We start from the raw sequence: 71,727 nt of genomic DNA, 5'->3' as shown, positions 1-71,727 counted from the left end.
CCTCAGCAGATGAACGTGGTGCCTCCTCGCGGCCAGCAGAACATTGCCAGTGTAGCCAGGAGCTTAGGAACTTAAGGGAGACTGTTTCGGAGCTGGAGGGACGACTTGTTCTTCAAGACCAGCTGATCCGAGAGCTGTACATTAAAAACGAGACCCAGAGAACCCAGCTCACTGAATCGCGTCTTAAGCTGAGCACACTGGAAGAGGCCACCCGAGAGCTGGAAGCCCAGCAGTACCAAGGTGTCTACGTGTGGCGGCTCGAAAACTTCTCGGCCCATCTGCGGAACCAGGAGGCCGGTCAACCTGTAGTTCTTCACAGCCCGCCTTTCTACACGGGACGACCTGGCTACAAACTTTGCCTTCGGCTGCACTTGCAGACCCCCAGTGCTCCGCGCTGTTCCAACTATATCTCGCTTTTCGTGCACACTATGCAGGGTGAGTTTGACAGCCAGCTCTCTTGGCCCTTCCAGGGCACGATTCGGCTTTCCGTGTTGGATCAAGTCGAAGGGCAACACCACGTGGAAGTAATGGAGACCAAACCGGACCTGCAGGCTTTCCAGAGGCCCACCGTGCAGCGCAACCCCAAGGGTTTCGGCTATGTCACTTTTCTGCATCTACAGGCTTTGCGGCAGCGTGGGTTCGTGAAAGAGGATGTGTTATTGGTGCGCTGTGAGGTCACACCACGCTTCGACGCTAGCCTCAGGCGTGAGGGCGTCCAGCCTCGGGGCCCAGAACCTTCACTTTGAGCTCCTAGATTTCAACATCGCCCTTTTACATTCATAAGTTCTCATGTGTCGTTCTGCTTTCTGCAGTTCTCAGACATACTCTGTTGAAATGTGGCAAAACCAGACTCAGACAGTACACCATAAGTACAACTAGGTACGTAGTTTAATTGTTAAAGTGTTTTATATAAATGTTTCTCTAAGTCGTTTCAGTGCTGTGCAATTTATTTGCAAATCCATATATGAAAATCTTCACAAAATCGGTGAATTGCCTGTAAACCCAGCTAAAATAATGTAAAACATTACTTCAATGGTGCTGCCTATACAAAGTGTTGTTTTTCACAAGTTTTTTTTTTTACAATACTATTCAATTGCAAATATGTCACACCTAACCAGAAACACAACAGTAGATCTTGTTATCTGTACGAGTCTATCATTTAATATTTTTATAGAACCATATTGCTTACAGCAAATCTGTGTTTTGCAGTCCGGCCAAAACTCTACATTGCAACAAAGTTGAGTAACAAGCTTAACCTGTAAACCAGCCGAGAGCCTAGAGCAGCTGCATACTTCACTAAGATTCTTAATTCATTCTCCTTAAAGGTGCAGTGTGTAAATTTTAGCGGCATCTAGTGGTGAGGTTGCGAATTGCAACCAACGGCTGAGTCTACTGCTCACCCCTCACTTTTGAAACACACAGAGAGGCTACGGTATCCGCCACCGGACAAACATGTCATCGTTGGAGACAACTTAGTAGAAAATGTTGTTTGTTAAAGGAACAGTATGTAAGAAATTTATATCAATTAATCATAAAATGGCCCTATTATGTTACTAGACATTAAGAAATAATTTTCTTTTCAAAAACTTATATCACTCACAACAGTGGTCTGGCCAGGATATTGTCATTTAAAATGTGGAGTTGCAGCCCTCAACTGATGTTCATGTTGTCATTTTGTGTATTGGCCACCAGTTGTTTGATTGCAGTACCAGTTTTAGACACAAGTTTTGTGATTGCAGTACCAGTTTTGGCCACAATCCTACATACTGTTCCTTTAAGGGCTTATGTTTATATTAATATAGTTTTGAATATTATTTTGCATTTCTGTCAAGAGATCCTTTTAAAAATTACACACTGCACCTTTAAGTCTTATTTAGGTGATTTTGAAATTGTGCCTGACAAAGCTTGCGTGTAAGTGGTCTACATGCATTTAACAATTTTGACTTCTACAAATATAAGTGTCTTTTTAATCATGCTAGTTTGTCTGACACGTGTTGACACTGGAAAACGACAATCGTATTTTTCTTTGTATCATCCACAATGCAGTGCTCATAAATGTGTTGATATTATAAATGTTTAAAAATTAATTTGATCCTCTTTCTGTTTACTGTGACAAAACAATCCGGAATTCTCAGAACATGTGACTGATATTCAAGTTGCGTCAGAGATGTGCCCTAGTCCCATCTATGGTCTCACAGCTGTCACCCATCCCAGAATACACCCTGCTATTAACAGAAAGCAGCTGGATGTCAGAATGGGCGTTTGTCACACTGTGACGTCGTTTGTTTCCCACTCGTTCTTGGTACACGTCTCCTTCCTGTTCCACAACAGGTGATAGCAAAGAGCTTTCGGAGATGTAATGAGTAATCCTTATCTCGGGTTGGCTGAGCGGTGCTGTCATGTGGCTTCGATCAGTGCAGCCTGTGTATGTGGGAAAGTCACAGATTTGTAGCTGAAGCAATGAACCCCCATAGAGATTATTTGGTTTGCTTTAGATATTTGTTGTGGGGAAGTGGCATAGCTGTATTTTGTGAAATTGGATTTTCTTACTTGTATGCCTGCAGTTACATAAATAGGGTGTGATCACCATTGCCACCATACTCTCAAGTTTGCAATAATTCTTCGAGGGGCCTCGGGGGTCCTGGATTCCCTTTACACACACACACACATGCAGAAAGGTTGTACGAAGGAGATCCAGATGGTAATTCAGTATGGGTTCGGATTAACACTCACCTGTAGCACAAGTAGCATCTGTGTGATGGATGCGGGGATGAGAGGCATGTTCTTGCGCAGCAGGTCACCCAAAGACAGCTTTATTAGTACCAGATCCCTAAAGCTTAGGAGAGCCATCTGTCTGACTGTCAACTCTTGACCCTACAGAAAAACAATACATGCAAGCTTAGAATTGAATTGCAATACATGCAAGCTTTGGCTTTGAATTAGCTGCGCAGTCAGTTAATCAGGATTACACAGACCACATACTGATTCAAGGTCAGTCTCATGAGAGTGAGTGTTTCGCAACCTCTGGCCTTGCTAAAGCGAGTGCAGACTTTAACAAAAATGTAAATGATTGAATATGTCGGGCAAACTTTGAAACAAAAATTAAGCTGATGGTTTACCTGCAAAGGATATAAAATTGCCTGTGTGGTAGGTAGAATTTCACAGAAAAATCTGTCCCACACCTGTGCCAAAACAAGGAGCTGTTTCTCCCCTAAAGGAAAAAATATTTTATGAGGTGTTTTATGATGGACATTGATGCACATAAATAAATACACCAGAAATTGTGCCTGACCTTCATGCTTTTGAATCTCTTCCAAAATGACTGATAGACCTTTGGTCAAAATCTGATTCTTTAAACAATTAAAGGCAGTAACATTAGCAAGTTCCTCCTCCACTAGTAATGCATTTATTTCAAATGTAAACTGGTTTTGGAAACATAAGCTAGAGCACCTGGAAATATTCCTTGATAAATGAACCCATATTTGTCCTTAGAAGCCATCTGCAAAAGAAAAACATAATAGTATAACATAATAGTAACATAATTGACAACATAATAGTATTTTTTTATACCTGATATTTTCATTTATAGTGTACAGCTCATTCGACTGTAGTTTCTTTCCCTGAAATACCTTAATGCATGCAGAATAGATACTAAAGATAAAATGGCAACAATCAGTATTTGTTTTTTAATTTACACATTTTTATAATATTATAAAATTATTATAATACACTGTAAAAAATGCAGCACTTTTGTCAAGTCAACATATTTTTTATGTTACTTTAACCTAACAAATTAAAGTGAGGAAAATAAGTATTTGAACACACTGCTATTTTGCACGTTCTCCCACTTAGAAATCATAGAGGGGTCTGAAATTGTCATCGTATGTGCATGTCCACTGTGAGAGACATAATCGAAAGAAAAAAAATCCAGAAATCACAGTATATGATTTTTTATCTATTTATTTGTATGATACAGCTGCAAATAAGTATTTGAACACCTGTCTATCAGCTAGAATTCTGACCTGCCTCAAAGACCTGTTAGTCTGCCTTTAAAATGTCCACCTCCACTCCATTTATTATCCTAAATTAGATGCACCTGTTTGAGGTCGTTGCATAAAGACACCTGTCCACCCCATACAATAAGTAAGAGTCCAACTACTAACATGGCCAAGACCAAAGGACGATCCAAAGACACTAGAGACAAAATTTTACACCTCCACAAGGCTGGAAAGGGCTAAGGGGAAATTGCCAAGCAGCTTGGTGAAATAAGGTCCACTGTTGGATCAATCATTAGAAAATTGAAGAAGCTAAACATGACTGTCAATCTCCCTCGGACTGGGACTCCATGCAAGATCTCACCTCGTGAGGTCTCAATGATCCTAAGAAAGGTGAGAAATCAGCCCAGAACTACATGGGAGAAGCTGAATACTCAATGACCTGAAAAGAGCTGGGACCACCGTTTCCAAGGTTATTGTTGGTAATATACTAAGACGTCATGGTTTGAAATCATGCATGGCACGGAAGGTTCCCCTGCTTGAACCAGCACATGTCCAGGCCCGTCTTAAGTTTGCCAATGACCATTTGGATGATCCAGAGGAGTCATGGGAGAAAGTCATGTGGTCAGATGAGACCAAAATATAACTTTTTGGTCATAAACATGTTTGGAGGAAGAAGAATGATGAGTACCATCCCAAGAACACCATCCCTAGTGTGAAGCATGGTAGGGGATGGTTTGAGGGTGTTTTTCTGCACATGGGACAGGGCGACTGCACTGTATTAAGAGGAGGAGGACCGGGGCCATGTATTACGAGATTTGGCGGAACAACCTCCTTCCCTCAGTTAGAGCATTGAAGATGGGTCGAGGCTGGGTCTTCCAACATGACAATGACCCGAAGCACACAGACAGGATAACCAAGGAGTGGCTCTGTAAGAAGCATATCAAGGTTCTTGCGTGGCCTGCCCTAGCCAGTCTCCAGACCTAAAGCCAATAGAGAGTCTTTGGAGGGAGCTCAAACTCTGTGTTTCTCAGCGACAGGCCAGAAACCTGACTGATCTAGAGAAGATCTGTGTGGAAAAGTGGACCGAAATCCCTCCTGCAGTGTGTGCAAACCTGGTGAAAAACTACAGGAAACGTTTGACCTCTGTAATTGCAAAACAAAGGTTGCTGTTCCAAATATTAACATTGACTTTCTCAGGTGTTCAAATACTTATTTGCAGCTGTATCATACAAATTAAAAAAATCATACATTGTGATTTCTGGATTTTTCTTTTGATTATGTTTCTCACAGTGGACATGCACCTACGATTACAATTAATTGTCATTAATGAGCCTTCCATTAATTTCTAAGTGGGAGAACTTGCAAAATAGCAGGGTGTTCAAATACTTATTTTCCTCACTGTAAGTTAAACAATTTCAACTTGTTTTTTTTAAGGTATGTCAACTTTTTTAAGTCAAATCTTGCAAAACCAAGTTGTTTTTACTTCATGCTTGCATATTTTACAGTGTAGACAACACAAATATAAAAATAATCTTATTACACCTAACCGGAAACAAAATATCTCCACCTATTTGTAAGAGCAGTGCTGGGACATTGCAGGATGGTGTCAGGGATTGCGGCTGTAGTAGGGAGGTCTGTGAGGACATACAAATAGAAACCCTGAATTCAGAACGGAAATATACTTTAGGCTGTTTAAACATGAAAGTAGATCATGTCTGAAATGCTCAAACATGGTCGACTGCTGTGTCAGTTCACAGAACTCGGCTCATTTCCAGGTTTTTGAACCATGTGAAAGTAGACAGGTGGATTTGGCAACTCACTATTCGAGTGTCTACTTCCTGTGGTGCACCAACTTCCTGTTACTAACTATCCTGTTCTGTTTATGTCTGTTTACTCATTAACCTCAAATCACCTTAACATTGAATCACAGGCAAACAACATTTTAGAGAAATACAGAAAACAAAAATAAATAATGATCGATTGATCGAAATATTATCTATTGTAAAGATGTATCAGCTGTCAGTTATATACAAATCAGACAAAATACTTCTGTTTCTATATAGGAACAACAAAAATTTGAAGTAATAAATAATATTTATTTTGCACCTCAAAAATTATTCACTTCAAACATTGTAAACAGCAAATATGTTTTGAATCAATAGGCACAAAGTAAAATATTTACAGTAAGTAAAGGCAAGTTTAATAAAACCACAAATAAAATACATACCAAGCTTGTCCATCACAAAGTAATGCAAAAATAAACATTACGTTAGCGGTTCCTTTCAATAAATAATCTGGAGATGATCTTCTGCATTCATAAAAACAACACTTCAATACAACAACATGTTTGTCCTCAGTTCTGAAACAGACTTTCCTTGTTTCCCTCGAGTCTGGCTTTGACGACTCTCTTGTATTTTGGGTAAATGTGCCTAGTCAACTGGTTACTGATTCATTAGTTATGTGAACAGTATCGGTCATTGGATGAATGAATAATCAGTGTCTTCCTGTGTGAACACTCCAAAAAACTGTGAAGTTTACACTGTGATAGATTAAAGGTGTATGCCTACATTAAAACATACATGAAAAGAGGAAACTTAAAGGGTGATGGGTGAGGGCACAAAGACTAGCATCCACACACTTCCTCACATGGTGCATTCATTTTGTGTGAAAAAATGCTATCAAAGTTAGAAAGAATATATTAAAGAGAAGAATTGATAGAATAGTGGGAAAAAATACAAACATCTAATATTACACCTTCCATACTTAGAAACTAAATAAGAATATATTAATTTGAATTGCATTGCATTATAAATAAAAATATTTATTTATATAATGATTTAAAGTTTTTCATTGTGATTTACAGTTTAAAAAAAAGAAGCACATTAGAAAAACATTAGAAAATGATGTAATTATTATTAATTCATCCAAATGCCAAACAGTGCAAAATCATTTAATCTTCACTTAATGAAAGCTCCTTCACAACATAAAACCCACTCTATCTAACAATAATATCTCATTCAGTTGTAAAACATTTTTATAATAAAATTGCAAGATCACTATTTCTTGTTTGCACCATGTGATGAATGCCCTGATGGCTGCTGTCGCTTGCCTTCCTGTGGTTGCTGGTTTTTGGCGCTTGCCGCGATGGACCCTGTTAAACACAATGTCACCGTGTAAGCAAACACTGTGCCGATAGAAATAAGAAACTGATAGGAGAGGAAAAACGTAAAGAAACCATACGTGGGGGTTTAGGCACGTCCCTGTCACACTTCAGGGTACTTTTGTGGAAACACTCTGCAATCCAGGACAGCACTTCCCCGCAATACCTCACCTAGATATAAAGGTTTAGATTCAGTAAAGTTATGAGAATAAATAAGCAGATAATCTGTCATTTACTTCACCTCAGTCTCTACTGTTGCCATGCGTTTTTCTTGCTCTTTAAAACCCCCAATCAAACTCAGTATACTCTGCACCCTATGAAGTGTAATATATAGAAAAGGTTAAAAGGATGTGCTCACTCACACAGCTTTTATTTGGACCAAATACATAAACAACATGTTGTAAAAAGTATGAACTATTTCCTATTTATTTAGTATTTCCTATAAGCATTGGCATTTATTGTAACTCACTTAGAGGAAGTGTATTTAAGTCTCTCTGCACTGCTCTCTCGAAGCTCTCGTTCTAGTTTTGCCAAGAAGTTCTCCTTCTGCACCGTCTCCCATGTCATTAGCTTCTGATCCAGGCCAGCAGGGAGTTCCCTCTCTAGTCACAAAAAGAAAAGAGGAACAAATATATTTGACCACAGTTTCTTTCAGTATTAGCTTCTCTGTGCTGGTATGACCATGTGTTTCTTTTTTTAGTCTGATTTCTGATGTTTGGTCATTTTTAAATTGTTTGCTTTTGACAGCAGAAAATAAATAGACTCTCAGAATAAAAGGTACAAAGGTTGTCACTGGGGTGGTACCTTTAAAAAAATCCTAATATGTACCATTTTATGTCCTTTGATGTACCATAAAGTATCAATGTGTTCCCTTAGAGGTGCCAATATGCACCTTTTAAAGTCGCCATGAAACGAAAGTAGCAGTTGTCCTATTTTTCCCATGCTGATGTATATCCGAGTGAAATGTTGCTATTTGCTAATCGCTGCCAATATGACCAAAAGTAAAGAGAGATTGTTTCAAGGAGGGGAGGACATTTGCGTTGTCGAATAAAGATTATGAGGGGACATTAATTTGTTTTTAAATAATAAATCTGTAAAAAAAAAAAAACCACAATATTCCAAAACAAATGACAGTTTTTCATTTCAATTTCATTGTGACTTGAAGTACAAAATTGTACTTTTTACAAAAGTACCTCACCAGTGACTACTTTTGTACCATATCTTTTTTTCTGAGACAGTACAAAGAAATAAAAAATAGACATACATTATGAATTAGCACAAACAGATTGACTTGCCCAAAAGATCTTGCTTGGATTCTTCCTTTTTGACAAAGCTCAGGAGAAGCTGGGAGATGTGGCTGATGATGATAAAGGGTGGGGCCAGGGCGGGACGACTGTGATATTCAACAATCAGGTTATAACGCTGAAACTTCCAGAAGATGTCTGCATTCTCCTGTACCACCTGGAAGGTGTAGCTGTGGAGAAGTGATATGAACTTTAAAATTTCAGTTTGGACTTTCATATGATACTTTAAAGGGACATTCCACTTTTTTGGAAAATATGCACATTTTTCAGCTCCCCTAGGGTTAAACATTTGATTTTTACAGTTTTGGAATCCATTCAGCTGATCTCCGGCTCTGGCGCTATCACTTTTAGCATAGCTTAGCACAATCCATTGAATCTGATTAGACCATTAGCATTGCGCTAAAAAATAACCAAAGAGTTTTGATATTTTTCCTATTTAAAACTGGACTCTTCTGTAGTTACATCGTGTACTAAGACCGACGGTAATTTTAAATCTGTGATTTTCTAGGCAAATGTGGCTAGGAACTATACTCTTATTCTAGCGTAATAATCAGTGACTTTGCTGATGTAACATGGCTGCAGCAGCCGTAGTATATTACGCACTGCCTGAAAATAGTCCCCTTGGTTACTTTCAATGGCAGGGGACTCATTTTGGTCAGTGCGTAATATCACTACGCCTGCTGCAGCCATGTTAAATCAGCAAAGTCCTTGATTATTACGCCAGAATGAGAGTATAGTTCCTAGCCATATTTGCCTAGAAAATCACAAATATTAATTTTCAGTTTGTCTTAGTACACGATGTAACTACAGAAGAGTCAAGTTTTAAATAGGAAAAATATTGAAACTCTTTGGTTATTTTTTAGCTGTTAGATGCTAATGGTCTAATCAGATTCAATGGATTATGCTAAGCTATGCTAAAAGTGCTAGCGCCAGAGCCGGAGATCAGCTGAATGTATTCCAAAACGGTAAAAATCAAATGTTTAACTCTGGGGGAGCTGGAGAATTAGCATATTTTCAAAAAAAGTGGAGTGTCCCTTTAATGTTGAATTTTACACATGGAAAATAAGGGTCATCACTTATTAATAGAAAAACATATTACGATTTTAAAATGTAAATACTACTGTTAGTTTATGTTAGCTAATGCAATAATTAATAAATGTTACCAAGATTTCCATCATTTCCATACAAGGGAGCCCAAAAGTGTACCAGTAACTGTACTATGATGTGCATTTTCTGGACTCTGACCTGAACATGGCAATAAGGAGATTAAGGAGCAGCACATTCGTGACCAGCAAATAGATGACAAGCAGTAGAATGACCAGCCAGTTGGCATAAACATTCGGACAGGGTGGCAGAGTGCCAGCGACGATCTCATCCACGTCATCAGTGCAGTTAAAGTCTTCTGGCATTTTGGCAGCTGTGATGACACACAGAGAAAAACATTAAGGTTCGAACTGCAAAAGCTCCACCTAGTGGCAAACCTATCAAATAGCTGATGAAAAAAGCAATGAGAGAAAGCATAAAATGAAATAAAATGGATTAAGTGTTAAACCCAGGTCATATCTAATAAAGGACACATTATTATAGGCTTCCAGCAAAGGAATCCTATTAAAATGCATTAGAGTGCACTAAAAACGAAAAGATTGGCATTATACCGTCTATTTCCTCCAGAGGAATCTGTCCAAATATATGAAGATATGGGCGGTAAAGTGCTCTGCGGAAAACCCAGTCGATGCGCGGGTCATTAGGGTGCAGGAGGGCCTGCGTCGTCACTCCGTACGCTATCAACCACACGCTCAGGAAGAAGAGGAAGAAGAACACATCCTTGATCTGTAAACCAACATCAAGAAGTTAGATGATGCTTATTCTGGGGGTTCTTTATAACTTTCTATTAAACAATGTTCAGATTACCATTCTTTCCACAATGATGAGTTTAGGCCCGAGTTGCTTGTGGATGGCAAAAATGTGAATGAGCCTCAACGTGAAAACCATGAAGTCCAAAGCGAGAACCGTGCGTCCAGCCTCATATGTGTCCTGGGCCATCCTTTAGACAAGAAGAGGAGATTAAGATTAGGAGATTAGATTCTTGATGCTACTCATACAGTCACAATATCTGGTCATACCTGCAGGACACCCCAACAACGAAGAGAAGGATGGCCACCATATCACACTTGTTCCAGCTATCCTCCACATAGAGCATGAACTTCTTCAAAATACTCATGTCCTCATCCGTGAAGAAACTCTGTGGACCAGAAAGTGTTGTTCATCAATCTTAAATAAATAAGTGTTTGATTATTTTATCCTTAAAAGACAAACATAGAAAGGCAGAAAGAGAGTTTGTACCACTGTGACTCTTAGGGCAATTTTTAATGCAAAAATATATCAACCTTAAATTTACACCATGAGTTGAGTCAACAGACACTCATAAAACCACAACTTTTAAAATAAGCATACAGATTTAGAATCATAAACCAGTCCTACTTGTCTAAGTTCCTCCAACACCAGGGTAAAAACCCAAAAGTACAGGATGATCTCAGCTGCAGACGGGCCATGTGGTGGTGGAGGGCGGAAGTCGATAAGAAGCACGTAACTGAATAAAATAAGAAATGCAAAGTACATGATGACATTTCCCAGGAACACTGTGACTGGAGCGCTCCAGAAATTGTTCCATCGTCGCAGCACAACGTTGAAAAAAGTCGAACTGCAGCTTCGAGCAGAAGGGTCCCTGCCTCCTTCTGCAGTGCTGAGAGTAAAAGATGCAAACCGTTTTGATGTCATCTTCCAAAAAACCTTTAAACTTTATTATTGTATCTTTTGCAAAAAGATATAGAGCCTTACCCTGGGTCATCTGCTGTGAGCATTAGGGCTTGTTCAGTTTCCAAACTGTCTAGCTCAGCAAACGGTTCTCCTTCCCCTTTGTTTTCTAGTGCTTGCTCTCTGTGACACACACACAAAACACATTGGTTTGTATGCCTTATGGGGACTTTCCATAGATGTTCTGTAAAACTGTATATTCGATACCCTTCCCCTAACCCAACCCCTAATCCTATCCCTTACAGAAAACATATCCCCTTTTTACACTCAAATAAACATCATGCATTATGTTTAATAATCAATTTGAATTGTGGGGACCAGCGAGCAAGACCCTGTCTGGGACTTTTATTAAAGATATCAATGTATATTCTGAATGTTCTTTACATTATGCTGTATGGTTTTATGTAGAAAGAAATATAGCACTAAATTTACTTTTTTTAAATTATGTATATTTAATATGACAATATGTCGAGAATTTTAATTTAGTTAAGAATGATGTCAGCGGTAATGAGACCCATTTAACATTGCAAATTTAATATAAGAAAAATATAAGTGTACAGTCTTGCAAAAAAAGCCATACTTGAACTTGATGAAATTTGTCAGAATGAGAGGAATGATGAAGAAGGTCAGCATGAGTCTAGAGATGGAAGTGTCAGTTCTCATTGCTCCCCACCAGACTTTGGTCAGCAGAGCCTGTGGAAGAATCATTAAATATCATATTAGAGAATGGGAATAAGTGCATCCTAATGCAGGAATTAAAGATAAGCTCTTACCTGGACCCCATCATGTGCAACAAAACATCTGGCATCTGCTTCCGTGGCGAGATTGAGGACAGTTAATTTGTTCCAACAGCATGTATTCCGCACCAGTAAGGTGAAGGCTCTATCTTCGCTGTTTGAGTAACACTCACTGAACAGATCTGGTACCAGAATAAAATTTTAGTAGTTACACTTTTTGCAAGATCTATTGAAATGATTGAAATATCGCAAATGTGCATATCACAGTGGTTTGCAACAATTGAATGCAGGGGCTGCCCTTCCTACAGGCGATACAGGTAGTCTGTAATACAAGTGCTTTTGTTGTAACATAGGTACTTGTATTACAGTATACTTATGGACGTGCTGAGTCAGGCCGACGTTGGGTTTTGACGTCAGTGCGACGTTGAATTTTGATGTCATTATGACGTTGGGTTTTGATGTCAGGCCGACGTTGGGTTTTGACGTCAGGCCGACGTTGGGTTTTGACGTCAGGCCGAAGTTGTGTTTTGATATCAGGCCGAAGTTGTGTTTTGACGTCAGTCTGACGTTGGGTTTTGGCGTCAGGTCGACGTTGGGTTTTGACATCAGGCCGAAGTTGGGTTTTGACATCAGTATGACGCTGGGTTTTGACGTCAGGCCGACGTTGTGTTTTGACGTCAGGCCGAAGTTGGGTTTTGACATCAGTATGACGTTGGGTTTTGACGTCAGGTCGACATTGGGTTTTGACGTCAGGCCAACGTTGTGTTTTGATGTCAGCCTGAGGTTGGGTTTTGATGTCAGTATGACATTGGGTTTTGACGTCAGGCCGAAGTTGAGTTTTGATGTCAGCCTGAGGTTGGGTTTTGATGTCAGTATGACTTTGGGTTTTGATGTCATTCCGATGTTGAGTTTTGACATCAGTCTGATGTTGGGTTTTAACGTTATTATGATGTTTGGGTTTTGACATCAGTGCGATGTTGGGTTTTGATGTCAAGCCAGCGTTGTGTTTTGACGTCAGGCCGACGTTGTGTTTTGATGTCAGGCCGACATTGGGTTTTGACGTCAGGCCAACGTTGTGTTTTGATGTCAGCCTGAGGTTGGGTTTTGATGTCAGTATGACATTGGGTTTTGACGTCAGGCCGAAGTTGAGTTTTGATGTTAGCCTGAGGTTGGGTTTTGATCTCAGTATGACATTGGGTTTTGACATCAGTCTGATGTTGGGTTTTGGCGTTATTATGACGTTTGGGTTTTTACATCAGTCGCACATTGGGATTTGAAATTAGGTCAATGTTGGGTTTTGACGTCAGGTCGACGTGGGGTTTTGACGTCAGGCTGACGTTGGGTTTTGAGGTCAGTCTGGCGTTGGGTTTTGATGTCAGTATGACGTTGGGTTTTGACGTAAGGCCGACATTTGGAAATAATTTTTATTTCCAACTTAAACGGAACATCTGCCCGATGTTGCAGCTCTAGGTTTTCCACCTCATCCCTTGAAATACGGACATTTCAGATGGTCAACATTCTTTACGCACTGATACACCAAGATTTAATATTAGAATAAGATCTTAGTAATTCACACATGACAATGCTGAAAATAGTAAATCTTAATGATCATCTTAATGATCTTGACTGGGGCCCCACAACCCCACGGGCCGCCCTGCCTGAATGTTTGTTATACTTAAGGCCTTAGGTCGATGCAGAGAGCAAAGAGGCTGGTGAGACAAATAAAATCATACTTTACCAGATAAGCTATAAGAACATGTATGAGACAGCACAGCGATTAGATGAAAACCAAAGGGTGTTTCGTCTTATGAAAGATAGAGGTTTAATTCTCACCTATCGCAAACTGCTCGTACTTGGCGTTCTTCATAGAGCGAGCAGACTCTGCTTCAGTAGCCAGATGAGACATCTCCTTCATAATTTTACAGCCCACCAGAGCAGCAGCCACTGCCTCTGGGCCCTGAGACATAAATGGGTAAGACACATATATCAGAAATATGCACAATAATGAAGGAATAGCACGCATCAGTAGTTGTTTTTATACTGTTTATTTTGCAGATATGTGACCCAGTCTGTGAAAACTTAGCTGAAGGCTATTTTTTGTTTCTATTTCTTTACTGTTTTCTACATAAAATCAGCCTACATAATTAGTTTAGAGACTTTAGCTGGATTTCATAGACGTCTCATTAAAATCCATTTTTTTCTTTTACCCTTACAAAGTTTGATCTGTAAAGCCTGCTGTCATTCTGATATTGTACTGGAACCGATTGGTAACCAATACTGATCAGACAGATATTTAAAGAACAAATTGGACAATGCAAATCAACGTGGTGTTTAAAAGAAAGCACATCAAACAAATAGGTTTATCATCTCACCATGGCCCAGAAGTAGTTTGCCATTTCCTGTCTATTCTGCAGAATAGCCCAAAGAAAGAGGTCTCTCCAGGGGTACTCACAACGTCTGTCCATGTCCTGTCCTTGGAGGTCTTTCTGGCCATGGAAGAGTCTGCCTTTCCCTGCCCTATCCTGCAGCAGATGACATAATATAGTTAGATTACTGGACATAATATAGTGGAATTAATAGAAATGGCCAAGTGATTTCTTTTGGGCAAATGGTGTTCTTAAATGTCGAGACAGATCGTTCAGACCTACTTTCAAACGACACCTGTATATTTACAGATTAGATGTTTATGTATGAAGTCAAACAGAGGTCTCACCGCTGGAAGTTTTTGGTAGAAGCCCTTACAGGTGTCGTGCAAAAAATCTTTGAGGACTTTGGAGACCTCGTAGAAGGTGAAACGAGGCCTGCGGTCCCCTGGTTCAGTGTGGGGGTGTCCAGATGTCCGTGTGTTGGATAAATAAACCTGATGTTTTTTCAGGAGCAGGGTGTGAAGGAGGTTTTTTTCAGACACTGCGCAGTAGAGTTCCTGAAGACGTCCATAAGTTAGGAACTCGTTCATATTCACTCCGTTATCCACAAAGAGACGCACAAAGTCAGGCTTGTCATTCATCAGTGCCTCCATCATAACGTCCTCCAGGTCCTGTGCCTAAAAGTGAATTAAGAAATACTGGGTATAAGAATAAAAATGAAAACATGGTAAAACAATTTCTGGTCACTTAAATTTTTAATACAAATCTAAAGTGATATACAGTACTTGCTCAAATTAAGTAAAAATGTGATATTTAGAAATAAAGGGGCAGGATACCGCAGCAAGGTATACTCTGTAATACTTTAAAGGTGTTTTAAAACTTTAGCCATACATCATTTTTTTCTTTCTTTTTTCACCATTCCAGCATCTATGGCTATATTCATGGCGAGAACTGGTTAATCCATACACAAGTTGATCCACACAAAATTAGCCATACACTGTTTGGGGGAGGGGCATTGGTGTCTCCAATTCACCTAACTTGCATGTTTTTGGCCTGTGGGAAAAACCGGAGTATCCGGAGTAAACGCTGACACAGGAAGAACATGCAAATTCCACACAGAAAGGCCACCTGACCTAGCCGGGGCTCGAACCGCGGACCTTCTTGCTGCCAGGCAACAGTGCTAACCATTGTGCCGCCCCATACACTGTTTAAAACCACATCCTTTAAGCATGTGTCAATGAACCTGAGCACTCAAATCGATTCACAGACAAGTTATTTGGCATTAAAAATGTGGGCGTCAAGTACTGTCAAAAAGAGGGATTTTAAATAAACACTTAAAGCACCTTTAAAGAGTACACATACAAAGACAGGCTTATACAAGTATGTAAGTAAAACATGAGTGTAATTCATACAGTCCATCGAATGTCTCCATTAAAGATTTCACTCTTAGCGATGTCCACCCTATTCCAAGCCACAGCCAGTTTCAGCTCATCCAGAAAGTCCTGCGCTTCCTGACTTTGACTTTTACAAGCTGATTCCCGACAAAAACAGAAGAAAAACAACAAACTCACTGACATGATACAGAAATCTATCATTCAAAGCATTCACGTACGTACGAGAGAAAGATGTCTTTAAACAGGCCATGAATAGCCTACTCACCCTTAACCAGAGCTTTGAGAATCACTGTGTCCAGTTCTGAGTCTTGTTCTGGGTCATGCACTGTTAAAAGATGACCGTTGTCCAAAATTCTCTGGATCTAATGGACAAAAATACATCAGTGTGAGTCTTGAGAAAATGTATTTTGTATTATTTCTGCCTTAATCAGAAGTGCAACATTGAACATTATTTAAAACAATAATGTTTCTTACCAGTTTGACCCAAAATGGGATTTCAATGTTAAGTAGGCTATTTGTAAAGGTATTAACCAACAGGTCATGGACCATTTCAGTATCCCAGCATCCTCTGTCCATTAGAATCACCAAAATGTCCGCAACCCCTCCCGAGCCAGCCAAAATGAGCCAGGGTATAGAATTCTGAATGTTTCTGTACATTCTCTGTTAGAAATACATAGAATTATATATTACCAAGTGTATTACCAATGGAGAAAAACTGTAATTTATAAAATATAATTGATTACATGCATTAGTTTACATTTTACATTTATACTAACTATACGTTTAAATGCAATGCTCTGACAGCTAAGCTACAGGAACATATTGCAAGACTATGATGTCAAGCATTACCTGTAATATCCCTGGCTCTCCATGAACCAGAAGACACAAAACAGGTATTTCTATACTGCCTGTACCTGTTAAAACATAAAGTATGACGATTTTAGAAATATCTTAGACCTCGAGAAGATAAAAATAAGCTATTTGGATGATAACTGTATCTGTAAGTCTCTCTTGTCTTGACGCACCTCCATATCCTGTGCGCTGCTCAGAGATATGTTTGAGCATCTTGACTCTCATTTCTCCAGTGGCTCCGGGTCTCTGAGGATCCTCATCTACCAGGATGAAATGGGAATGATTGCAATCTAAGGAATACACGGCACCATGGGGGAGATCCTCAGATGTGTATTCTGCTGGATGATCAGGCTAAACAAAAATCACATGAAACAAACATAAATGTATTAAGGTAGATGTTTTTATTTAAAGCAACTAACAGTGCATTGAAGCTATATGCATTTTATCAGTGTATATTTTGTGATTAAACATTACTGTAATGGCTCCTTTTACACATTGTCAGGAAAAATGGTCCAAAATGGTCAATTCATTCATTCATTTATTTATATAGCACAAATTAAAGCAAAAAAAAAAAAAAAGGTTGACCACTGTGCTTAAAAAAACTACTAGAGCATGTGTTACTTTCTAGATCTTTAAAGGATAGGACATACTTTACTCTAGATAAGAGGTCTTTTTCAGGCCAAGGACCTCTTAATTGACAGAGAGAAATCGAATTAAGACTGTATTTATTATTATTTATAACCAGTGTTGGGGTTAATGCATTACAAGTAACGTGCATTATGTAATAATATTACTTTTCTGAAGTAACGAGTAAAGTAACGCATTACTTTTTAAAGGTACACATAAATATATGATATTTTTGTGATGAAATATGCACTTTCTGAATGCAGAACTTTTCAGTCATAAAAACACCTGATCAAGCCACAGCCAAGAAAAAGTAGGCCTAACGCAAAAGTAACTAAAAAGTAACGTAAGCCTACTTTCCATGAAAAGTAACACAATTAGTTACTTTTTTTGGGAGTAACTTAATATTGTAATGCATTACTATTAAAAGTAACTTTTTATAACACATACAATGTTATGATGGGTACGTTACAAAGCTATTAAAAAAAGCATTTTAATTTAACTGAATAGATTTATCATGAGAACGTTTTGCTCTTTATGCTAATAATGCATTAACTTAAAAAGTTGCATTCAAACATTAATTGGAGGACCTGCAATAATACCACCACAGACCCCCAAGGTTCCCCGGACCCCCTGTTAAAGAGCCAAGCTGTCACTGGGGCAAAACCCTTTAAAACGTTTAATAATACCATTTAGGCACAGATATGTAGACATTTGATGCTTTTATGTGTACTTTTTGACTGTGACAACTAGGGACCATTTTTCTCTGACAGTGCCGTTGACGTGACTTTGAAAAAAAATCTCTGTATACCTTATTAATTATTTCACTGCATAACAAGATAATCATATGTTTCGATCAATGAATCAGTGCTTATCTTCTGAAAAGACTAGAATGAAATAATATAAAACATCATCACCTTTGCGTTAAGCAGCAGCTCTTTGTTCTGAATCATATTCCAGGGAGTAATCCCAATGGCCACAACTCGCACCTTAGACGAAGTGCTGGCAAGAGAGTGGTCCCTTACAGCCTGACCCAGATTCTTTGTAATGCCAAAACTCAAACCACTGGTGAGAAACCATGCCCCTACGTAGGTCAAAGGCCAGTGAATACCAAAAAGAAATTGTTGTGTGAATTGTTTATATTTTTTTTAAAGTAAATGTTATACCTGTGCTATGAGCAGCCTTTACAAGGCCTTTTCTAACGGTGTCCCTCAGCCAGGGTTTCATCTGAGCCAACTCATCGCCTCCCACTAGTGCCACCACCAGGTGAGGAGGGGCAAGACCCCACTTCTTAGTCAAGATCTGATAGATTTCCGATGGATCTGTGGAGCTGGTCACCCTTGCGAACTGGACTGGCAAATAAACTTTGTGAATAATGTGCATAATCTCACATAATGGACGTTCATATGAGCTTTTACATACCTTGCCCCTAGACCGACTGGTGCCAATGAAGTCAACATCTCCCAAACGTTCAGCCGTCCAGTGGGGTTTTTCAAACCTCTCATCCCCCTTCTCACTCATATGAACGACAGACTCTGTAAGTGGTGTGTAACAGCGACATCCAGACATTGAACTGCAAATATACATGGCACAAACAGTTATACTTCCATAGTACCTGCACACAGAACCAGATCACCACCCGACAATGCAACAATGCCTCACCCTTTATCTTGGTACTCTTTCAAGAGTTCCCCACAGTGCATACATCTCCTGCCCGGCCGTAATGTCCCCTAAAAACACAATTCAAACATATATGCATCACTGTACACAGTCATATTCACTGTATTGCTCCATATAGCAATTTTAACTGTGGTTGTGTTCGAGTCCATAAGGTGAGGCACTTTAAATGGTTGGAAATCTTTATGTAAAGCAGGAGCCATTTTCACTTTCATTCCTTACACACATGCAAAAATGCCCTGCCTCTTGGTGAGGTTATGCCATAATGAATTCAGAAACACGTGCATTTTACCAACCTCAGGTGAATGAGAGGGGAATGAGTCAGCAAGCAGACTGACAGGCAAATAGATAGTCAGACAGACTGAACAAATTCCAGACTGGATAATCTTTGAATATGGAAATATAAATAATAAAAAGCACTCTCGTAGAATGAAATGCATGCAGACAGAGACAGACAAAAGACTATAGATAGATAGATAGATAGATAGATAGATGGATGGATAGATAGACAGACCGACAGACAGACAGACAGGCAGACAGGCAGGCAGATTGACAGGCATAATAAAACACTCTAGTAAAATGCATTTGTCTCAAATGCATAAAATACAAATAGCAGGCAAAGCTTACTGTCCGCAGAAGTTGTTGATATGTAATCGACAACTATTGCTCATTTGCATTTTGGCCAACAGTCACACTGTAAAAAAATTCCGTAGAAATTGCAGCTGGGTTGGCGGTAACTTACCGTGGATTTGGATTTATGTTATTTGCTGGCAGCATTTTGTTCAAGGTTGGATAAACATTGAACATTTGCAGGTCTTTGTCTTTTATAGAGTAAAACTAAAAAAACGGCATCAAGCTAAACATTCTGGGAAACAAAATCTAAAGCAAAAAACAGACACAGGTGGATGATGATTTCTGGTTCCCAGAATGCTTTGCTTGAGGCTGTTATTGTATAGTTTTATTCTGTAAAGATAAAGACTTGTTAATATTTAAAATGTATTTAACTTTGAAAAAACTCTTGCCAGTAAATAACATAAATGTAAATCTACGGTAAATTACCGGCAACCCAGCTGCAATAACATTGTAATTTCTACAGAATTTTTTTACAGTGCATTCAAGGTCTGTGTCTTTCATGTGGTTAAATGGGCACTGACAGAGAGCGTAAGTTAAACAGGTGTGAAAGCATAATCTAACAAAAACATTTCAGGTAGTTCACAACTTCTATTGATTTAATCACACCTGACAAATCTCATGATTTTTTTTAAATCAATCATTAAATACCCAAATGCTATCAATGCTATATTTTGTAACTAATGTTTATCAGCATGCTTAACACTGCCACAGTGTTTGAAAAAGCGCTTGAAGTCAGGTTGCAGAGTTCATCACATCCACATTGTCACTGTCATCAATTCCAGCCAGGAAATCATCTTTGTGTTCATTACAAGATAAGTTTCACATTAAATGTGAGTACTAAATTAAATACAGTACAACATTCCAGTTTAACAATTGCAATACAGGTTTGTGCAGTTCTATTAATGCTTATTGTAATAGTGGTGTGCCGTATGATTTTTTTTACTTATCAAAACAGATTGGGAAACACTGATTTAATGTATTGCACCACAATAAATTAAGTTAGTCATAACCAAGAAAGTTCCATAACAAGAAAGCAACTGCAATATTTACTTAAAAAAATCAAAGCTTCATATTAAAAATATTTTGATTGGGTTAGGGTTTTGATTTTTCAAAAGAGTCATTTGTCAGCTGTTGAGCTAAACCACTGACTGAATGCAAAATGGTAATCTAGAGTGTGTGTGTGTGTGTGTGTGTGTGTGTGTGTGAGTGTATGGAGATGTGCTGGCCTTGATTTGACTAGAGGATAGGATGGGGTGTATGAGACAGGGAAATGCCATTGACAATGCAGTACGCAAACACAATCATTTGCATTAAAAGTCACAGAGAGAAATGACAATACATCTATCATGAAACACACCTTTAAAACACTACAAACACAGTCGAAAATGTAAAAATATGAAATTTCCTATAACAATGATCTCATTAAATGTTTTTTTTTTGCATTAGTATCACTTGATATACTGTGAGAACATATAATTTTTGTCCAATAGCAGTAGTTAGGTATAAGGAATAAATCACAAAATAAAATCCAAAGGCAGTAATATCGTATATTTTAGTATCATCTAAGAGTATTGAACTACATGATTAATAATTGTATTTCTATATATCTCTATATGCATCTTTTTATTATACATTATACATTCTGTTCTTTTCTCATTAATGTAATTTCAGACAATTTTCAGGAAATCTCAGACAGCTCTCCAGAAATGACCTGGAACTTGATTTCATGTTTTGTGCTAAAAGAATTCACTCACCATAGGAGTATCATAAAGCCCCGGCATATCTGGATTTTGGGTTGAGATCCTCTGAGACTATAGGCCGCCACAAGCTTGGGGCAGCTCTGGTGTCACCAGGAAGTGAATCAGGGAGTATATTCTGACAAAACCACTCCCTAACCGACCGCTGCTACATAAACTCAGCCACCTGCATTCAGTCGGACTTTCTCCTGATCTCCTAATTTTATAGAAATTACCATAAGGGAGATCATAAGGGCACAAAAAAAGTTCTTAGTGAAGGAAAACTCCTTAATATTAATGTAAGTGTTAATGATTTTTTTGCAAGGTCAAGTTGCAAGGATGTGCTTTGTTACATAAATATATGGAAAAGAGTTGGTTATTTAAAAATTATATGGATCCATGAAAAAAACATGTTGTTGACATTTTTCAAACACATTCAGAATTCTAAGATTTGCCCTAATTGATGAGCATTTGGAATTAAGAAGTCAGCTGACAGATTTGAGCATGACAAAAAAGCTGAAAGTTCATCATTTTCTGTGTACTGTAATGAGTCAAAACAAAGTGCTGATCTAGTTCTGTTGGTAACACCGATAATTAACAAGTATCATGTACAAAACACCAATAAACCTCCAAATTGAATTATCTATTTATTTTTTAAGATTTAATATTTTAATTCTTTAGATTCACAGCTTCTCTAACATCATTGTGAAATGACAAAAATAATGACCAAGCAATTTGTGGTGTGTGGACAAATTATGCCTAAATTGGGTGCTTTTTTTCAACTGGACATACTGTTGTTTTCACAGAGTTGGTGCAATTGCAATCCTAAATGAATGAGAATATATCAACGGTTCCTCTCACATGGGCCCAGATTTAATTTTGCATTTACAATTACATTTTTGAACTGGTGTTTTAGACCAGTTGTGTCTTTACCTACAGTATATCTCCAGTTTTGTGGCAACGTCCCAGTCAGCCACTAGGTGTCAGCAACTTACTGAAAATATAGCACGAATGAGCGCCACCTTTAAATAAGGTCGTTCCTCACGACGGGCTGTGTCCTGTGTGAGAAAAAACACAGATTTATGGGTCAGTAAACGGCAGTAGGTTCACATCAGTTTTCTTCAGAAGTAGCCTACCTTAATATGAAAACGATGCTCGTCACTGACATCAAGGTCTCCTCAAATATAATGTTACCTCATATCAAGATATTTAACACACTTAGAGAGTTTAATTTGGAAACGTGCATTTGGTAAATTATAACATTAAATGTTTATCTAAATGTTACATACATTTATATTTAAGTAAATATATAAGTAAACTTAAGCTAACGCAAGGCTCAGCACCACACAAGCGTTTACACGTCACATATGATCTCACGAGAACTGGAATTAAATTAATTGTTCTCACAAACCTTTCCGTTAATATAATAAAACAGTATTGGCTAACTTTAATTTTTGTAATTATAAAATGTTGTTGTTTTGGTGATGAATTAAGCCAGTTAGCCTATGTCTTTACATATTATGTCACCGGGTCTTGCGAGAACTGAATCCTCACGCGATCCGTTCCCCTGTGGTTGATTTTTTTAAGCGAGTTTACAAACTGTGCACAAATTTCTAGTTTCAAAATGTTTTTACAATTTTAATTAAGTATTTCAATAATATTTAAACACAGATATTAAATAGTTATTAAAGCATGCAATACGCACTCTCAAAAATACCTAGGCCGACATAATAAATTAAATATTATTTAAGCTTTATTATAACGCAAAACTTTGAACTTTGTATTAAAGTAAAATTATTTCATTCCTTTTAAATTATTTTTCTAATTAAGTATAATGTGTTCAAAGTGTTTCTGTGTAAGCTATTTAACTTGCACTGTAAAAATGGTAAGCGCTAAAAAGTTTCAAACCATGGTTGGGTTAAATACAACCCCTCAATAGCTGGTTTAAATAATAAGACCATATTTTAACCGACCATGGGTTGTAAAAAACTAACATTTTGATGCTTAAATGTAATTTAATTTCATTGGTATATTTTCATAATAAAATTATGACCTGAATAAAATAAAAAAAATATATAAAAGTATCTTATATTTTTGTGTACACAATCGACACGAGCCATTAGTAGTAACACAAAACAAAAACCCTTTTCTAGTGTTTTAAATGATGGGGGAAGGTGACTTTGCTGGGACTGGTAAGGGGGGGTTTATTACACAGGGCGTGGTGTTCGTCTATCCAATCGGAGGCCTTTGCTCGTACAAACGCTGGCCTTTAACCACCGGCACAGATATAAACAGACTACAAACAACAAATACCAAACAAACGTCGCCTCAGATCTCAAGGTATTACGTTTTAGGCACCATGGCAAACGTGGACATATCAAACAATTTGGAGCGTCATGTTGCACGGAGAACCTTTCCCCTTCTCGCCCGCACAAGGGTTTGTCGTAACCTTTTCGGACCCGTGGATCATGAGGAACTGCACTGTGAAATGAAACGCAAACTCCAGGAGATCTCCGAGCGTGACCAGAGCCGGTGGAATTTTAACTTTGAGACCAATTCTCCATTGCCCGGAGACTACGAATGGGAGGAGACGTCCGAGGACAGCTTACCGTGCTTTTACAAGAATAAAGTGCTAAACAAGAGAGCGCGCGCCGCTGTGTCCGCGAACGCAACAGGAGATGCGTCCGACACGGGTGACTGTGGATTTCATGTATTATCCAGGAGTCCAGTTCAAGAATCCGCGGAAGTCCCCGGAAAATCCAGCGAGATAAATCAGGAAAACCTCTCCGGTGCCATAAACTCGAAACCTGCTCGCTCTTTAGTCGTAAGAAATCGACGAAAAAGGACTTTATTCCCAGAGTCCACTAGAAACAGCACGCCACAAATCACAGGTAAATGTCTTACAATCTCACAAAATAATGCCAATCGTTAGTGTTTTAGTTATTTATATAAATTGTAGTGAAATGTGTCTAATAATGTGTTCTGATTTTCCAACAGATTTCTTCCCGAAAAGAAAACGGATCCTTGAATCCAAGTTGGACGAACGTACCTCCCTTCAAGCCGGCACATCCTCCAGCCTTGAAGTGACGCCGCGTAAAACAATACGATAATGGTACGTATCAACTCTTTAAATTATGTTTCTAGTGGTTTTATTTTAATTTCTTTATTGCTAGTGGCCATTTATTTTTATCTTGTTACTTGCCCTTTACCAGTGGACACATTTAAGATAGTTAAAAAATGGAATACCAGTGTTATAACATCTGAAGTCTGTGTAACCTTTTTTTATGTATAACAAATATTAATTTTGTCTCTTTCTATGGTTTACAGATGTTTGCACTCCAGAAAAAAAATGCAGCAGTCCACCTGTGTTTATCTGCAGAGCGGATGAAAGAAACAAGGGGACGAGACCTTTCTGAACTCAGATATACATGTAGCAATAATGGCTCCGCCAACAAAGACTTTGTTCCAGTGTTACATTGTCTAAACGGTGCAATTTTATACTTTTTTGTTTTGTTTAAACTGTGTAGAGGGCTAGGCCACACAGCTCTAAATAGTCTAGAAAAAGTTCAATTTGCTTTTTTAAATATACTAACTTATTTTATTTATGTTTCAAGATAGTTTGTTTCTCTTTATTATTTACAGCTATTGTTATTGTTTTTATTATTTCCGCCCATATTTTATGTTGTATTTTATTTAAGGTTGTTTGCAACATTGTGTAAAGATTGTTTTTGAGCCTTGTGTTTAAACTATGTTCTGTAGCTTGCTTTGTATCTTTGAATCAAAATGTAAATTAAATTATATTTTTGCTAAACTGGTTGTATCGACGTCTTTGCTTTTAAAAGTCAAGTATGCATTATTTTAAGATCTGAGATAAGGGATGGGATGTGGGTAAACGCAAAAAAAAAAAAATTGTTTGCCCTATACACTTTTCAAGCATCAACATTTTGTCTTTGGGAAAAATAGGAATGTTTGGCCTCTAAACAGGATGGACTCAGCTGTTCCGCCCTCACTGTTTGTGGGGAGGGATATGCGGGCAGCTGCGTGCTATAGGGAGGATTTAAATGCCATTTTCTTTCCATAATGAAGGAGGCAGGTGCCCTTGGAACCCCGCTTTGTCCACATAAGACCTTCATTTTCAGCACCCTCTCAGCTATCCCGCTAATGAAACACTTACCAAGACTTGAACAAAATGGGCTCCTTCTATTTACACGCCAACCACCTGCCTCCCCTCCCCCTACCTACACCCTATCTGTGAATAACATTTACCATAGACACCACCACACGCCAAATCTTTAATTTCATTGAGCTAGGGAAAAAAGCTATAATGAATAAAGAACAAAAATATTCCCCAAAAAAATGTCACCAAAACGAAATGTAATTGTTTGAAAAAAAAATGGTGTTGTGACAACTTTCAAATCTCTAGAAACAAAATACTTCGTTTATTAGCCAGAAGATAAGTTTTATTTATTTTTAAAACAAAATTTTGTTTCATTGGATATGTTTAGAGTATAAATGCAGCCCTAACATTGTTTTAATGCCTTACAAGTAATTGTATTCTCAGATTACATAACATCAATAAGGGTTGTATTTAGCAATAATAACACCGTTATTCACATAAGTCACACTCTATGGAAAGAGTACAAAAAGAATACTCTTTTGAACCAAATAAGCATCATAATTCATCAAAATAAACTAGAACTAAAATAACTAATAATTTGATTAAAAAAGATGAAATGCGCAATAGGCGAGTGCATCCAGTTTATTTTTTTTATATATTAGGCTATGGGAACGTCTATGCTATACCGTCAAATAAAATTGTAATAAAATGTAAAAATAAATTAATTAATAAAATAAAAATATCTCAAAGGGAAAATAACAATTGAACGAATTTAAACAGCTCTTGCAGATATTTCCTTCGATTTCGTCGTTTATATTGTATGTAAAGAGTGCCAGTGTTTCGCCAGATATAGCCTTTCTCTAAAGAAGTTTCCCATTTCCATGACCATCTGGCACCAAAAAAGGCGAAATGGAACAAAGGAAGCTAAAGGCGTAAGGCGAAGCGAGTGCCATCGCATTCACCTGCAAATGAGGCTTTGTGCTATAATAGAAGCACTCGGTGCTCACAAATCCTGTTTGCTTTTGTTTCTAGTCCCTATCTAGTCGTGTGCAAGAAAACAGAGATACTTCAATCCATCAGCCTCCCTTGTCATGAAAACCACTGACCACAATTTATATAATGAAACAAATTTAACATTTAAGAGGTGCCATTCAATTAGATGAAAATGATGGGTAACTTTTTTAAATATACAGTTTCCTTGCATGTACATATAATGAACCGATATATTGTAACATGTCAAGTAATGTAAATTCTACAAATTGAATCTTCAATGCAGTATTTATGTAAAGTTAAAGTTGTAAAAAGAATTTGATACAACCATAAAAATATATTTGTGTATCGAACAATTTTTTGTTATCGAGTTAAGTTGTTTTTGTGAAATGAAATTTTATATATTTGTAAAAAGACATACATTAGCTAAATATTATCAGATCACCGTGCTCTTACCCTTCACAATTATTAATGACAAAGTAAAGACGTAATAAACGTAATTGTTTTATTGGAAATGTGAGGTTATTGTATTCCCCAGGGTTTATCTGGGACCTCATTATTTGAGCTTTTACACTAAAATCATTATGTCCAGATTGTCAGGGTTTCCAATATGTTCGGTTATAGCTCAGCTGGGTTTCTTGACCAGATGGATTACCTCCTCAAACTCATGGGACCTCCACTTTTATCAGCAAATCCCAGAGAGACACATTTACACAGCCCATGCAATCTGTACATCACTAAATGAAGTTAAGAGTCCAATTTGAACCGTTTATTCTGAACTAAAGCATTATTAAAAATTGTACCCAATTAGGTTTGACTACAGAAGAAGTGAAATAAAAAGCACTGTATTAGTACACACTAAATATTAAAAATGAACATTAAAGTAATTTAAATTACTTTAATTAAAATAAATTTAAATAACTAGACATGTATTAACCAATGCCAATCATAAATTGACAATACAGCAATGATTATAAATAAACGTTTAATTAAAACACTATCTACAAAGAAAACCACACTGTAAAAAAATCTTTGCTTCCTTATTTTTTTTTGTTAAATCTAGTTAGATTTACAAGTCATCTAAACTTACTTTTATTTATCTTGACAAGAGATGAGTCGTTATAAAGTTGACTTATTTTTAAGTTGATTAAATAATAATAATAATAATAATAAATAAATAAATAAGGCAACAAATAAATTTTTATAGTGCATTTATCATTGCTTTCTAAATTTTTATAACTTTTATACAAAAGCAGTCAAACATAAACAAGATTTAATTTTTAGTTTCAAATTAACCCAATAACACAAATGATTAACTTAAAGCAAAACAAATAAAACAAATAAATCAAAGACAAATAAGAAGCTCTTATCCCTTCTTTCCCCTACAATTAGGCTACTACTTATTATCTTTACACAGGTTAACTGGCAAGCCACTTTTACTGATCCTTCTTTGACATATACACCTGCAATCTGAAGCAAAACCATCAGCCCATTCATGTCTATGTCCATGCCCTCTCTACTTTTCAGCTGTTTCTTTTTCACTCATAAAACCCATAAAACAAGTGTAGTCATTGGCAAGCTGTGTCTTCAAGGTTGGATACACCTCTATGGGTTCACTAGCTTGGATTAATGGCATTTGGTCCCAAAGTTTGCTCAGCAGTCTCAGAGACAGTGACAGCAGTACGTTCTTTTAAACGAATAACAAAGGCTTATCATTTATCTGGCGGCATATGGGCCAGACCCCCTCTGTAGCAGTCCTGCTCTCTGTGATGCCTGCCAATACTGTTGTCCTGTTGATTCCATTGTTGACATAGTTGTCCTGCCTTGAGGAGGTATACGCTAAGAGTAGCAAGTGCTCTTCCTAGTCCTCTTTGTTTACACTTAAGCATATATTTGTATATACTGTGGATGTGATTGTCATATATATTGTCATTCATAAAATTAAGATTTAGCATAGTGGCACATAGACGTCCTTAGATTGCAACTTCTAGAAAAACTCAATTATATGACCGCAAGTTAATAAAGACAAAACTGTCATGCTTCTCAGAAGCGTATATGTGATGGAATGTCTGATTTGTTGCACATATTACAGGTGACAATGGTCCATACGAGATGCTGTGCGTGAACAAAAGCAGGGTGGACAGCCGTGTTACTGCCCAAGATAAGGTCAGAGGGTGCACATGTAGTCATCCCCATAGCAACAAAGCCCCTCACCCCTGAGTGCAAATGTATTGTCATAAGATCAGAGGTCACGGTGCTCTCCATATGGTCGTGTGCTGCATAAGTCACTGATCTGTCGGGATTCTCTAAAGGAATTCTGAAAGTGTCAATGAAAGACTTTTAGAAAAAAAGACAACTGCTCCTGAATAACATAAATGCCTTTACACCAGCATATATGACACCATTCTGGCCTGATGTTAAAAAAAGAGCGGGAAACCAGGCTGACCCATACATTTGTGCTTGAATAGTTAAAAAATATAAGATGAACTGAAAACATGATGGAAAGTAAAGCACTACAAACAACGAGTCAGAAAGGACTTAGAAGATATTTATTTGGGATTCAACCTGATAATTTTTTGCCACAGTAAAATGCTTTTTTTGACAATTCTGTCTAAATTCAGTAGTGTTTTTTGATAGATACAATATTTCATAATCAAAAACAATAAAATGATTTATATTTGTACAACTGAATGAACATAAATATATTAAGTTAATTGGGAAGATGTGTTTTACAGCTGTATTCACAAATCTGTATATTTATATACAACAGCAACTGGCACACACTTTGTTCTTCTCAACAGATATATTTTTTAGAAACCCACACTGTAAAATAAATGCAGCATTTTGTCAAATTAAAACATTTTACATGTTACTTTAACTTAAAAAATTAAGTTAAACAATGTCGACTTGTTTTTATAAGTTATGTCAATTTATCGCAGGTAAAAACTTAAAATATTAGATTGAACTGACTTGCAAAACTAAGTTGTTTTAACTTTACCCTGCATTTTTTACAGTGTTAAAAAACTAATGTCATTTGTTTAAACATTCAGAGTGACGAATGAAATTTACAAAAAATATGGCAACATTTTCTCTCTTTTAAAAATGTAATTAAATTGAAAAAAATTTTCACAAAGCAAAAGTAAATCATACATAAATATTTGAAGAGTTTCGTTGCAAAACGAGATAACTCCGTTTTTTTATTTTTCAGAAATCTTGTTTTTTGGTTGTGGATTCAAATTAATATCAATTCAACTGCAGTTGGTTTGTTTTGATTTACCTTCAATTTAAACCTTTATAACTTAAAAAATACAGCTAAGTAGCACCATAAAACAAAATAATAACATGATAACATAATAATAAACATGTTTTGACAAAAATGTTAAAAACGGATTTATCTCGTTTTGCAACAAACTATTACACATCTACATGCTTAAAAAGAAACCCAGCCGTTCTACAGTACAAAAGTACAAAAACTCAGAACTCGGACATTCCTGTACCCCCATCATCTCTTTTACGGCTAAAAGAGAGCCAGATTTAGGCACTTGGTGGTTTTGTGGACTCAGCTGTCCTCGTGAGACTCACTGAAGGTTTTGTTTGAGAGTTGTTCGTAGCAGAGCAGACTGTCTTGTCTGTCTGGTCGTGGCAGACAAAGATTGGGTGATGGTCTGTGAGTGCTACCATCACGTTTCTGTCCTCTGGCTAAATCACCCTGACTGTCCCTCACCAACAGAAGGTTGAGAGTCTCGGCAATACGGCTGAGGCTCCTGTCCATGTGTGTGATCTGTGGGAAAAAGTGTGTGGCCTCAACAAATCTTTCAAAATACTGTCTAAAATAACAACGTCACTGCGTCTGTGTAAATAAACATTAGACAACCTGTTAATGCAATCTGTAACAATGTTAACATTACCTATATGTATTGCCCACATTTAATGTAAATAGGATTAGGGAACATGGAGTAGTGTGATCAAAAAGGTGATGATGAATGACCTAAATACAGCTAAATGACATGATCACTAAACACTGGTTCATTAAAGTCATCATGTCATTGCTTTAAATGCAAACTAGGTCTTGTCAATTACTGTCCTAATTTATATTTAAATAGTTTAGTAGCTTACAACAGTTTTACACATGTTGTTTACATATTGTCCATAAACTTTTTTATATGATGCCAAAGCAATGCACAGTCTCACGAAATTTTGTTATATAGTCATGTAAATTTTTGATTCTTTTTCGTGATATTGTCACGAATTTTTAAGTTTTTTTATAATCGTATCATAAATTTCTGTTTACGTGTAATTGTCACGTATTGGTTAGTCAACTGTTTGTCCTATTTTCTTACCATTGTCGCTTCGGTATAGGGTTAAATTTACATAAAATGACATCCTTACCTAAACCAAACTCTAACCCTAACGCCAGGCGACAATGGTTTGAAAATCAGAAAATATAAACACATTCTCACTTCCCAAGGCGTCAAAATCTGAAGCATGTTCAAACGCCTTCAGCGAAGATGCGAAGGGTGCCCCTATGCGTCACTATATCGACGAAATGGGAACTCCGTTGCTTTCATGCTAATCCCTCGGCGTCGGATATAGACGAAAGGGAATCCCGGAAGGTGATGCCGTCACGTTATGCGACGATCATGCCGCTTCTGGACGGTAACTACTACATTTTTTCCAATTTTTAAACCATTGTCGCTTGGGGTTGGGGTTAGACTTGGGGTTTGGATGTCAGTTTGTTTATACTTTTTGTCTTCTGATTTTTAAGCCACTGTTGCTTGGGGTTAGGGTTAGAGTTGGGTTTGGGTTAGGATTTAATTTTATGTAACAGAAAGTCGTTCTAACCCCAGCCCCAAGCGACAATGGTAAAGAATTTGGAGGGGGAATTGAGTGGTTGCCGTCCAGGGGCGGCATGGTCCTGCCGATCGTCGCATAACGTGACGGCATCACCTTCCAGGATTCCCTTTCGTCTATATCCGACGCCGAGGGATTAGCATAAAAGCAACGGAGTTCCCATTTCGTCCATGTGGTGATGCATGGGGGCGCCCTTCGCGTCTTCGTGCTGGCGCTGGGGCGGTTTGAACATGCTTCGGATTTTGACGCCTTCGGGAGTGAGAATGGGTTGAAAAAAAATTAAGATTTTTTTTATAAACCAATACTTAAAGTGACATCCTTATCTAACCCTAAACTGAAACGACAATGGTTTGAAAATAGGAAAAAGCAGTTGAGTAACCAATACGTGACAATTACACGTAAACAGAAATTCGTGATACACTGTAAAAAATACTTAAAATTGCTGCCTTAAAATTTTTTGTTGAATCAACTCGGATTTCCAAGTCATTTTAACTTACTATTATTTATCTTGACTAGAGATGAGTTGTTATAACTACAGGTGAGTTGTTATAACTTGTTATAAAATATAGTTAAGAAAAGTCAACTTAATTTTATAAGTTGTGACAACTCATCTTTGTTGACATGACTTGTAAATCTGAGTTTATTTCACAAAAAAATTTAAGGGTCTAAAGTATTTTTTACAATGTACGTTCACGTAAAAACGCGAAAATTCTTGACAATATCACGAATAAAGAATCAAAAAGTTACGTGACTATATCACAAAATTTCGTGAGACTGGGTAGATGCGTGACTGTCTACATGTTTAAAGAAGCAACTTACTAGTTCATAGTACATGGTAAAAAATACAGCATTTTTGTCAAATCAACATATATTTTTATGTTACTTTAACTTAAAAAATTAAGTTAAACCATTTGAACCTGTTTTTATAAGTTCTGTCAACTTATTACATGTCAAAACGTAAAATAGTACCTCATCCTGTATTTTTTTAAGTGTAAGGATGGTTGTTTTAATATTTAAAGGGGCCGATGTTTGAGACTTAATGAAAACTATCAGACGCATACTTGTAATTCTTCATTATACAGTTGGGGAGCCAAATGTCATGAGGTTCTTTCCCCTGGGTTTAGACTAAGTGACGTGTGGAGCCAGCGCTGTCTACACCCCATTAGAAATAACCAGACGAGTGTCTCCATGCTGGACCACAGTTTATACAATGATAGTGCCGCCACGGTCACACACAAACATATGTACACATGCACTAACACACACTGCCATACTTGCTTACGGCAAGAGATTCAAACGTGTAAACATATATGGTCGCTCCCCATGCAGACAGGCAAGTAAATATGCACATCTAACCACAGAGAAAAACAACATCTAGAGCCGAAACTTGGACAGAGAAAGCCGTTGAATGAGGGAGTGACCGAATGCAAATATATGTACTATAAATTCATTCACAAGTTTGTCAAAATTCTATACCAGGCCCTTGTCTATTATAAGTGCTATAAAAATATTGTCAGGAAAATTTCTGGCTAAACAGTATAGTTATGCTTTCCTTATCTGTTTAAAAAAAATCAAATAAAAATGTTTTTTTTTAAACAAGATTTAATAAAATGTTAACTAAATCCAAAGAGAATACAGTCAGCATAACAATAATAAACTGCTTTAGGCGTGTGTTTGCTGAAAAGTTAAGCCTATTTGTTCCTGTTTATGCCAAACACTGCCTGCTTCCTGTTTACCAGAGATTCATGGGAACACTTTATGACACAGTAAGAGGCATGTTATCCTGTCATCACTGGATGTTGTCCACATACTGTAGTTGGTACAGCAAATTGCAAATTTGCATGCAGATCTGTACAGACAAAAGTTTAAAGCGTTTCCTTCTTGTTTCATTTAACTTGGCTACTCATTAAACTATTCATTAGTATTGAACAGAAACAACTGATCTCTCCCTAAAGATATGGAAGCTTATTTAAAAAAAAATCCTCTTAAAAGCCATTTTCAAAAAAATGTAATGCAAGCTTTTTTTATAGAAAGAGTGGATTTGCTACTCAGTTTTCATGCTGTGTAGTCAAGCATCTACACGGCATGAAAAGTAAGCCGGCATGCGAGCAAGAGATCATGTGAATAATTGTGTGCGCTGTTTTGAGTCCGTGTCTGGGATGAGTGCTGTTTGTAAAAGGATTTATGGCTGGAGTGGCAAATGAACAGGAGCAGAGTGAGTGTTTGTAGAGCTCCTGAATCCCTGTCTTTCTTGGAGGCCAATAGACCTCTTATTTTTACATGCACTCACACACACACACACACACGCACAAGCCAAAAAGCTGCTCTTTTTAGGCTCTTAACACCCTTATCAGCACACATCACTCACAGACAATGTTTGAGCAGTCATCAAAAAGTGATGTTTGAGCCTCCAGGTGAAGGCTTGATGAATGAAGCTTAAAGATCTTTATCTGTCTTTCCTGTAAAACCAATTGTGCTGAATGCTTTATCGGCAGCGAACTGAACTTGTTTTTGTTATATCCGTGATTTACTGTGATTGTTTTTTGACCGTGCTCACTGAAATTTGAGAGTATGTGATATTGTATGAAGATATATACTTTAGGACCCCCAGGAGTACCAGAACAAAAATGCAATAAATCTAATTCGCGCTAAATTTAGCCAAACTCTAATCTGTCCGGAGCAGAAATATTCAAGAGCTTTACCTTATCCTCCATCCTGTTGAGTCTGGAGCCTATAGTATTTGTGCCTCTGTCCTTCATGCGGTCTGTAGGAGACAAGTACGACGCCAAGGGAAATCATAATAAAATATGAACTTTATAAACATGAATATGCATTAAGAATACAATAGCAACAAATGGAGAAATAAGGAGACTGTCCTCCAAAAAATAACAACCTCATAGGTCGTTTGTGCAAGCACCTTATATATTACGACGTAAAGGGACGTATTAAGGGATTAGTGTCCTCTAGCGGCAGTAGCTTATACAACCTGTTGTTACGTTTTAAGGTTTTTGCATTATACATCAGATTAGACACATTTAATTTGATGAATTTGTAAATATAGAAACGGTTTCATGAACATTTATGGTTTTAAAGATATTTTGGAGTATCTAACCCCACCCTCACCCTTACCCTAAACCCATCCACTTATCATATAAAACACAACATGCAAGTAAAAGTACGGTCACAGGTATTTATTGCATAAAACAGTATAAAAGTATTACAAACCATTCACGTTGCACACCTTGCGAACTGAAGTCATACGATTACTTTATATGAAGAACTCTGTGATCAAAACGCACAGTCAGATCTCATTCAAACATAAACCAGCATGATGCAATCGGTCACGAGACACACGATACCCAATCCCTTTTCACAATCATAAACGACGTATCATCGCTTCTTCTAGCGGCAGTTTTTGAATCAGTCTAAACCGGATCAGATATTTACACCGGATGGTCATAACTTTTGCATCTTTTCTTCAAATAAATCGATCGTTTCATCTCGGTACATTTGGAATATTTTCAGTTCATTTTTAAAAAGTTGTGACTGTTTTGTATGCTGTGTTTATATCTAGTGTTGTAGTCAAGACCACCTAAACCGAGACCAAGACAAGACCAAGACTTTAAAGGGTCGAGACCAAGTCATGACCAAGACCAAGACAGGCCGAGACCAAGTCAAGACCAAGACCAGTGCAAGTCACTGCATTAAAACACTTGTGATAAAATGTGGAATATGCATATGATCATGCACTTCTTGTCTGTGTGTGAGTGTGTGCGCGTGCGTGTGTGTGCGTGCCTGTGTCGTGCCATCAGAGAAGTTGATAAAATAATCAAAGGCATTGCAGATATGTGGGAATTTATCTTTGTTTATAAGCAAATAAAAGTGAACAAACACTTAAGAGCTGAAATCAACTTAACCATTTAGTCTTTCCATGGCTTGTCATCCACTTAACACAATGTGATGTGCACTGCAAAAATTATTTTCAAGAAAAAAAATTCTTAGTATTTTTGTCTTGTTTTCAGTAAAAATATCTAAAAATTAAATAAGTCTAGTTTTTAGACCAAAAATATCAAATGTAAGTAATTTTGTAAATAAAACAAGCTAAAAAATCTGCCAATGGGGTAAGCAAAAAAATCTTGAACTTTTTTCTTAAACTCTAAATTCAAGAAAATTTCAAGAAAAATTTGCTTACCCCATTGGCAGATTTTTTTTGCTTGTTTTATGCACAAAATCACTTAAATTTGATATTTTTGGTCCAAAATTTTTACTTTCTTGGGTCGTTCTGCTCATCAAGAAAAAGCATCTTAATTTAAGAATTATTAGATATTTTTACTGAAAACAAGACAAAAATACTAAGATTTTTTTTCTTGAAAATCATTTTTTGCAGTGTGTCATCAATTGTGGTCTTGACCGGTCTTGATATAAAAAGAGTCCTCTTTGTCCGAGACCGAGACGAGACAGAGTAAAAAGTGGTCTTGAGACCAGTCTTGAGACCGAGACCGGTCTCGAGAACTACAACACTATTTATATCATATAATAAATAAATGGGTACGTTATTTGCCCTAAATGCCTGAATAGTGTAATGTGCAATAAAATACAATTAATCCTGTCAGTTTAAATTGAAAATCTTATCCCAGTACATGTCATCATAGCAAAATGACCCCGCAAAATATAATTTTATACCCTAATATATTAAGTTTCACCTGCTGCCGGTAGAGGCGCTAAAATGCATGTATTTGTCGTATTTGGTGAAATGGACAAACGACCAAAGCAATCGTATGAGTTGAAGGATATGTTGTAAATAAATATAGTGTTGAATCTGATGAATTGGTGCATGTTGGCAAAATGCGATGTCCGTGTGTAATGAATGGTTTAGCTTTACCTGAACTGGTCTGGAAGAGAGACAGCTTGCCTAAGGACTGATCCAGTCTGTCAAAGCCATATGAAATGTTCATGCAACATGAAAATGGCAAATGGAACGTGAAATGAATTTTACAAAGCAATGGATGTACTCTATGGGGTGGTTTCCCGGACAGGGATTAACTTAATCCATGACTATGCCTTAGTTTAATTAGGAAATATAATTAGTTTTAACAAACCTGCCTTACTAAAAACATTACTTGTGTGCATGTTGATGCAAAACAAAGAGCACTGATGTATTTTAAGATATGCCAGTGCAAGTTGTTTTCACTTTGGACAGCTCTTACATTTATTTTAGTCCAGGACTAGTCTAATCCCTCTCCGGGAAACTGCCCCTATATGTCCATGCTGAAGTAAATCTATGCTTGACTATTGAGACATAAAGCTGTAATCCCACCTTCTCTGTAGCTCCTTGATGCGCACCATGAGGTTGAGATGACCCTGAGAATACTGCTCTATTACATCTCTGACATCATACGGCTTACGTGCTTGCTGCAAAAGCACACAAACTAGTTAATGTAGCGTGCACCTTTCACTCGCAGTGATTTATTTATGCAGGGGATTTTTTATGTATGTTGACTTCCTTGAATGACTTTGTTGTAAATTCTGAACTGATAATAATTCAAATAGCAGCCGAGCCTCTAGATCAGCGGAGTCGTAAAGTATGAGATCATCAAAAGGTTGAACTCGTTTGACTTGTGATACAACCAATCACAGATCAAACAAGCCTCAGAACTTGACTGTCACTTACAAGGAAAATGATTCACATCTGCCGACACCAAACCTAGACCCCTAATCAAACGCTCGCTGCGTTCGGCGCAGATCGAGCGCAGGTGATGACGCCGTGGCTGTGTTGGCTTATTTGAACTTACTGAAAAACACATGGTAGATGTGTGAAGGTCCACGTTTGCTACAGAACTTAATTTCGGTTTGAACAGTCTCAGTAAAACATACAAACATTCACACTTCTCTGACACAAATAAGCCAGATCAGGAAGCCTTTCAAACGTGAGCAAACATCGTCGTGACATCAGACACAGCGGATAGGCAGCAGCATCTGACAAACACTGCAAGAGTGTGTGAGAGGAGGGAAAATAGGCTAACAGGTCAAATAAAAGGTTGCAGAGAAGTCGGGAGGGTAAAGACTCAGTGAAGACAAATAAAGTGCAGTAACGAGTATCAAATGTCGCACACTCGCATGAAAGGAGGAGAAAGTGTGTGGGATGGCTATTATGGCGATTCTCTGACATTAGCAGGTTTTTTGAAGACCCAGAAAGGGCATCTGCTGTGGCTGGGTCAGAAATCCAATTTACACTCTCAATTTGTTGAAGGATTAACCTTCAATATGTGTCAAACAACATAACTGACTTCCACAAGGAATTAAAGGTGTGAATTTGAAGGCCAATATAACAGTCAATATTTGTTACAATAACAGCTTAATATCTCTTGCACCTACATGTCAATATTTTTCAAAATAATAAATTTTTGCACCAGTAAAATAATGTTTTTTTATTATTTTAAATCTTTAGATTTAAAAAAAAAAATAAAAGCTTACCTGAAACTTCTTTCTGGCTACAAAGTAGCGCATTCTTTGGATCACACGAATGGCTGTACGATGGGAATCCCGCATCCTGTGAATGTGTTCAAAGAGAGAAATGATATACAATATGATAATTTTAATTTTACATAATAAAAAGTCTATCTCTAAATATATATTTATATCCATATATCATAAAACCATGCTATAAAAACTTTTAAGTATTATAAAACTACATAACTGCAGTTTTAAAGGGATAGTTCACCCAAAAATGAAAATAATGTCATTAATGACTCACTTTCATGCCGTTCCAAACTCGTAAGACCTTCATCTTTGGAAGACAGTTTAAGATGTTTTATTTTTGGTCAGAGAGCTTGTTGACCCTTCATTGAAAATCTACGTACGGTATACTGTCCATGTCCCGAAAGGTAATAAAAACATTTTCAAAGTAGTTCAATGTGTTGAAGCATCGAAAATAAATTTTGGACCAAAAATAACAAAAATTACGACTTTATTCATCATTGTCTTCTCTTCTGCGTTTGTTGTGAAGCGCATTGGAGACTAAAGTCACGTGACTGCAGTGACGTGGATGACGTGTTAACTGGTGCGCCCCAGCTGTTTTTTATTGTGCGTCCAGGCTTTTATTACAGTCTGAGGGAGACGCACGCTGTAAGTTTAAAAAAAAAAACTTCGCAAACATTTCTGAGGATAACACGTCATTCGTGTCACTTCAATCACGTGACTTAAGTCTCGCACATGCGCTTCACAACAGACGCGAAAGAAAAGACAATGCTGAATAAAGTCGTAATTTTTGTTATTTTTGGACCAAAATGTATTTTCGTTGCTTCAGCACATTCTAACTAACCCACTGATGTCACATGAACTACTTTGATGATGTTTTTATTACCTTTCTGGACATGGACAGTATACCGTACATAGATTTTCAATGAAGGGTCAATAAGCTCTTGGACTAAATAAAAAACATCTTAAACTGTGTTCCGATTATTTTCATTTTTGGGTGAACTATCCCTTTAATGTAAATGTTTCAATTGGTCATTGAAATAACTGTAATATATTTAATGCCTATCTAACTTCATAAAATCATAATCAATACCATGACCTTTCACAGTTTTAGTATCATTTGCAAAACAATCCTATCAGTCTCTAGCAGGCCCTCAGGTAAAGCCCAAAGCCACTCCAGATGCTGTTAAATCGGGTCTTTTGCAAGTGGTCATTGAGCGCAAGGGTCACGACCAGGACACAGTGTCTAAGAAAAAATACAACCTCAGCTTTTCAAAGGTTTCTAAACACACAGCACCAAGATTGGATGAGGGGGAAGGGGGTCGACTCTAGAGACCCAAGGTTATCAGGAGGAGCAGGCCATTGTCACAAAGACTGATGAATCATCAAATATGTACACTTTCCCCTGCACGTCGTACACTGCACGCGCATGGCAGTCTATACGCGATATGATATGAGCCTGTATCATGTTAGCATGCGAAGACTCGTGTCTGTTGCATGTCACTGTGACAGAAGACTGAGTGCACTCCCACAAGTCCCTTTAAAATGCATTAGCGGTAGACTGGCTGTAGGCTATCAACCCTCATTGACTTAATGGACATGGCTGCTTGACAGTTTCTGGTTTCTCCCTGGCTGGGGGCAACGGGGAAATGAGGGATAATGCATATGCCATGCTCCAGGCAGCTGCCAATTTACTGCTCTTTGGTGCCCTGCTCAAGACTTCCATCAGCATGCCTCTGGGTAATTTGCCAGTGGTTACGTTGGATGCCTTCTTAGCTTTGAGCACCGTCATACTCTCAGATATGCAGATGTCTACTCATTAGCACTCTTGCATGACAAAAGAAGAAAAGAAAGTTACGGAAAACTCCAGATGTTAATATCTATATGCAAACATGTGACTGAATCATATTTTTAGGATTCTCAGGAGTAAGAACTAAAAGTTTTCTGTTTAGGGGCATCAATTCAAGTGATAAATGGAGACTGCTTTTTAGAGCAATAAATGTTTATGGTGTCTTCAGCAGTGTTATACAACTAAGCATCTATGTGTTTACAGTGACATTTACATTTACATTCATTCATTTAGCAGATGCTTTTATTCAAAGCGACTTACAATAGAGCATTGAACATTGTCAATGAGCTAACATATGTTTAGCTCACAAAGTCATTTTTACAGCTGCATTCAACTTTCATGTATACCTATAAATTTATATTGTATTTATATTGCCCAAAGGTTATCTTGATGACCTAACCGCTAAGATTAAGATCTATGTAAGACTTAAAGATTTGAGATGTAATTGGGGACAAATTGCGTAGTGCTACCAATAATAAAATTATAAACTACATCCGAAACTTGACTGGTAACCAAAGGAGAGAGGACAGCACTGAAGTGATGTGCTCACTTTTTTGTGCCAGCCAAAAGCCTGGCTGCTGCATTCTGTACAAGCTGCAGACAACTTAATTGCCGCTGACAGATCCCCGCATATGATAATAATTAATAAAGACATGAGCCACAATGTCTAGATCTTTAAAACTCAGAAAAGATGATTCTAAGCCAAAAAATCCCACACTATCTTTCACCATTATTTCTAAAGGGAGCAAGAGCACTGGCTATCTTCTCCTTAAATTTTGGTAGACCAAATATTATGATCTCAGACTTTCTTTCATTAAAAGGATAGTTTACCTTAAAATGAAAATTCTGTCATCATTTTCTCATACTCATGTTGTTCTAAACCTGTATGAATTTATTTTTTTCTGATGAACACAAAAGATGATATTTTGAGAAATGATGGTAAACACACAGTAGATATAGTGACTATTGACTTCCATAGTAGGAATAAAAAAATATGATGGAATTTAATGGATACCGTCAACTGTGTGCTTACCATCAAAATATTTTCTTCATCATTTACCAAAATATTTTTTTCCTACTATGGAAGTCAATGGTCACTATCTGCTGTGTGCTTAACATAACTTCTCAAAATATCCTCTTTTGTGTTCATCATAAAAAAAAACATTTATACAGGTTTAGAACAACATGAGGATGAGAAAATAATGACAGAATTTTCATTTTAAGGTGAATTGTCCCTTTTAAGTTGAGGAAAGATGAACAACATGACAGATGGTTTATTAAAACATATAAACAGTTTGAAGCCTTTGGTGTGGTGGGCAGGGCTTCAACATGGTGCAGACGAACTTTCTGCGACCCGATTTAGAATCCCGGCTTGTGGTCATTTGCCGATCCGTACCCCTCTCCCCCCCCCGTCCTTTTCTGTCCTCTCTGGATACTGTCTATCAACTAGATCTTTTGCGTGTTTGCAAACAGAGATGATGTTTTTTGTGGCAACTGGTGGCAGAAAGTGACAGCTCCGCAATAGGGGTGTGAAGTGTTTTAGCATTAAACTGTGATTTTTATGGATCCGGAGTTCTGTAGAAGTCTGTTTCCCCTATATTTCTCTTAAGTGTAATGTTTCTTATAACGTTTTCACCAAGTTACGTTTATTTTTTAAATAAATTAAAAGTTTAAATGGCTTGGCTACTGATATGTGTGCATGTATGTAATGTATATGTATTGTTCTTTATTGGTAAAACAATTATTTTTACAGTATGAATCGCTAAAGTACTTATAAGAGCAATACTATCAAGTATTCTGTATAATATCATTTATTAAATACTTCATCATTTCCTGTTTTCAATTTCTTCCTTATATTTTTAGCCTACGTGTTTGTTCTTAAACTATTATGTTTACATACAAATTAATTTGTATAGGCCTGTTTATATATTATTAACACTTTACATCATGTGTGTGTGTGTGTGTGTTATGTTTATATATTTATTAGGAAACATCATAATTTAGGACAAACAGGAAGAAGACATAGGCTAAGACAGAAGGTAAAAAGAAGTAATAGAAAAGGAAAAAAATACGAAAACTTAAATAAATGGTAATATTATTGATATTATGAACTCATTCAAATCTTTAATCTTTTTTAAATAAATTATAAACGTAACGTGATGAAAACGCTATAAGAAACACATAGAGGGAACAGACCTCGACAGAACACCGAATATCTTCTCTAATAATTTTTTATTCAAATTATTAAAAGATTTTCTGATGATTTCATCATTCCAGTCTGTCCAGTTGAAGGCTTATTGCAACCATAAACACCTACGTTTATCTTCAAATGGTGTCTGCGACGACGGTATACTACAAAAATTATCTATTTTGGCATTCTGACACTCAACAGCACAACAAGACATTTTCTAGTGAGTTATATTGTTCGTTTCACTCGTGTCTCATTCATTTCCACTGTCTTTCTGCCACCACATTGCGCGTGTGATGTAACTGTGACGTCGACTCGCATAAGGTCTATAAAGGCCTATATGTATATAAATAAACAGGGTTAGGCTATGGAAAAGCTTACAGTTTAGGTCAGGTGAATAGGAAAACAAGCGTGTTCCTGTAGCTCAGCTGGTAGAGCATTGGGCTATGGAAGTGATTCCCAGAGAGCAAACATATACGCAATGTATAGCTTGAATGCACTGTAGTCACTTGAAGTCATTTTGGATCAAATCACTAAACGTGTAAAGGTGAATCTCTTTTGAAATTAGTATGATAGTACTATTACTTTTTATAAACCACAAAATCTAAATTGATTCCCCCAAGCTGAAATCTCCCATCAGTCCAGTTCAGGATTCATACCTCTATGGGTGTTTGTCATTCCATTGGAGAATGAAAAAAGCAAGAGAGCGAGGGGGATCCAAGAGATAGAACATGGGAACCACCCCATCTGTCCCTAAGGCAGTGCCACTTCCTCTCTCTAGTCATGGTTACCAGCATAGCAACGCTGGTCTCATGACCTCAGCAGGGTCACCATCTGCCTCTAGTGCTGGCACAAAGCCGGGCTAATGGTGAACACTGGTGGAGACTTACGCAAAGGGAGAGAGACTCCCACTGGGGCAGAGAGAGTGAGAGAGAGAGAAAGAAAGAAAACGATGGAGGGACACATACAAACAGAGAGAAAGAGAAAGGGATCATCATATGAGGACTTTTTTCTGCCAAAAGCAGACTGCAATCCTCTATTACATTCCCAATCTGATTCTGTTGGGTTTGTCTGCTAAACAATAGCAGCCAGATGTGAAAGGAATTACATATCCACTGGAGAGCCGGCAATGACCCAAACAGTTACTCGTCTAGACAGACGGAAAAGCCGCACCTGCAGTTAGTTTCTTCATGTACTGACATTGTGGTTTTAAAAATTTGTCAAAATAATCCCATAACGATGATGTCAAAATAAACACTTCCAGTAAGAAACTTATTACAGTCTGGTTGTGTGTGTGTATTAAGCGCAACTATGAACACTAAAATGTGTGACCCTGTCTGTGAAAACTCAGCTAAATCATGTTTTGTAATTTACTATTTTTTTACATAAAATCATCAAACTGTTAAGAACATTATGTAAAAATAAAGAGTTTGGTTCCAAAACGCGATAAACGTCATAAAAAAAGAGTTATCACCAAAATCAATATTGTATCAGGTCAGTATTAAAAAGTTAATTCTTAATTTTATGCAAAATCTAATACCCGCCGTGTTATTCTGTCATCTTTTCTCCCTTTTTTCCCAAAACGCGATAAACGCCACTCCTCCTTTTCTGCAGAATGCAATAAATCCGCTCCACAAATCACAGCGCACCATTCAACGCATTGTAAACAACAATGACGGCGCGTTGAATACACACAGAATCCTAGTTTTCCATTATTTTACTCGAAGCCAACCAAAATCAAGCAGGACCAAAACAATTTACAGCTGATCGCTGTGAAAAAAGTTCTGCGACGACGTCCCAAGTATAACAGTAGCAATGACAGTGTTCTTAATATGACAAAGTAAGTGTTTTGATTAATGCCATTAATGTTTATTATTTTTAATCACTGTATATCACTAGTCAACTAAATGAATATAACATGGCAAAGATAAATGCACATTTACATTTTAAAACAAAGTTGTCATGGATTTATTGCATTTTTTGGAAAAAATAATACGTTTTTATAATAAATCTTTGAAAATCAAATTATGGATTTGAATTTTTAATGTTTTTTATAACCTAAAGATGCTATGTGAAAGTTTGTAACAGAAAATAGTGGTTTTCATCTGGTCACTTTCTTAGTATAGAAAACACATATTTACCGAAATTAGTCAAAATGGATTTATTGCGTTTTGGAACCAAAACTCTTCAAATATAACATTAATATATTTAATATCAACTGAGTGAGGCCATTACAAAGATTGAAATCAATGTTAAATCAATGATTGAAACCAAACTTTGATGCTCCTAATCTCACTTAGCCTCACAGATGTTCAGGTCTGATATAAAATGAGCCAATTAAAAAGTGCACATTTCATTTGTTTATTAGTTGCTATGTTTATGACTTTGCGTGCTTGTCTATGTAAATAGTAACTGATGTTGTACTTGTGACAATGGCCATCATAATTACCCCAAACAAAGATCAAAGAGGTGCATCGTGGGACAGGAAATAGACATGTCATTAGTACCATCAACACATCAGGCCAGAGTCTCTAACTCCCCTCCTCTAATTAACTAACAGGGCGTGTTTAACAACAGGTCAGTTTGGCCTCTACACGCAATATTGGACAAGGATGTCAACCATGCATCTTTCAACTAGCAGCATCCATTAGTGCAGAGGTGATGAGACACCTGATCCGAGGTCAGCACATGCTTTAAAGGACTGAAAACAAACATGTGCAGCATCTTCTGTATTGATTCGCGCTAAATTGATGTGATGCCTGAGGTAAAGGGCAGAAATTAAGAAGGTAATGACGCTTAGAGATAAGGCAGAACAGAACTCTTGTGTTGGTTGAACTAAAAAGAACCACTTAACGGTTAACAGCTTAACGGTTATTAAACCTCTCAGTTTGATTGGATATATAGTAATAATTTATTTTTACTGTGTCTAGGTGAATAACAAGAGCTGTCGACTGCCCAATGGACCTGTGCTTATCTAACGGTATTCAAAAGTAGACAAACCGGAAGCATAACAATCACTCTAATCTTATCACTTAACAGTATCTCTTTGCCTCAGTGGTACTGCCCATACAGAAAAATCACAAATGAGATCTCCCTAGTATCTCAATGACTTCTTTCAGTATAGAGGAAACATTTAAAACAAAGTCCTAACTGAAAACAACATTAGGTCTCATGAGCTATTAAGGAGCAACCTCTGAGCAACCAAATTTTCCTAAGGCTATATATAACAGACTAGACGCATTGTTCTAGCACAGCGTCCTACTAGCGGTGTAAAGTTCAAAGCCTTTAAAAGACATAATATTGAACTGAATCATACAAAAAGAACAGGCCATATACTAAAACCTTCTCTTATGTTTCGTTACGTCATGTGATGAATCACAAACACATGTCAATTACCCCAGTCTCCCCCACAGAGGACATGTGCAGTCTTCTGACTTGTCTCAGCGAGTCAAAAGCCCAAGACCTTTGTGTGGCGGTGTTGCGCCACAGGCTGCAGGATCGCGGCACTATGGCACTAAAAGGCTCATGGGGGCCCTGTGTGTCTAAGAATAGCTTTCTAAAGAGGAGGGGGAAGAGCGAACTGATTAGCCGCCGTCTGAGAATCCTTTAGGGGGGCTCTGCACAGCAAAATACATTATCTCAAATATCGCCAACCATCTTCCATCTTGAGCTGAAATGCCTCGATGATATTTTAATAAGTGGTCAGCTGAGATAAGAGCCGTAATGACTGATAACTGTTGACCGGAGGCCAGACATTGCACGATGATAAGGCACTGGGCTGCTGGCCAGAAGCTATCGCACACACATATGCACGCACAAAGACGCGCTCGCGCACACACACACGGCAGGGGTTCCTCTGGCTTTGGCCAAGCAAAGATCTCTTTCATCCCGATCATCAAAGAGCCAGACTAGTACGCCGAGTATTAAATGTCCTTATGAAGAGTGACACAGAGGGACGCAACATTTACTCTGACGTTGGGTCCTTTGCAGCTATACACCATGACTAAACGGCTTATGTCCCAAAGTTGTGGCCTCATGTGATCCTAAACATTATAGCGGCAAAGAAACCGTCAGTGTTCATCTCAGCGAAGGTCCTCAAGCATCACCAGGGGCCTCCCAGCCTATTGTCATATCATATTGCCAACTAACAAAGTCACTAACTTAGACGGGTCCTCCAAAAGAAATCCGATATGGCCCGTTGATATTAATTTCACTAAGTGAAACGGAAATATTGACATTCAGAGACAAGAAATGTATTGTGGAGGGAACAAATGCGTTATGTTTAAATATTATGTTATCTGAAATATTTATGTGAAATTGACCTTGAATTAAAAAGTAATTGTTTTTAACCCATGCTTGGGTAAAATATGGACAAACCCAACCAGTTGCACTGTAAAAAATACTTTGCTGCCTTAAATTTTTTTGTTGAATCAACTCGGATTTACAAGTCATTTCAACTTACTATTATTTATCTTGACTAGAGATGAGGTGAGTTGTTATAACTTATAAAATTAAGTTGACTTTTCTTAAATATATTTTATAAGTTGTGACAACTCATCTCTGTTGACATGACTTGTAAATCTGAGTTGATTTACCAAAAAATTTTAAGGCAGCAAAGTATTTTTTACAGTGTAGAGTAAATTAACATGCACTCTAAAAATGCACACAGGTTACACTGTTAGACTTAACTGTAATTTCTACAGTTACTTACCACAAAATGCCCAGTAAAATACCATCGTTTTCTTTTCCAGTTCACAACTGTAATATGCATTGCATTATGGGTATTAACAATTAATTTACAGTGATTTACTGTATGTTTTGAATTTGCGGTAGACTGCTGTAAAACAATAGCAGTAGTGCTACTGTAGTTGAATAAAAAGCATATAAACTGGAAAAATAAAATATATCTATGAAATGAAATACATTTTATTCATTATGCTTTTAGCAATGAATCAAATTTCAAAATGTGAAATGTTTTTCAGCAGTGTAAATAATTTATTAAGAATTGTAGATAGAAACAAGAAAGGAATTATGGATAAATGCTTGACCGTCAGATTTGATTTTGACCTCAAGACTTCAAAACACTCGTGACGCCAAGATTTCGCTTATCGGAGTGTCGGGAGAGTGACAGAAGAGGCTACTTGGGGAGTGTAGCGAGTAACTTTTATTAAGTGACTCTGTGGCAGTGTTACGGACCTACGATACAGGCAACCCGGGTTCGATTCCCCTTCAAGGGAATATATATTTTTAAAACAAGGTTACAGTAAGGGTATTATACTGTAAAATGAAACTGCGGTAAAGGCATCATACTGTAAAAAACATGTACAGTTATGGTGTAATGGGGCAGTTACAGTAACTCACTGGCAACACTGAGTTACCGCATATATACAATAAAAAGTCTAACAGTGTATTTTTAGCCCAATGTTTGGTCAAAAAATGAGTTGGGGTTTAATTTAACCTGTGTTATTTTTAACCCAGTGTTGAGTCAAATATAAACATTTTCTAAAATAATTTAACCCAACGAACACAACATTTCTGTGGACTTTTTTTGTAAACCAAACTGCATTGATTTTTAGGTCAAATATGGACATTTTCTCTGTTAATTTAAAACAATGCTTGGGTTTGTCCATCCCAGAATTTTATGTAACCTATTATAAATATATTATAAAAATGAACAAAAAAGACACGGCATTTAAAAGCTTGCTGGGAACCGCTCCTTATAGGAATTTGTCAGATTACTTGTCAAGTTCGTGTTGTGTGCCGTGTTGTGTTACAAAGATCTACAGCGAGTCTTGCTGGGCTCTTGGTCTGACAGCAAATGAAAAAATCATCTGGGATGTGTTCCTTCTTGCTGAGCAACTTTCTCTCTCTGTCAGTCTCTCTCTCTCTTTCTCTCTCTCCCTTTCACTGCTTGGCTGACTCTCGCTCCATGTCCCTCGTTAGCTCTAACACACTGTAACGAAACACAATTACTGTTAAGGGGGGAAGAAAAGGGGCCGTGACGGGCAAGATAAAGAAACTTGTGCTGGCAAGCCGCGCTGAAGAGGCATTAGTGAGCCAATGTTTCTGTCCTATTCAGCACGCCTCACACACCGCCGCACACTCCTATACACACACACACGCTCTCGTATTACACTCATTGTACTCAATTCTAACAGGCGAATGTGAGAGCTATACTGTATATATCTTTGTGAGATATTAGATATCAATTTTATTTAATTGTTCAATCAGAAAAGCTTAATAAATAACTAAAAAATAAACATATTAGGGAAAACGCTTGCTCTTGGGGAAATATGTATAAATCGCACATTCATATTTAACATTTTTGTGAAGTTGCCAGCATGGGCATTATTGCTCTGTAAGATAAGAACTTTTTTAACAAAAGTCACTGTTGCGGTCTTTTGCCCAGGAGCCCATTACGACTAGGCCTGCTTGTCAATCAGACTATTGTTGGCGTGTGTAGATCTGCAGACAATGGCTCTTTGTCTCTGGACCGGTGTAGACGGCCTGGCTTTGCCTCTGCCACTAGAAGTCCTTCTCTGTTTACGGAGAATAAATCAATCTTTTCAGCCCGGGTCTCCTTTGGTAAACCTCACACCACACCATTACAAGACGGCTACTGCAGATACGTGCAAATACGAGTACAAATGGCACTTTTAGGTGCACCTGCGTTTGCATTGATTTCATCTACAAGAGCCTATTTTCTTTAAAGCAGAAAGTCACAAAGGTGCTTTGTGTTTGATATGTAAAGCCTGCTTTCTACTAAATAGGCTGAAATTTTAATCTTCTTTATTTTTTTCTTTAAATGTTTGCACATCACTGTGCTATGAATTATTTGTAGTTAGGCTTTAAATGAGGTGCGCATCCATATCTTTCAGTGTGTGTTAGGAATGCATGGTCAAAAAGATGTTTCTGTTGCATGTATTTTCCCAACCCCCCAATGCATGCGAACTGTTTCAGCTGTAGGCACGAGGAGGTTTTTGTGTCTCTCCCACCTCTTGAGTTAACAGCCTGGGTCAAAGGGCAAAGCAGGACAAATGTCTGAAAGGAGAGGATGGGAGCAGAAAGCAGAGGAGCAGAGAGTAGAGGAGGGAAAAGCGGAGGAGAATGGAGGAGCAGAGAGGAGCGGAGAAATTCTGTCTCTGGTCTTTTTGAGACCCCACCCTACTATGTTGGACATAAACAAATAAACTTGCACTCACACCCATAGTGAGCAAGAGAAGAAAGAGAGAGAGAGAGGGAGGGAGGGAGAGAGAGAGGACAGAGAGGCAGAGAAAAGCCAGCTGTTACCTTTGCATCTCACTGTGAGGCGAATGAAAGCTCATTAAACTTCAAAGATCAAATGAAAGCTTGTAATGACAAGGCTCCTTTGTAGAGGAGATGCAATATGTCCCATAGTACAAGGATTTTAAAATGAATCATACATCGGGCCTTTAATTACATTTTTTTTAAAATTATAAAGTTGTTTTGTTGGAGAACAGTAATATTTTTAGCAACCAATAATCTCAGGGCACAAGCAACATTTTAAGAATTATAAATCAGTTTTAAGATTAATATTGTCACCTATTCAGAGTAACAGTGAAAAGGAAAAAAGGAAAAAAATAGAAAAAATAACTTTAAAAAGCACAATAATTCTAGACTAATATATGTCAGACCAAATATCACTTTAGACCAGTAATTCTTAAAGTGTGGTCCGCCAAACCCCCCCCCCCAGTGGTCCCCCAAAAGATGACCTAAACTAGGCAAGTGTTTATACAATTGTCACTTATTTAAGTCGATTTTTAATGCACTTGTGAAACTGTGATAACAGTTCTTGCCATTCTGTTTTAATAACGTAAAAATGGATCGGTGGCTCAAACAAAGAAAAGAAAAGATCAAGCGTCAACGGAAAGCAGCTAAAATCCACAGATCTATTAGTTTTGTAATGTACTAGTTTTTGTTTCATGTGTAAAATACCTGTGATTTTGGACATTAAGGGGAACATTTTTTTCAGCATTTTATTGTTACCATAGTGTATGGCTCTTTGGAATGACATTAAGCGGGACCTAGGATGTTATAGTATGTTTAATTGTATGTTTAATATGTTGTTCATATTAAGCTGCAACTCATTTCACATTTACTTTTTCAAATGAAATAAAATTCAAACTGTATAATAATTTCTGAACATAGCATTGCATTTGTGTTTAAAAAATTAGTTTTTGACTTGAAACAGTTGCATATTAAACTTAAATTTAGCTTATCCTTCATATTTGGTTGTTTTTTTGGGGCGTGTTAGAGTGGGATTCTGTTAGGTGGTCCTCAGAAAAAAATTGAAAGATAAAGTGGTCCTTGGGCTGAAAGCATTTGCGAAACACTGCTTTAGACTATTCGTTCTGTTTTCTGTGTGTGCACAAAAAACACAGATCAGGGGCCTCATTTATAAAAATGTGCGTAGGATCCTTACTAAAAGTCTATGTACGCACAAAAGCCAAATAATATTATGATTTATATCACAGATCACCTGCATATCCCGCAATGCAAGCCCATTCTCAAGTTCGTTTTTATAATCACAACATTTGCGTGGGAACTGATGTGCTTTATAAATGAGGCCCCTGATAATTTTCATGCATTTTACTTGTATATAGGCTACTGCAATAATATCTGACCCTGTCTGTGAAATCCAGCCAAAAGTCTCAAAATCTAATTATGAGATTAGGAGCATTTCAGTCCCTGATTTCACATTCATTTTAATGACATGGCCTTACTCAGTCAATATTAAAGATATTAATATGGTATATGGTCTATAATAAGGTTAAAATGCTCTTTATTTTATGTTGCATGGTTTTAACAGTAAATCACAAAAAATAACCTAGCTGGTTTTTCACAGACATTGAAATGATTCTCCCAAAAACCACAATTGAGCACTGCATTGACTCGAAAGACATGAGCATAGCTAGTGTTCGTTCTTCAAAAACACCTCCACTGCCCTCTTGTGGTTTTCCCAAAAATATTGCAAAAGCATACCTCAAGCATGTCTTCACAGGGGAAGGCTCTCATTTGTTACATAATGACATAAAACAACAGGATCATAGTACCACAAGCATCATAAATGTAATGGACTTTATACCCCCAGCAGAGCCACGGCCCATTAGATTATTCAGAGAGTGATTGGGCTATTGCCTGTATAAGTAAATGGTTTGCTGTGCACAGGCTATATGCGCTGTTCCACATGCTGAACAGCTAATGGGGCACAGAGATTTTGATAATGACCCCCTCTCACACAACCTATACAGCCTGCCACATAACCACTCTTCATGGGAATGCTTTGGGTCACTGAAACATACACCATTTCATGCACTTGCTGAGTTTGATGTGGGTGGGCTCGCAAAGCAGAGATTTGCTCCAACAGGGATGCCGCATGTGTTAAAACTGTTTTAAAGATTTAAGCTGGGAATCCAAGGACTACAGAGATTAGCAGGCTGATTAGATCCTATTTGCATTCCCAGAGTCAATAATGTGAGTGTGAACTGCTGGGTAAAGGGGAGTGTAAACTCTAACACTATCAGTCTAACACTTTTTGACCAACATCTAGACTTTTCGTGATACATTACATGATATGTTGTCTATATTGTCAGAAATTAACCTGCGCTCAAGGACAAAATGCTATTAAAGTTAATAGCAAACCTTCAAAATTAAAAAAATGTGGATGCAAAGTGTCCCTAAAGAATGTTTGTTACTTTTTTTCTGGAAAAAAATGTATATATTTTTATATCAGTATTTCTTATATGTTCAAATTGAATTTGAGACTGAATTTTGATTTTTGTACAGAGTACAAAAATGTAAAAAATTCCCCTAAAAAACTCCAGCAGGTTGGAAAGTTAATTTTGAGATCATTTGGGGAAGCACATTTTTAGACACTGATGTGACCAGGGTTGAACTTTCCGAAACTTGTATAATTTATTCCCTGCTGTCTACAGCAGTCAGAAAGTCTCAGTTTAAATTGCAGTAAAAATGTCAAGTTCTTACTCACTGAGACACATGAGTGACTGGAAGAAGTGAAATGTCTCTCTCTGCATCAGTCTCCATTTCATCTGCAATACTGCTGCACCTCTGGAGGGGAGGTCGAGACTGCACCTCCAAAAACCCAGTGGACCTATTCACTGAAGACATAGAGATACACGTGATTCAGACTGAAAGTGCCCTGAGATATTCCTGTAAAAAACGTGCATTCGTCCAATTTTAACAAGGCCATAATGTCCTTTAACCGACCTGAATGTGCAGAGAACTGAAAAGAGGACAGAGAGTTCCAGGATTGTTCCCGTTCTGTGAGCAGAGAGAGACTGAGCTCAGGGCTGACAAACTGCACATTATAAATAGACTGATAGATGTGGTTTCATTTTTAGTAAGTGTGCTGTGATGGACATGTGTGCATATAAATAATGATTCACTGCTATATATTTGCCTGTGAAATAAACGGCCACCAAAACTAAACCATGCAGACATAGAAAAGAGCACACAGCAAAGTATGAAGTGAGTACAGGCAAGACGCAGTTAGTAATAGACACTAACTGAAGCTCACCAAATCTGCCGAATTTGTTTGACCCTTCTGTGAGATCAGAGAGGTGAAATGAAGCATATCAGAGGATAGGCGCTATTTAATGACTAAGAGAAACTTCAAAAGCATGAAAGGTAAAAGAATCAGATCAACATTTAGAAAATGTGTGAAATTCAATAATTGTGTCTCTACCGTCATCAAATGAATCATAGGTTATGGTGGGTATTGTGGGAGAACTGCGCCCATTATCCCTCTCATTGCTCTTCATCTTTTTCTTCATTTTCACCTGCCCGAAAAGAAATCAAAGTTGAGAAGTTTTTGTGAAGTTTACTTAAACTGGATGTTCAAACTTACTATTTTAAATATTGGCTTGTGGTGAGCTGCTAAGTTGCTTATTAAAAGAAATTGAAATTGCTCAACTTAATTCGATAAGTTATATATTAGGTTGTAATGACTTGTAAAGCAAAAAAAAAAAAGATTTAAAGGGGACATGTCACAATAATTTTTTTAAGATGTCAAATAAATCTTTGGTGTCCCCAGAGCACATATGTTTTAGCTCAAAAAACCATATAGTTAATTTATTATAACATTTTAAAATTGCCACTTTGTAGGTGTGTGCAAAAATGTACCATTTTGGGTGTGTTCTTTAAAATGCAAATGAGGGGATGAAATTCAAACACTGATCGCAATGATGGTGGTTTGATGCAATTGAAACTCAATTGTGCTGTGAATTATTTTCTCTCTCTCTTTCCCTCTGCACCAAATGGCTGTGCTGTGGTTATATAGTGCAGATTAAGTGGTGGTATTATTATAATAAGCTATGACATCAGAAGGAGAGCCAAATTTCAATGACCTATTTTTTCACGTGCATGTAGAAAATGGTTTACCAAAACTAAGTTACTGGGTTAATCTTTTTCACATTTTCTAGGTTGATAGAAGCACTAGGAACCCAATTATAGCACTTAAACATGGAAAAAGTCAGATTTTCATGCCATGGCCCCTTTATGTCAGCATCAGCTTCCCCACCTCCCCACTGACCCCCCACAAAAAAAAACTGAAATGATGATAGAGTCAGGGCTGTGTGGCATAACTATATCTATTGTGGTGACAATACAATCTGCTTTATTGTCTGGGCAGGACTGTGTTATTGACACGAGAGACGAGAGAATGTGAGAATATTGAGCGAGATGTACTTGATATTAAAAAGTTATTACAAGAGCAATAGACCATGAGAGAGGAGGGAGAGAGAGAGAGAGAGAGAGAGAGAGAGAGAGAGAATGCTGTCTGAGCACTCACAACTCTGCTCGCATGAATGCTCAAATGCTTTTGAAAATGAGATTAAAATGAACATCTTGTTTCTGCATAAACACTGTCAGCTATGTCTTAAGGAAATGTAAACAGACGAAAAATCAGATATGCGTCAAAATAGTGGATGTGTGCATTAGAGCTTGCAGAATAAATGCAACCTAATAGACCAGCTGGTTTTATATTGTTAATACTAAGCTGGCACTGAATCACTTTATTAGCTTCAATAAAGTCACATAAACACCTTGCCCAAGGAATTTACTGTACATTAACATTTATGCATTTGGCAGACACTTTAATCCAAAGCGATAGCTATGCATTGCATCTTCGTTATGCTTTTACAGTTTCCAGGCAGTTTTATTTATCACTTTTTGTAGGAAGGATGGTGGGGTTTTGGGCTGGATCGTGTGGTGACTTTGGAAAATCACTAGCCAAAGTAAAACATATCAATTCCTAACTACTTTGACATTGCAAATGTAGCCTATCTGTATCAGAGTAACTAAAAATAAAGGTGCTTAAAAGGTTCTTCACAGCAATAATGCCATAGAAGAATCTTTATTGGTTCAGAAAAAGTTCTTTAGATTGTTAAGGTGCTTTTAGACAGAAAATGTTCTTCTATGGCATTGTAAAGCACCTTTATTTTTAAGAGTGAAGTACAAATACTCGTCTGGCCCACCTGTACAAGCATCTTCATGTAGGCAGTTTGCTTACCCTTAATCTAGGGCTGGACACTGTAGTGCTGGGTACTACAAGTTTTTTCCTCAGAAATAACTTGAAGGTGGGAGAATCATCATTCTCAAGAGCAAAGCACCTCCAGAATGCCTTGAGCATGAGAAAAAAAAAACAGGTAAAAATTGTCCCATGTTTCTTCTAAAAAAGGTCCTAATATTTACCACCTAGGTACAATATGTGCCTCTGAGGTACAATTTAACAAATAATAAGCAATTGAAACTCTATAGGCAATAATAATGCAGACCTGTATCAGACATGCAGCTGCAGGAATTTGTCTGTTGAAGTGTTTTTGTCTTTGTTTCTGCTGTACCTTCAGAGCAAAACCAGAGCCGAGGATTCCCTGTGGGGAAATACTGTCATTATTGTTGCACTGTCATGGTGTCATTGGCCTGCTGTGTAAAGAACAATTGTTCTGGCTATTATACATCTCTGTAACTTACAGCAGGCAGGGCGAAAAAGGAGATAGCGAAGACAGAGAAACATGATGCGATGGTCTTCCCTATCCAGGTCTGAGGGACTTTGTCTCCATAGCCAATAGTGGTTACTGTCACCTGAGCATATGTACAGAAAGGACAATGCCATTCTACACCCATTACTCAACACAATCCAATTCATTGCTGTATGCCTTCAATAATATATCATATCAATATGTCACATCTATTGTGTAGGTGCAAGGTATGGGTGTGTATCTACCTACCACACCCCACCACAGAGCATCAGCATAGCTGCTGAACTCTGTGATACCACTGTCATCCACTGCATCCTTTTCTGCCAGATACACAAAATAGGACGAGAAGATGAGCCCCAGGAATCCAATATAGAGTGTTGTGATCAATTCCTAGAGACAAAAAACAGACTCGTGAAATAAATGCACTTCAATGCTTTTTTATTAAAAACCATTTTAAGCTGATGTTCGTATTATTGATGTTGTATGATAGTTGGAGCATCATATTGGTTTCTGGTTTTGCATAATTGTTAATAGAACATGAAAGCGGTTTAACGGCATGATTTTAAAACGTGTTATGGTAACTGATCTTCTACATTACCAAAAGGATCAATACATAACTGATGTATTTAATAATTTATTTGTTTTTATTATAATTCACTATATATTTATTTGTATCATCTTTTAAATGCCAAATGTGAATGACAAATATGAAAAACTCAGATGCAAAACCCTCTAAGTGCGTCTGCCATGTTTTCTTGTACGGTAGCTAAATGAGCATTTTTTTATCAGGCTCAGTAATTTCACTTTAATGGCAATAAAAAAGTTTATTAGTCAGTACATTTTCACAAATGTCACTTTACTTCATCGTTATTGAACAAATTTGACTATCTTTTGCTGCAAAACCCTCTTAGTACATGCAAAAATGCAGTCACTCTTCACTGTCCTTTCTGAATAAAGGTAAAAGGCTTTAAAATTCAGTCGATATACTAATGTATTCACTCAACCGCCTTAAACCTGGTAAAAAAAAACTTGAAAAATCATTGTGAAGTTTAATGGATTCTGCCAAAGCTGTATTTCTGAATGGCCTTAGGCCGGGATTGGGCAAAAGTAAAGCAAAAGTATTTAATGAACGTATAAACTGTGCAGAGAGCATTCAGTTAATCTCATCATCGCATTTTTGACAGAGGTGGCATTTAGCGTCTTTTGCATCTGAGCTCTTTATATACACTCACCTAAAGGATTATTAGGAACACCATACTAATACTGTGTTTGACCCCCTTTCGCCTTGAGAACTGCCTTAATTCTACATGACATTAATTCAACAAGGTGCTGAAAGCATTCTTTAGAAATGTTGGCCCATATTGATTGGACAGCATCTTGCAGTTGATGGAGATTTGTGGGATGCACATCCCGGGCACGAAGCTCCCATTCCACCACATCCCAAAGATGCTCTATTGGGTTGAGATCTACTGGGTTCTTCTGCTGTTGTAGCCCATCCACCTCAAGGTTGTGCGTGTTGTGGCTTCACAAATGCTTTGCTTGCATACCTCGGTTGTAACAAATGGTAATTTCAGTCAAAGTTGCTCTTCTATCAGCTTGAATCAGTCGGCCCATTCTCCTCTGACCTCTAGCATCAACAAGGGATTTTCGCCCACAGGACTGCCGCAAAATGGATGTTTTTCGTTTTTCACACCATTCTTTGTAAACCCTAGAAATGGTTGTGCGTGAAAATCCCAGTAACTGAGCAGATTGTGAAATACTCAGACTGGCCCGTCTGGCACCAACAACCATGCCACGCTCAAAATTGCTTAAATCAACTTTCTTTCCCATTCTGACATTCAGTTTGGAGTTCATGAGATTGAAGCAACTTCCATGTGATTGGTTGATTAGATAAATGCATTAATGAGAAATTGAACAGGCGTTCCTAATAATCCTTTAGGTGAGTGTCTTTCCTAGAATTTTTACAAAATATTTTGTCTACAATTTTATTAACATTTTTAAAATTAGAATATATATAATAAAACTATTATTTCATATATCATGCTTCACAGGGTTCCCAACCTGTCTATGTATAAACACCACTGATCCAAGCAAACGCCATGTTCCTCCCTGTCGATCCACATGCAGCATTCGTAGGATTTGAAGGAAACGTACTCCTCTGTAAAAAACATGTTATGGCCTCAGTGCGATGAAAGTTACAATAAAGTTTGAATTAATCTTGTGTTGCATCTGAAGCGTCATCAATAACCTTACCTGACAGCAGAGGTGGCAAACACCTGACCTTTAGAGCCAAATGCCAATACAATAATGGAGGCCACCACTACAATCAAGTCTAGAGGAGAACAAGGACATTTGACAACGACCTTACAAAAAAATGACATCTAAGATAAAACGACATTGCCTTACGAATGGAAATCCATGCATTGGATCACCAAATTGGATAAAAAACAAAATGACTTTGCACACTCACCAATAACAGAGATGGGCTTTCGTGCAAAGCGAAGCCTCCCCAGCACTCCTACATATTTACTTCGACATCCTGCTGACCACAGACGCACTACATACTCCACACCAAAGAACACTACCAGCACTAATTCCTGTAGTATGAAAGAGAGGTGTAGAAAATAATCAGAAAATATTGTTATATTGACACATACTGTAATAGAAGGTTTATAACATGCTGAAGATACAGAAAGCTAATAGACTGCAACATTGCAAGTATAAAGAGATAAGTTATTTGAGTAGTGAATTGTCTGTTTTGAGAATGGCTTTAACAGCTTTATCAGGGGAAAAATGGAAGTGGCTTTCAGTTAGCTGTCTAGAAACTCCTCCTGAGGAATAAAAATGCTTTCTTCAAATATTTATGAAGTATATCCAGAACAAAATCCTTTATTGTTTGCTGCACCTATTGAAACTCACTTCTGCAATCTTGTGACTGAGATATACAGTGACAGCTTTCTGAACAAAGAATCCATTGAAGTAATGCGATTAGCTGTTTGTGCAGAATAGATTAAAGTTGAATGCATTATATGTCATGCACCGGTCAGAATGCAGTTTGCTAATAAAATGGACCACATATTTTATTTACAGAGTAACCTGAGAAATACTGGTGCACATGGGATGTTTCAACAGATGCATATTAAGACTTCACCGCCATGACACAGGGTTATGTGAAACACAGGATGGTTGGTTCATGGTCATGGCCAACAACAGCAGTTGCCCTCGTCTGCTTCTTAAAGAAGTGAAAACAAAAGAGGGCTCAGAGTCTGCTGAGCATAAGCCCTTTGAGAGCCGTGAGGAACCAGACATGTATGAGTTATGAGGCTGGCTGTGATGCCCTCTGTCTGGAGACCTGGATCGGGCTGAGAAGGAGCTTGGTCAGCTGCCCTGGGATGGCTATTGGCTTAGAGCCGGTAAGGTAGCAGGTCTAAAGCTCACTAAATGATCAATTTAAATCATAGGCACGGCACAGCCCTTGCCTGAGGGAACATGAGGGTTAGCCAAGACTGAGAAAGGCGAGGCAGGTCGACACATAGTGTCAGAAAGGTGACTTGGCCGAGGTCACAGCTGATCAGAAAGACCTCCGGATACAAATAAGTGCAGGCCACAAGCTGCTCTTAAGAAGTAGGCCAGTTTCCTTTATAACACTGTATAATTTGAGATGCAGTTGGATGTGCCAGCACTCATTGTCTAAAACAGAAGTTTTAAAATTGTGGACCCACTTGTGTCACATAGTGGGATAAGGTGGGTCACGAAAAGTCACTTGGTTGTTCTGGTAAATTACCAAAAATAGTTTAGTCCAATTAATGACTAGCAATGACACAGGATTTGATAGCATATCTTACTTTGCATTTTGATTTCTACAATGACTAGGATAAATATATACCACTCTTTTACCAAAAATAGAATAAAAAAAGATTTTGCCTGTCTAATATGAAAACGTTTGGGAACCTCTGGTCTACAACAATCCATTAGCATTAAGGCAATAGAAATGTAAAATAAATATTCAGATAGCTGCTGCTACCAGCTACATGGATTACGATTGCGTCCGCCATTTTAACCTTTTAGTTGCATATCTGATTCGGCATACCAATTTTGTTCACTCCACGCTACTTGGTTTCTAATTAAATCTAGACTTGTGATCACACTGACCAGCTGTCATATGAAAGGTCTGGGTGGACGGCCAGTGGGCGACAGAGGCCATGGGATCAGCTTTTGGGGGGTTGGGGGCAGAGGAAACAAGACGCAAAGGACTCTCTGAGTTACCATGGTAATCGGATATCCCATCCAAAAGGCAGTTGGCATGCAGTCGGCAGGGTGATCAGAGGATGGGGTGCACAGTAGAAACAGCAAGAGCCAGCTGACCCTTGTCATCAATCTCTTAAGATTACATGAGATATTAATAAAAAGGATTTACTATGAACCACATGATTAGGCTCGGTGAATGGCATTATTTGACCTTCTAATGCTTTAGTTTATACAAACAGTTGAAGTCCTAAAGTAATATGAGCCATTCCACCAAATCGGTGCCATTTCTGTCCCCAGGACATTATAGGGCGGTTTCCCGGAAAGGGTTTAGGTTAATCCAGGACTAGGCATTAGGTCATTTAACAAACATACCTTACAAAAACTACAGGTGTGCATCTTAGGACAAAACAATGTCAACAAAATATGTTAAAATGAACATATTGGTGTTTTTATATAAAAGCAGCTCAAACGTGCATTTTAGTGTGGGACTTGGATAAGCCTCCGGGAAAGCCCCATATGTATAAAAATGCAAGAAAACTCTAAAATACATTTTATTATTAAGCAAAGTGTCCTGCATGTTAATCTAACACCAAATATAAAAATGTAAAACATTAATAAAAACTACATAGAACACTGAAAAACTACATATTTTTTCTGCCCCTGCTTTCTAACTCTACTTTAAATTTAAATATAGAGCATAAAATTCTTCAGATATCTTAATTTTTTTGCATTTTTGTGTAGGTCCATATCCCATCTTTGCTTTAAATATTTTTTTCATTACAAAGTAATAATATTTGAGATAAAATGCACTCAGTCCTGTTACCCAACACGTTCCCCCCTCTGAAAATCTAGGAATATAATTTAAATTACGTCATCTGGACCTTATGAGGGCCATAAGTAATTTTTCTCATTTTGTTTTCTGTATATTTTATGATTATATGATGTGAATGTCATCTTAATGTTCAGTCCTGTTACCTACAGTACTTATTTGATGTTTATTCTTAAATAAAAAAATTGGTAAATCACTAGAATTTATGCAGTTAGCACATATTTAATGCAGCTTTATTTCATGTATTTGCTAAATTTATGCTAAAAACGCAGTCCAGTTAGTTTCAGTCCTGTTACCAAAATGCCTCCATCCAGAAACCATGTTAAAAAATAAAAAGTAAAATGTCAGAAAAAATTGTCAAAATATGTCACTGGAATGTTACGCTTTTAAACAGTACAGCTTTGGACCTAAATAGTTTATATCAGAGGTACATTATGGTACCTCAAAGATACATATTGGTGGGTCAATGACGTGAAATTAATTATTTTGTGTCCATATAGTTAAATTAAATGTAAAAGGGTTAAAATTTCAAAATAAATTAGCATATTACTAGCATACATTTTCTTTTTGGAGGACCAAGTCTAAAATTTCTGGTTTTATTTCATTTTGAAAGAATATTTGGGGGATAACTGCAAAAATGTCAATGTGGTGTAACCGGTCTGTGTCAGTTGGTGTAACTAGATTTTTTTTAATGAAAATTTAAATATATTCATAAAAATGTGAAATAAAATATAATCATCTAGTTTAGTGTAATTTTATTTTTTTACATACGTTTTTACATCATTTGTCAAAGATTATTTAGAAAACAGAGCTGTTTTCAGCATATCTCTGGACAAATATTACAAAAACGCATTAAAATTTACATTTAGAAATAACTAATAAAATTAGATTTTAAAATTATTTTTTTGATGATTACGCTTACATGACATCAAGGTGGATACAATTTTTAATATTCCTTATTCTTTGGCGCATACATCCAAAAAAAATAGTACCCATTGAAAGTTACCAAGGGGATTATTTTCGGGACTATAACTACATAAGAGTCAAGTTTTAAATAGGAAAAATATCAAAACTCTTGCAATGCTAATGGTCTAATCAGATTCAATGGATTATGCTAAGCTATGCTAATAGTGGTACCGCCAGACCCAGAGATGGTCTGAATAGATTCCAAAATGGTAAAAATCAAATGTTTAACTCAGCTGAAAAATTTTTAAGTGAAGTGTCTCTATAAAGGGTACTGGTACATATTTCGACCATTCTTTCTAACAATGTAGTAGCAGTGAAGAGAAAGCCACTGAGCAAACACATTATTGGTGTGACCTTGTAAAGATTTATAAGGAATTTGCTAGAATTTGATAAGGTCCTAATTCCTCGTTTTGTAAAGTTACACAGTAGAACATTGGGAGGACACAGTCTTATCTGAATTTCTTGACAGGATTTTACAGACACTCAAAGGAAGGCCATTAGCTACTGGATGGAGGAGGTGATGCTGACTGAATGACTATCAGTGAAAACGTGACAGAGATTAAAGTGATTTGTCCTAACACCCCGAGTAACCCCGGCATTAGCAATGAATATTTCAAAACTTCAGGGGTCAGATAGTCCTCTCACCTCATAACACACTAAAAACCACACCTCATTGCTAATTGCATGCTTTTTCAGAAAAGGACCATCTTTTGCAAAGTTAAATTAGATAATGTTGTTATCTTCACTCTAATGAGTGTTATCTTCTATTAGCTGCCAGAATCACAAAGCTTTTACAAACCTCTTTCACCCAGAGTCAAACGTTCCCTCAAATGGCTAAAATACAGCAATAAACGCTCATTTCACATTCAGGGTGGTTTCAAATAGGAAACATTTCATCATTATACAGCCTTTTGTCTTTTTACAGTTTTATTAGCCAATCATGGGGGGTCTCGGTTAACACAAGCCTCATACCGAACAAAGAAAGAGACATCTGTGTTCTGTCCAATTAGAGGGGATTGTTTATCTGTAGATGATAATTGCTCAGAGCAGAGTTTGCACCTAGTAGCGTGACTACTGTCTTAGCAACACCTACAGAGAGAACTTGATGATGTGTTATCACACTTAGCATATGGAGAAAGACGGGCGACAGCTATGACGCTTCCTCGTGGTGACGGAGGAAGCATGTGAGATCACAACCCTCCGGTGTGGCATTTCTCAGGACGCGTGATATCGGCACGGTGTAACGTCCTGTGTGACTTCCACCACTTACCCATCTTACACAGGTAATGGTCAACCTCTGAGGCTTCACCCCAAAAGTGTGACATACACATTAATCCTTTATCCCATAGAATAGGGCCAGTTAATAAGTGTCAGGGGTAATAAGTAGTGCTAATGCGCAGTAGCACTTCCTGCTCACGATGAAACAATGTCATGTTAATATGGATTAACAGGGTATATCAAGACTGTTACTGGCTGACACATGAAAAAGAGTTGAACAATTGATCTGAGGTAATGATTAATCTGCACTTAGCCAGATCTGCCTGATAAGCTTAAGCTTCATTTACATATTCACTTACTCAAAATAAGCAGAATTGTGAAAACTTCATTCAAACCAAGCAGAATAAACATCTTTTTGTCATACTGAGAATTTTAAATCGTGGTTTGGCGAGAACTTTGATCGTCAAGCAAAATATGTAAAAAGGAGCAGGCCTGCTTTTGTTTGCCTGAACAGCTGTGAGACGCAATGCCTCATTAAAATAGGGTGTGAAGGGGGTGGGGTTAACATGGTGATTTGAGAGCAAAAAGGATGGTTTTCACATCCTGTGAGAAAATCCTTTTGCTTCATGTTACTGTATTAGTATTGTATTAGTATCCACCCATGCCAGATATAGCACCGTATATGATTTTTGATGGCAGACTTACGCACAATAGGCAACATCTGTTGTAATCTCCGTTAATCCCAGGCCTGCTTTAGCAAGCCACACTGGACAGCTAATCCGAAAGGGTCTTTTTTAGCCCTAAAGTCTGTGGAATTAACTTGTGATGTGAGGCACTGCTTAATGAACACTGCGCATAGGTTTAATCCCATTAGCTGGTGGCCCGATTGACCTCTGACATGCGGTCACCACGTTATAATCTCTATCCCTCCCTTTCCCCCTTTTCTGCCGAATTTAGACAATTGATCCCCCAACCCATTGTCTTTGTTTATGGCTTGCATAAGCGTATGACATGATATTGCGTAGGGAACGGTGACTAATCTTGACATATGGCATTGAGGTTCTGGACCTTTAAAACGCATGCAAGCTATTGTCTTAAACATTGTATTGATCATGTTCATACTTACAATAGTCTCTGTTAATAGAAAATGCTTCAGCAAGCACATTAATTACAAGACAGATTGCAATCTGAATATTGATCCAAACAAAGCGTCATGCACTAACAAGGAAGCCTCAAGCAATTGATTGTTTGCATAATTGCTTGTGGGATTATTGAACAAAATAAACAAAGACAGAATTAATATTTGCTGCCAATACCTGCTGCCATTAGAGACAACCCAGTGCCATTTCTGGTGAATTTGGCTTGTGTTATATAGATTTTGTGGTGCCAGTTGCTATGCTGAGAGGGTTAGTTCAGAAAATGCTAATAGTGTCATTCTTCCTGTGTTTTATCCAATCATGTAAACGTGAAAAGTGATGTAATGATGCCCTCTGCTGGAGAGTGCAATTATCCTGCTAACCTATCTGCATTACAAACAACATGCTGCACAATGATTGACTCGAGTATAATAGTATTTTACAAATGATACATTTCTTTAAAGCACTGAAACTCACCACCCAGAAGAGTGTTTTATTTGCCAGTGTTTGATATTCATCAATGGTTGACAGCACACTGAGGATCAGGCAAGACAGCACAATAAGAAATCTGCAAAAGGAAAAGATGATGTGTCATATTACATTTAACATCTATATAAATATAAGTCTGGAAGAGTGATGCAAAGATGAATTTTTCTATGAAACCTGTCTAACATTATCTTTGATATTTATATAACTGCATCTGACATGTTTTCTTGACAATGAAACAAGTTATATGATGCAATTGAAGAACGAAACTCTAACAAATACATGGTTATTTTCAACCCAGCATTGGGTCAAAACGAGACAAATTCAGCTGTTGCGTTAAATTAACAAAAAAATGGTTAAAACAATTGGGGGCCGTGGTACCCTGGGGGGCCCTGAGATGGTGCCAGAGGGGCCCCAGTTTAATCACATTTTAAAAATAAACTAATTTATCAAATATTCTGTCTAATTAAACCTCAGAAAAATAAGGCTATTAACCAACAGCACTACATTGCACACATTAATATGTTTTTTTATTTTATTTCAAATTTTAAGTTTTGGAATGTTTTATGTCCTAAGTTTTCTTTGTGGGCGGGCATTTGGGATGCACCGTACATAAGGGGGGCCTCATGCCAAAAAAGTTTGAGAACCACTGCTTTATATTATAAAGAAGAAAAGAAAAAGAAATGTTTTTTAAAGAATATTTGATTAAATGGTTCTTTGAGGAACCAAAAATGGTTCTTCTATGGCATCGCTGTAAAGTACCTTTTAATCACCTTTATTTTTGGTGTAAATGGAATATTTGTTACATTGTACATTTATGCACTTACAAGTTTAATCAACTTAAAATGACTTACAACTTTATAAATAACTTTAAATTAATAAATTAAATTTGCTTAAAGGTGCAGTGTGTAAATTTTGGCGGCATCTTGTGGTGAGGTTGCAAATTGCAACCAACGGATAAGTCCACTGCTCACCTCTTGCTTTTGAAACGCATAGAGAAGCTACGGTAGCCGCCAATGGACAAACATGTCATCGTTGGAGACAACTTAGTAAAAAGTTTGTCCATTAAGGGCTTCTGTAGAAACATGGCTGAACAAAATGGCGGCTTCCATGTAAGGGGACCCTCTGTGTATGTAGATAAAACGTCTCATGCTAAGGCAATAAACGCATAACGGTTCATTATGCAAGGTATATTATATGTATATTATTTTGCATTTCTGACAAGAGATCCTTCTAAAAATTACACACTGCACCTTTATGTTATTTAAATTTTTTTATAAAGTTAAATTATTCTTAATTTTTGGCAACACCTCACAAGTCAAGAAAGTTAAAATTAATTGTAATTTCAAGTTAATTCAACCTAAAAATGTAAGAAATCTTACATCTTAAAAATCTTAAAATTTAAATCGTTCAAGAAATATTTACAGGTTGAGTAGAGGACCTAGTGCGAAGATGAATGTTTCTATAACACAGATAAATATTATACAGCATGATATAAATATATGATATAATATTTTTACAGTATACATAATATCATAAAACAGATACAGTACAAGCTGTTCCTGACTAACTTTATCTTTGATAAAAATATTATATAACACAGGAAGATTTGTAAGGAAAATAACTGTTAGAAGATGTTTTCCATTGTACCAACTCCTAATATATCACGTTGTTCTTTTGTAATTGGTATGTGTGTCCATATCAACCTCAATGCAAGTATAAAAACTACACTATTTCATTTGTATTGAAAACAATACTGGTTCAGTTGTGTACAAGGTAAAAGTTGCATAAAGTATAAGGTTCAGCACATCACAGATCATCATTTGTATGCTCAGTAGACCAGTGAAGACAAAAGATAAAGTTGTGTTCTTTTGAAGAGAGATAAGTGTATTTGTTCACACGCAACTATGTTATTTATTTGACAGGGACAAATTCTACAAAGCACATGATTTCTCCTTTACATGCTTTGAACCTTGATAATGGTTTCCTGGAGAGAAGCAAAATACTCTTTATTTTTTTGGCACAGAAAATAAGAAAAAGATAAAAATTAAAGAGATGATTTGAAACAATCTAGTTTAATTGTGACGTAATAAAACTTAAAATGTAACTGTAACATTAACATTTAAATATTTGTATAATCTCCATAGTTCTATTCTTAGCTTAATTTTTAATGCACGCCACCATCAAAACATGAAGTACTTTTTCTTCTTCTTTTAGTCAGTTCATTCATAGTCGTGTGTTTTTATGGCACCAATGTTCAACCGTTCTGTCATTTCAATAATTAATTAGTTCGACTTTATTAGCAATAAAAATGAAACATCAAAAGGTATGAAGACCAGCTGCTGCCAACAAACAGAGCCCAGCTGTTGTCTGTCATCACAAATTCAGTGGGAGGGGCCAGAGACGTAAACAAACACACTAACATAACCTTGGGGTAAGATGGCTGGTTGGCAAATACAGTACCTTATCTTATTATGTAATCAATACTGTTGAATGACCTTGAACCTGGCTGTGAGAGGAGGTACATGTCAATAAACATGCCATAGGCTATACTGTACGACACGGCTACACTTCAGCCCACCGATTAGCGGCTAGAATAATTTATCTTCCAACCCATAGTGGTTTGTTTGGGATAGTAAACAAAGGGAACGACTGTGCTACTCACAGCAATTAAATGTTAACTAACCACTTTAGTCAGAGGAAGGAGGAATAGTGTTTTGATGCAAAAGTTAAACAGAATTTACATTTGTGCATACATATAGCTACATATAGTGCATTTAAACTATACATTTTTAATCAGTATGTGTGTTTCATGGGAATCAAACCTATGACCTTTGCCTTGCTAAAGCAATACTACCAACTGAGCTACATGAATATACAGTAGGTTAATTAATCAGTTTTAAGGTATCTGGATATACCTTTAAATTTCTTAGTACTTAACCTTCATGTCTGAATCTACTTATACTCAACATTATGTTTTATACAATAGGCAGATGTTTCACTTTTCACAAAGCCACTTACTGTGCACTCAATACATTTTAGCAGCATATGCCTTCCCAATATAAAGCTATAGGCAGAACAACTTGTATGTTTACCTTCTAGTGATCTACGTCAATGGCAAAACATTTGCGAATTCCAAACAGTGTTTTTGTGTCCTTGAAGGGCATTTCGGGAAGGGGACACAAAACAAAGGGTCTTTCCAGATTAAGAGAAAATTAAGTGTCTTTCAAACAGCTACAATCATAAATATAAAGATGTTTCACTATGCCATAAAAGAACCATTTTTGGTTAAATGATTCCATAAAGAACCTTTAACATCCAAAGAACCTTTTTATACGTTTATGTTTTTTATAGTAAAAAAGTTCCAAAAAAATGGCTTTGGAATGTAAAAAGGTATGAAATAAATGGTTCTTTAAAGCAGTGGTTCTCAAACTTTTTCAGCGTGCGCCCCCCTTATGTATGCGCATTCCTTCGCGGCCCCCCCAAAGAAAATTTATGACAAGAAACTGTTTTAAAACTCAACTTTTAATTAAACAAAACATATTAAATGATACGAAGTAGTGCTGTTGATTAGTAGTCTTACTTTTTTAGGTTTAATTGCACAGAATTCATGATAAATTAATTTATTTTATAAAATGTCATAAAACTGAGGCCCCCCTGGCACCATCTCGCGGCCCCCCTTTAAAGAACCTTCGACTGAATGGTTCTTTGAGGAAGCAAAAAGGGTTCTTCAATGGCATCGCTGAAAAAACATTTTCGCAATTGACTTTTTGAAAGAATATCAGGTGAGTAAAATAGTGGGCGTGGCTTGTATTTTCCACTGTGCTTTGACTGGATATAAAAAGTTGGCGTTTCATTCAGAAATGGAGCTGGCACACTGATCTATATAAATGATTGGATTGCGCATAGAATGCTTAACGTAACAGCTTGAAGTGAGTTCGAGCGGCCATCTTGGTATGCCCAACCGGAAGAGGCCGTCATTGGCTTACAATAAAAATAATGATTTACAGCAGGGATGGGCAACTTCGGTTCTGGAGGGCCGGTGTCCTGCAGAGTTTAGCTCCAACCATAATTAAACACACCCGAAGCAGCCAATTAAGGTCTTACTAGGCGGCATACTAGAAACTTTTAGGCAGGTGTGCTGAGGAAAGTTGAACCTAAACTCTGCAGGACACCGGCCCTCCAGGACCAAAGTTGCCCATCCCTGATTTACGGTGTCAGTCACACAAGATAAATTTTAAGGATATGTGTGTGTAAATTAATTGTTACTTCTGATGTTTATGTTTTAATCGGGCAGGATAAGAGATTTACAGAAAACGTTAAGATGAGTGTGTCTCCTGCATGACAACACTAGTGTAAATAAAGTTTTATGACCATCAACGTGATTTCTCATAAGTTGTAAAGTAAAGAAGACCTATATTCTATGGCTTTAGTTTTTATAATAGCAGCATCAAAATTGGGTGTTGTTTTTATATTGCTGAATCAAATGTTAGTGTAACCATGGTTAAAAAATTTTATCTTAACATTTTCAAAAATACATTTCATTAACATTGTTAAGGCATTTTACTGTACAAACAAAAACAGTACTGTATAACATAACATAATTGCAAACCCAGCATATTATTCCATGCACATGCAGTACTTAAAGCATGATTATTTATTTAGATTTCAGAATGAGCATGTTTGTGATTAATAATACATATGCTGCGTTCTGTCCGCTGATCTGATACTGTAATAAAGATGAATGTACAGTAACTTTAAAAAGTAAAATATACAAGTTTAAATAAACAACTATGTACATGCTTTACAAGGCGTTGTTGTAATAATGCACAGGAAGAATTCATATAAAAACGGATTAAAGTGAATGCATGCTTTCGCCCAAGCCGTCTAGCTAGCTGACGTCATCAGAGAATAATCGCCACGGGAGTACATTGTCAGATTTTGATTGAAGCTTATGAGAGCAAATTAATAAAAAATAATGACTTACACAAATAAATTGTTTATAATAAACACTGCAATATTACATTAAAAAATAAGAATTGTCAGTTTTGCTTTAATGGGGAGTATAAACAGCTTAATTTTTAAAATGTACATTATGAGTTCCCATTTTAAATGGCACCTATTTCATTGCTAAAAACAGCGTTATTTTGTGTATTTGGTATTATACAATGTGTTTGTAGCTCCAAATGTCACTCTCTTCCTGAAACGCACAGATTTTGTACAAAACTCACCGATCTAAAAAGCGCTGTGTCCCTGATAGGCCAGCTAATCTTTATGCTGTGATTGGCTGAATACCTCTGACATCAGCCGGAAATGTGATGCTCATTACCATGTATAAAAGATTCGGTCACAATGCAATGCTAACAGGAGTTAATTTACAGGCTGTGAGTCCAAGCGGGAGGAGTTATGATAATGTCGGTTTTCTCTACATCACCAATCCAGGAAGTAAACTGTTGCCTACAATCCCTGTGTTTGTTGTAGTCCAAGAAAAGAGATTTACGTTGGAAACGATAACTCGCGTCATTGTTTACTTTAGGGTATGTACCTTTTGCATATCGTTAACATGTACTACACATTTACACACCAAAGGAAATTAAAATCGTGAATTGGACCATTGGTGCTCTTTAAGGTAGGGTATACTGTAGGACGTTTACTTCCGAAAGAAGTTCGCCTTACATTGCATGTGTCACAAGTATGATGCAAAAGCTAAACCATAAATAATTATGAATTAATTATTAGTGTAAATAAAGCTGTTCTTGTCATTGCTGTAGTTTTATCTCTGCTCCACACGTCTTTGGACAACCTCTGGGGTCAGTCAGGGCCTTGCATGATAGTAAGAGACATTTCTCACGACCACCTATCACACTGCTAGACAGATAACAATAAAAATTACTAGTTTTACTAGCATCATCTGCACAAACAGGGGTCACCCTTTCACAATAACCGCCGCTCACTGACAGCCTTTAAAGCAGTGATACACACATCCTCTACTAACCTGCCCCGTCTCCTAGATTTTTATTTAAAAGAAGCATATTTCTATTCAGGACAGTCTCCTCAAAATTCCTCTGTAGCAAACTGTAGCATGTAAGTGCTAGGCTAGTGGTGAAGGCCTTGGGCTGGTAAGCCAATAGTTGGGCATGAATTATGAACCGAGGAGTCTGGAGAGCCCAGATGCGCCCTTAAGCGAGGCAATTAGCTTCACATTGCTCTATAAGGGCTATTCTGAATATGAGTGCTCTGTAAATCATATCGAATAAAGTCCATCTTTTATATTACAAACAACCAGTTAATTACAAAATAAACATTATGTCTAGTCTTTAGGTGATTCATCATTCTTATAGGAAGTAAATAAATAAATACATAAATAAAACCAAACATCACTATCAGTGCAGCACTTGCTGTTAGCAAAGCCCTACACTGTCACACTCTCACGTTGTTCTGACATCTCTACCCAACACCACCGAGTCACAGGGTTACCAAACACACTGGCCCCTGCTGAAGAGAGCCACCCCTGCAGCCAAGTTTAGCTGCCCGCTATCACCTCCTCTTCTGCAAGAGATACAGAAAAGGAGTGTGTGCTTTCATTTGGAGTCTATTGCAAAACAACTAGACCCTGTGGAATAGGTCCCTTTTAGATCATTTATTATTCACTATTATTCACATCTTTAGCTGTCACTAATACATTATTAATGCAATGTGTTTTTTTTAAAGATTACAAATGTCTGACTGTTTACATGAAAACGTTTAACGTTAAAATTCATTTTATAGACGTTTTGTTTTTTAATACTTTAGTGCTGCACTGAAAAGCAAATTATTTCATGCAAAAGTGACATTGAGCAATGTTCTTATCACTTTTTGGATAAACAAAACACAGTTTAATACTAAAAACACTCCACTACATTACATTTATGCTTCTGTTAGATGCTTTTAACCAAAGACTTACAGTGGTATATATTTTGATATTTTATCAGTATGTGTGTTTCCTGAGGATCGAACCCACGTCCCTTGCGTCGCCAACTAACAAAGCTCTGGAAACACAAGCACTAAATCTAATTTTCACTCTCTGAGGAAAACAAATCACAGTAAGCATACTCACACTGTGAAATGATACACAAAGCATTTCCAACCCGATGGTCTCTCCAAAAAGTTATATACGCGTCCCTGAAAGTAGGCTCTGGTGAGTACTGGACGGCTCGTGCTGTACACAGACATGCGGTGATGGTAATGAGACGCCCGGCGCTGAGTGATGACTGTCGGTGCCGTCTGCCTCTCACCGCCCGCAGCCGCTGAAGGGCTCTTGCCGAACTTACTTACACTGTCCATCTGTATATGCAGAGATTCGTTCACATCTGGTCCAATAGTCCATGAAGCTCCAGTTGCTGTATTTTGAGAGGTCATACTGGTGCCTCAAAAGTGCAAGAATATTTTAAATGGCAACAGATGACAACTTGGTTTAGATTGATTTTATCCTCTGCAGCTCCTGCGCTTAAATGAAAAAATACTTGCATTGCTTCAGTCGTGTTTGAAAGTGATCCGCAGCATATTAGACCGAAGTTTTAATAGTAAAGTAAGCTGGCATGTCAGTACAGGTATAACGGATGAAAGAGCCCATCATCACTATCAGCACTTGACTGTGTCTATGAAACAGCGCGTATTAATATTAATAACCCAAGAGTGACGTTACAGGAAGAGGCGTACAGTATGTGCCAACAAAGCTGATACAATACATATCTAGATATCAACAACAACAACAACGTTGTTGTTAATTTAAATGATTTTATTCAAGTAATAAACAAATACTATTTTATTGAGAGTGGGATTTACAAGAACATTTTCAGAAAGGTTATGCTTTAAGCATAAAGTTTTTGAAAATGTTCTTGTGAATCCCACTTGATATAAAATAGTATTTGTTTATTATTTGTATATTATTTAACTTTGAACAAAATGTTGCCAGTAAATAACATACATTTAAATCTACGGTAAGTTACCGGCAACCGTAATTTTTACAGATTTTTTTTAAAAGTGTGTTTTTGAAATGAAGTGGTTTTACTGTAAAGG

At 37.2% G+C, this 71,727-nt stretch overlaps 5 protein-coding genes across 17 annotated transcripts in view; 2 read left to right on the top strand and 3 right to left on the bottom strand.

Annotated features, from left to right (window-relative positions):
* traf6 (TNF receptor-associated factor 6) overlaps window positions 1-2,087 on the top strand; it is a 5,239-nt gene extending 3,152 nt beyond the window's left edge. For both annotated transcript variants that reach the window (XM_073859216.1, XM_073859215.1), the window contains exon 7: window positions 1-2,087. This exon is cut by the window's left edge and continues 118 nt beyond it. In XM_073859216.1, the coding sequence (XP_073715317.1) occupies window positions 1-746 (746 nt within the window). In that variant the 3' untranslated portion in view covers window positions 747-2,087.
* LOC129447171 (proline-rich protein 5-like) lies at window positions 1,712-7,057 on the bottom strand. Of its 10 annotated transcripts, none has more exons than XM_055208820.2 (9): window positions 6,226-7,057; window positions 5,566-5,632; window positions 3,571-3,651; window positions 3,451-3,499; window positions 3,293-3,350; window positions 3,120-3,211; window positions 2,734-2,874; window positions 2,551-2,650; window positions 1,712-2,421 (listed from the first exon to the last, which is right to left on the bottom strand). In XM_055208820.2, exons 1-9 carry the CDS (start codon window positions 6,236-6,238, stop codon window positions 2,162-2,164), a joined length of 861 nt encoding a protein of 286 aa, XP_055064795.1. In that variant the 5' UTR covers window positions 6,239-7,057; the 3' UTR covers window positions 1,712-2,161. The 10 variants fall into 10 exon arrangements, with proteins under 10 accessions (XP_055064795.1, XP_055064813.1, XP_055064779.1 ...); XM_055208838.2 differs by having other exon boundaries at window positions 3,293-3,344; XM_055208804.2 differs by having other exon boundaries at window positions 3,120-3,350.
* A 1,232-nt stretch (window positions 7,058-8,289) lies between these two features.
* trpm5 (transient receptor potential cation channel, subfamily M, member 5) lies at window positions 8,290-21,595 on the bottom strand. The gene is made up of 22 exons (XM_055208790.2): window positions 21,314-21,595; window positions 18,912-18,979; window positions 18,672-18,822; window positions 18,416-18,596; window positions 18,167-18,333; window positions 16,799-16,976; window positions 16,623-16,687; window positions 16,248-16,433; window positions 16,039-16,135; window positions 15,792-15,910; window positions 14,727-15,056; window positions 14,386-14,535; window positions 13,847-13,970; window positions 12,050-12,195; window positions 11,857-11,969; window positions 11,301-11,399; window positions 10,944-11,205; window positions 10,586-10,704; window positions 10,374-10,506; window positions 10,118-10,292; window positions 9,708-9,879; window positions 8,290-8,632 (listed from the first exon to the last, which is right to left on the bottom strand). The coding sequence occupies exons 1-22, from the start codon at window positions 21,338-21,340 to the stop codon at window positions 8,431-8,433; spliced, it is 3,264 nt and encodes a 1,087-aa protein (XP_055064765.2). The 5' UTR covers window positions 21,341-21,595; the 3' UTR covers window positions 8,290-8,430.
* Window positions 21,596-23,444: 1,849 nt separating this feature from the next.
* Window positions 23,445-25,099, top strand: cdkn1ca (cyclin dependent kinase inhibitor 1Ca). The gene is made up of 3 exons (XM_055209826.2): window positions 23,445-24,186; window positions 24,293-24,407; window positions 24,623-25,099. Exons 1-2 carry the CDS (start codon window positions 23,457-23,459, stop codon window positions 24,403-24,405), a joined length of 843 nt encoding a protein of 280 aa, XP_055065801.1. The 5' UTR covers window positions 23,445-23,456; the 3' UTR covers window positions 24,406-24,407; window positions 24,623-25,099.
* Window positions 25,100-28,932: 3,833 nt separating this feature from the next.
* On the bottom strand, window positions 28,933-71,304 carry kcnq1.1 (potassium voltage-gated channel, KQT-like subfamily, member 1.1). Of its 3 annotated transcripts, XM_055208773.2 has the most exons (17): window positions 70,766-71,304; window positions 63,661-63,751; window positions 57,257-57,383; window positions 57,040-57,118; window positions 56,848-56,944; window positions 55,036-55,176; window positions 54,779-54,889; window positions 54,583-54,678; window positions 54,318-54,428; window positions 52,494-52,587; window positions 52,016-52,069; window positions 51,777-51,906; window positions 37,728-37,803; window positions 36,571-36,665; window positions 36,136-36,182; window positions 33,956-34,017; window positions 28,933-30,183 (listed from the first exon to the last, which is right to left on the bottom strand). In XM_055208773.2, exons 1-17 carry the CDS (start codon window positions 71,065-71,067, stop codon window positions 29,962-29,964), a joined length of 1,935 nt encoding a protein of 644 aa, XP_055064748.2. In that variant the 5' UTR covers window positions 71,068-71,304; the 3' UTR covers window positions 28,933-29,961. The 3 variants fall into 3 exon arrangements, with proteins under 3 accessions (XP_055064748.2, XP_055064749.2, XP_073715315.1); XM_055208774.2 differs by lacking the exon at window positions 52,016-52,069; XM_073859214.1 differs by lacking the exons at window positions 33,956-34,017; window positions 36,136-36,182; window positions 36,571-36,665.
* Between the last annotated feature and the right edge of the window lie 423 nt (window positions 71,305-71,727).

This window comes from Misgurnus anguillicaudatus, chromosome 21 (genome assembly GCF_027580225.2).
Source record: "Misgurnus anguillicaudatus chromosome 21, ASM2758022v2, whole genome shotgun sequence".
NCBI lineage: Eukaryota > Metazoa > Chordata > Actinopteri > Cypriniformes > Cobitidae > Misgurnus > Misgurnus anguillicaudatus.
Note: the sequence above shows the minus strand (reverse complement) of the source record. Positions and strands in the feature narration are given on the sequence as shown.

Bases quoted from the DNA above. Each gene is read 5' to 3' on its own strand.
- LOC129447171 (XM_055208804.2), bottom strand. The intron at 3,652-5,565 runs GTGGAGATATTT...TTTTATCTTTAG, and splicing joins AGCACTGCTCTTACAAATAG to TATCTATTCTGCATGCATTA. The intron at 2,651-2,733 runs GTGAGTGTTAAT...GTGTGTGTAAAG, and splicing joins AGATGCTACTTGTGCTACAG to GGAATCCAGGACCCCCGAGG.
- trpm5 (XM_055208790.2), bottom strand. From the start codon at position 21,340: ATGCCGGGGCTTTATGATACTCCTATG. The intron at 10,705-10,943 runs GTAGGACTGGTT...TCTGGTCCACAG, and splicing joins TGTTGGAGGAACTTAGACAA to AGTTTCTTCACGGATGAGGA. The intron at 8,633-9,707 runs GTCAGAGTCCAG...ACTTCTCCACAG, and splicing joins CTCCTTATTGCCATGTTCAG to CTACACCTTCCAGGTGGTAC.
- cdkn1ca (XM_055209826.2), top strand. From the start codon at position 23,457: ATGATGGGGGAAGGTGACTTTGCTGGGACTGGTAAGGGGGGGTTTATT. The intron at 24,187-24,292 runs GTAAATGTCTTA...ATTTTCCAACAG, and splicing joins CAGCACGCCACAAATCACAG to ATTTCTTCCCGAAAAGAAAA.
- kcnq1.1 (XM_055208773.2), bottom strand. From the start codon at position 71,067: ATGACCTCTCAAAATACAGCAACTGGAGCTTCATGGACTATTGGACCA. The intron at 56,945-57,039 runs GTAAGGTTATTG...TGTTTTTTACAG, and splicing joins TTTGCCACCTCTGCTGTCAG to AGGAGTACGTTTCCTTCAAA. The intron at 30,184-33,955 runs GTAAAGCTCTTG...TTTTTCCCACAG, and splicing joins TCAACAGGATGGAGGATAAG to ATCACACACATGGACAGGAG.